We start from the raw sequence: 72,089 nt of genomic DNA, 5'->3' as shown, positions 1-72,089 counted from the left end.
CCTTTTAAAGCCTCAATGTGACCAAAATTGCCTTATTACAGACATTTTCTCCTATTCAGAAGCTTCTATTTCGGCCTATTTTAGGCATTAAAGTGACTCTAAACACACTTGTTTTTGTTCCAAAAGTGATAATCTACATGGAATAGTCATTTGCAGTCAAAAAAATGAAACATTAAAAAGTTTCCATTTCGGACCGTCTGGAGAAATTTCGACAGGTCCCGGGTCATCGTTTTTCATCAGAAAATTGTTTTTTTGGACTGTAGAAAAATTGATTCAAAATGTCATTTGGAATGTGCCTCATGTTGAAGAACTACTTTTTAAAGCCTCAATGTGACCAAAATTGCCATTATTACAGACTTTTTCTCCTATTCAGAAGCTTCTATTTCGACCAATTTAAGGCATTACAGTGACTCTAAACACCCTTGTTTTTGTTCCAAAAGTGATAATTTACATGGAATAGTCATTTACAGTCAAAAAACTAAACATAAAAAAATTTCCATTTCTGACCATCTGGAGGATTTTCGACAGGTCCCGGGTCATCGTTTTTCATCAGAAAATTGATTTTTTGGACTGTAGAAAAATTAATTCAAAATGTCATTTGGATTGTGCCTCATGTTGAATAACTACTTTTTAAAGCCTCAATGTGACCAAAATTGCCTTATTACAGACTTTTTCTCCTATTCAGAAGCTTCTATTTCGACCAATTTAAGGCATTACAGTGACTTTAAACACACTTGTTTTTGTTCCAAAAGTGATAATTTACATGGAACAGTCATTTGCAGTCAAAAAATTAAACATAAAAAAATTTCCATTTCTGACCATCTGGAGAAATTTCGACAGGTCACGGGTCATCGTTTTTCATCAGAAAATTGATTTTATGGACTGTAGAAAAATTGATTCAAAATGTCATTTGGAATGTGCCTCATGTTGAAGAACTACTTTTTAAAGCCCCAATGTGACCAAAATTGCCATTATTACAGACTTTTTCTCCTATTCAGAAGCTTCTATTTCGACCAATTTCAGGCATTAAAGTGACTCTAAACACACTTGTTTTTGTTCCAAAAGTGATACTTTACATGGAATAGTCATTTGCAGTCAAAAAATTAAACATTAAAAAATTTCCATTTCTGACCATCTGGAGTAATTTCGACAGGTCACGGGTCATCGTTTTTCATCAGAAAATTGATTTTTGGGACTGTAGAAAAATTGATTCAAAATGTCATTTGGAATGTGCCTCATGTTGAAGAACTACTTTTTAAAGCCCCAATGTGACCAAAATTGCCATTATTACAGACTTTTTCTCCTATTCAGAAGCTTCTATTTCGACCAATTTAAGGCATTAAAGTGACTCTAAACACACTTGTTTTTGTTCCAAAAGTGATACTTTACATGGAATAGTCATTTGCAGTCAAAAAATTAAACATTAAAAAATTTCCATTTCTGACCATCTGGAGTAATTTCGACAGGTCACGGGTCATCGTTTTTCATCAGAAAATTGATTTTTGGGACTGTAGAAAAATTGATTCAAAATGTCATTTGGAATGTGCCTCATGTTGAAGAACTACTTTTTAAAGCCCCAATGTGACCAAAATTGCCATTATTACAGACTTTTTCTCCTATTCAGAAGCTTCTATTTCGACCAATTTAAGGCATTAAAGTGACTCTAAACACACTTGTTTTTGTTCCAAAAGTGATACTTTACATGGAATAGTCATTTGCAGTCAAAAAATTAAACATAAAAAAATTTCCATTTCTGACCATCTGGAGAAATTTCGACAGGTCCCGGGTCATCGTTTTTCATCAGAAAATTGATTTTTTGGACTGTAGAAAAATTGATTCAAAATGTCATTTGGATTGTGCCTCATGTTGAATAACTACTTTTTAAAGCCTCAATGTGACCAAAATTGCCTTATTTCAGACATTTTCTCCTATTCAGAAGCTTCTATTTCTACCAATTTCAGGCATTAAAGTGACTCTAAACACACTTGTTTTTGTTCCAAAAGTGATAATTTACATGGAATAGTCATTTGCAGTCAAAAAATTAAACATTAAAAAATTTCCATTTCTGACCATCTGGAGAAATTTCGACAGGTCACGGATCATCGTTTTTCATCAGAAAATTGATTTTTTGTACTGTAGAAAAATTGATTCAAAATGTCATTTGGATTGTGTCTCATGTTGAATAACTACTTTTTAAAGCCTCAATGTGACCAAAATTACCATTATTACAGACTTTTTCTCCTATTCAGAAGCTTCTATTTCGACAATTTCAGGCTTTAAAGTGACTCTAAACACACTTGTTTTTGTTCCAAAAGTGATACTTTACATGGAATAGTCATTTGCAGTCAAAAAACTTAAACATAAAAAAATTTCCATTTCTGACCATCTGGAGAAATTTCGACAGGTCCCGGGTCATCGTTTTTCATCAGAAAATTGATTTTTTGGACTGTAGAAAAATTGATTCAAAATGTCATTTGGAATGTGCCTCATGTTGAAGAACTACTTTTTAAACCCCAATGTGACCAAAATTGCCATTATTACAGACTTTTTCTCCTATTCAGAAGCTTCTATTTCGACCAATTTAAGGCATTAAAGTGACTCTAAACACACTTGTTTTTGTTCCAAAAGTGATAATTTACATGGAATAGTCATTTGCAGTCAAAAACTTAAACATAAAAAAAATTCCATTTCTGACCATCTGGAGAAATTTCGACAGGTCCCGGGTCATCGTTTTTCATCAGAAAATTGATTTTTTGGACTGTAGAAAAATTAATTCAAAATGTCATTTGGATTGTGCCTCATGTTGAATAACTACTTTTTAAAGCCTCAATGTGACCAAAATTGCCTTATTACAGACTTTTTCTCCTATTCAGAAGCTTCTATTTCGACCAATTTAAGGCATTACAGTGACTTTAAACACACTTGTTTTTGTTCCAAAAGTGATAATTTACATGGAACAGTCATTTGCAGTCAAAAAATTAAACATAAAAAAATTTCCATTTCTGACCATCTGGAGAAATTTCGACAGGTCACGGGTCATCGTTTTTCATCAGAAAATTGATTTTATGGACTGTAGAAAAATTGATTCAAAATGTCATTTGGAATGTGCCTCATGTTGAAGAACTACTTTTTAAAGCCCCAATGTGACCAAAATTGCCATTATTACAGACTTTTTCTCCTATTCAGAAGCTTCTATTTCGACCAATTTCAGGCATTAAAGTGACTCTAAACACACTTGTTTTTGTTCCAAAAGTGATACTTTACATGGAATAGTCATTTGCAGTCAAAAAATTAAACATTAAAAAATTTCCATTTCTGACCATCTGGAGTAATTTCGACAGGTCACGGGTCATCGTTTTTCATCAGAAAATTGATTTTTGGGACTGTAGAAAAATTGATTCAAAATGTCATTTGGAATGTGCCTCATGTTGAAGAACTACTTTTTAAAGCCCCAATGTGACCAAAATTGCCATTATTACAGACTTTTTCTCCTATTCAGAAGCTTCTATTTCGACCAATTTAAGGCATTAAAGTGACTCTAAACACACTTGTTTTTGTTCCAAAAGTGATACTTTACATGGAATAGTCATTTGCAGTCAAAAAATTAAACATTAAAAAATTTCCATTTCTGACCATCTGGAGTAATTTCGACAGGTCACGGGTCATCGTTTTTCATCAGAAAATTGATTTTTGGGACTGTAGAAAAATTGATTCAAAATGTCATTTGGAATGTGCCTCATGTTGAAGAACTACTTTTTAAAGCCCCAATGTGACCAAAATTGCCATTATTACAGACTTTTTCTCCTATTCAGAAGCTTCTATTTCGACCAATTTAAGGCATTAAAGTGACTCTAAACACACTTGTTTTTGTTCCAAAAGTGATACTTTACATGGAATAGTCATTTGCAGTCAAAAAATTAAACATAAAAAAATTTCCATTTCTGACCATCTGGAGAAATTTCGACAGGTCCCGGGTCATCGTTTTTCATCAGAAAATTGATTTTTTGGACTGTAGAAAAATTGATTCAAAATGTCATTTGGATTGTGCCTCATGTTGAATAACTACTTTTTAAAGCCTCAATGTGACCAAAATTGCCTTATTTCAGACATTTTCTCCTATTCAGAAGCTTCTATTTCTACCAATTTCAGGCATTAAAGTGACTCTAAACACACTTGTTTTTGTTCCAAAAGTGATAATTTACATGGAATAGTCATTTGCAGTCAAAAAATTAAACATTAAAAAATTTCCATTTCTGACCATCTGGAGAAATTTCGACAGGTCACGGATCATCGTTTTTCATCAGAAAATTGATTTTTTGTACTGTAGAAAAATTGATTCAAAATGTCATTTGGATTGTGTCTCATGTTGAATAACTACTTTTTAAAGCCTCAATGTGACCAAAATTACCATTATTACAGACTTTTTCTCCTATTCAGAAGCTTCTATTTCGACAATTTCAGGCTTTAAAGTGACTCTAAACACACTTGTTTTTGTTCCAAAAGTGATACTTTACATGGAATAGTCATTTGCAGTCAAAAAACTTAAACATAAAAAAATTTCCATTTCTGACCATCTGGAGAAATTTCGACAGGTCCCGGGTCATCGTTTTTCATCAGAAAATTGATTTTTTGGACTGTAGAAAAATTGATTCAAAATGTCATTTGGAATGTGCCTCATGTTGAAGAACTACTTTTTAAACCCCAATGTGACCAAAATTGCCATTATTACAGACTTTTTCTCCTATTCAGAAGCTTCTATTTCGACCAATTTAAGGCATTAAAGTGACTCTAAACACACTTGTTTTTGTTCCAAAAGTGATAATTTACATGGAATAGTCATTTGCAGTCAAAAACTTAAACATAAAAAAAATTCCATTTCTGACCATCTGGAGAAATTTCGACAGGTCCCGGGTCATCGTTTTTCATCAGAAAATTGATTTTTTGGACTGTAGAAAAATTGATTCAAAATGTCATTTGGATTGTGTCTCATGTTGAATAACTACTTTTTAAAGCCTCAATGTGACCAAAATTACCATTATTACAGACTTTTTCTCCTATTCAGAAGCTTCTATTTCGACAATTTCAGGCTTTAAAGTGACTCTAAACACACTTGTTTTTGTTCCAAAAGTGATAATTTGCATGGAATAGTCATTTGCAGTCAAAAACTTAAACATAAAAAAATTTCCATTTCTGACCATCTGGAGAAATTTCGACAGGTCCCGGGTCATCGTTTTTCATCAGAAAATTGATTTTTTGGACTGTAGAAAAATTGATTCAAAATGTCATTTGGAATGTGCCTCATGTTGAAGAACTACTTTTTAAAGCCCCAATGTGACCAAAATTGCCATTATTACAGACTTTTTCTCCTATTCAGAAGCTTCTATTTCGACCAATTTAAGGCATTAAAGTGACTCTAAACACACTTGTTTTTGTTCCAAAAGTGATAATTTACATGGAATAGTCATTTGCAGTCAAAAACTTAAACATAAAAAAATTTCCATTTCTGACCATCTGGAGAAATTTCGACAGGTCCCGGGTCATCGTTTTTCATCAGAAAATTGATTTTTTGGACTGTAGAAAAATTGATTCAAAATGTCATTTGGATTGTGCCTCATGTTGAATAACTACCTTTTAAAGCCTCAATGTGACCAAAATTGCCTTATTACAGACATTTTCTCCTATTCAGAAGCTTCTATTTCGGCCTATTTTAGGCATTAAAGTGACTCTAAACACACTTGTTTTTGTTCCAAAAGTGATAATCTACATGGAATAGTCATTTGCAGTCAAAAAAATGAAACATTAAAAAGTTTCCATTTCGGACCGTCTGGAGAAATTTCGACAGGTCACGGGTCATCGTTTTTCATCAGAAAATTGTTTTTTTGGACTGTAGAAAAATTGATTCAAAATGTCATTTGGAATGTGCCTCATGTTGAAGAACTACTTTTTAAAGCCTCAATGTGACCAAAATTGCCATTATTACAGACTTTTTCTCCTATTCAGAAGCTTCTATTTCGACCAATTTAAGGCATTACAGTGACTCTAAACACCCTTGTTTTTGTTCCAAAAGTGATAATTTACATGGAATAGTCATTTACAGTCAAAAAACTAAACATAAAAAAATTTCCATTTCTGACCATCTGGAGGATTTTCGACAGGTCCCGGGTCATCGTTTTTCATCAGAAAATTGATTTTTTGGACTGTAGAAAAATTAATTCAAAATGTCATTTGGATTGTGCCTCATGTTGAATAACTACTTTTTAAAGCCTCAATGTGACCAAAATTGCCTTATTACTGACTTTTTCTCCTATTCAGAAGCTTCTATTTCGACCAATTTAAGGCATTACAGTGACTTTAAACACACTTGTTTTTGTTCCAAAAGTGATAATTTACATGGAACAGTCATTTGCAGTCAAAAAATTAAACATAAAAAAATTTCCATTTCTGACCATCTGGAGAAATTTCGACAGGTCACGGGTCATCGTTTTTCATCAGAAAATTGATTTTATGGACTGTAGAAAAATTGATTCAAAATGTCATTTGGAATGTGCCTCATGTTGAAGAACTACTTTTTAAAGCCCCAATGTGACCAAAATTGCCATTATTACAGACTTTTTCTCCTATTCAGAAGCTTCTATTTCGACCAATTTCAGGCATTAAAGTGACTCTAAACACACTTGTTTTTATTCCAAAAGTGATACTTTACATGGAATAGTCATTTGCAGTCAAAAAATTAAACATTAAAAAATTTCCATTTCTGACCATCTGGAGTAATTTCGACAGGTCACGGGTCATCGTTTTTCATCAGAAAATTGATTTTTGGGACTGTAGAAAAATTGATTCAAAATGTCATTTGGAATGTGCCTCATGTTGAAGAACTACTTTTTAAAGCCCCAATGTGACCAAAATTGCCATTATTACAGACTTTTTCTCCTATTCAGAAGCTTCTATTTCGACCAATTTAAGGCATTAAAGTGACTCTAAACACACTTGTTTTTGTTCCAAAAGTGATACTTTACATGGAATAGTCATTTGCAGTCAAAAAATTAAACATAAAAAAATTTCCATTTCTGACCATCTGGAGAAATTTCGACAGGTCCCGGGTCATCGTTTTTCATCAGAAAATTGATTTTTTGGACTGTAGAAAAATTGATTCAAAATGTCATTTGGATTGTGCCTCATGTTGAATAACTACTTTTTAAAGCCTCAATGTGACCAAAATTGCCTTATTTCAGACATTTTCTCCTATTCAGAAGCTTCTATTTCTACCAATTTCAGGCATTAAAGTGACTCTAAACACACTTGTTTTTGTTCCAAAAGTGATAATTTACATGGAATAGTCATTTGCAGTCAAAAAATTAAACATTAAAAAATTTCCATTTCTGACCATCTGGAGAAATTTCGACAGGTCACGGATCATCGTTTTTCATCAGAAAATTGATTTTTTGTACTGTAGAAAAATTGATTCAAAATGTCATTTGGATTGTGTCTCATGTTGAATAACTACTTTTTAAAGCCTCAATGTGACCAAAATTACCATTATTACAGACTTTTTCTCCTATTCAGAAGCTTCTATTTCGACAATTTCAGGCTTTAAAGTGACTCTAAACACACTTGTTTTTGTTCCAAAAGTGATACTTTACATGGAATAGTCATTTGCAGTCAAAAAACTTAAACATAAAAAAATTTCCATTTCTGACCATCTGGAGAAATTTCGACAGGTCCCGGGTCATCGTTTTTCATCAGAAAATTGATTTTTTGGACTGTAGAAAAATTGATTCAAAATGTCATTTGGAATGTGCCTCATGTTGAAGAACTACTTTTTAAACCCCAATGTGACCAAAATTGCCATTATTACAGACTTTTTCTCCTATTCAGAAGCTTCTATTTCGACCAATTTAAGGCATTAAAGTGACTCTAAACACACTTGTTTTTGTTCCAAAAGTGATAATTTACATGGAATAGTCATTTGCAGTCAAAAACTTAAACATAAAAAAATTTCCATTTCTGACCATCTGGAGAAATTTCGACAGGTCCCGGGTCATCGTTTTTCATCAGAAAATTGATTTTTTGGACTGTAGAAAAATTGATTCAAAATGTCATTTGGAATGTGCCTCATGTTGAAGAACTACTTTTTAAAGGCCCAATGTGACCAAAATTGCCATTATTACAGACTTTTTCTCCTATTCAGAAGCTTCTATTTCGACCAATTTAAGGCATTAAAGTGACTCTAAACACACTTGTTTTTGTTCCAAAAGTGATAATTTACATGGAATAGTCATTTGCAGTCAAAAACTTAAACATAAAAAAATTTCCATTTCTGACCATCTGGAGAAATTTCGACAGGTCCCGGGTCATCGTTTTTCATCAGAAAATTGATTTTTTGGACTGTAGAAAAATTGATTCAAAATGTCATTTGGATTGTGCCTCATGTTGAATAACTACTTTTTAAAGCCTCAATGTGACCAAAATTGCCTTATTACAGACATTTTCTCCTATTCAGAAGCTTCTATTTCGGCCTATTTTAGGCATTAAAGTGACTCTAAACACACTTGTTTTTGTTCCAAAAGTGATAATCTACATGGAATAGTCATTTGCAGTCAAAAAAATGAAACATTAAAAAGTTTCCATTTCGGACCGTCTGGAGAAATTTCGACAGGTCACGGGTCATCGTTTTTCATCAGAAAATTGTTTTTTTGGACTGTAGAAAAATTGATTCAAAATGTCATTTGGAATGTGCCTCATGTTGAAGAACTACTTTTTAAAGCCTCAATGTGACCAAAATTGCCATTATTACAGACTTTTTCTCCTATTCAGAAGCTTCTATTTCGACCAATTTAAGGCATTACAGTGACTCTAAACACACTTGTTTTTGTTCCAAAAGTGATAATTTACATGGAATAGTCATTTACAGTCAAAAAACTAAACATAAAAAAATTTCCATTTCTGACCATCTGGAGGATTTTCGACAGGTCCCGGGTCATCGTTTTTCATCAGAAAATTGATTTTTTGGACTGTAGAAAAATTAATTCAAAATGTCATTTGGATTGTGCCTCATGTTGAATAACTACTTTTTAAAGCCTCAATGGGACCAAAATTGCCTTATTACAGACTTTTTCTCCTATTCAGAAGCTTCTATTTCGACCAATTTAAGGCATTACAGTGACTTTAAACACACTTGTTTTTGTTCCAAAAGTGATAATTTACATGGAACAGTCATTTGCAGTCAAAAAATTAAACATAAAAAAATTTCCATTTCTGACCATCTGGAGAAATTTCGACAGGTCACGGGTCATCGTTTTTCATCAGAAAATTGATTTTATGGACTATAGAAAAATTGATTCAAAATGTCATTTGGAATGTGCCTCATGTTGAAGAACTACTTTTTAAAGCCCCAATGTGACCAAAATTGCCATTATTACAGACTTTTTCTCCTATTCAGAAGCTTCTATTTCGACCAATTTCAGGCATTAAAGTGACTCTAAACACACTTGTTTTTGTTCCAAAAGTGATACTTTACATGGAATAGTCATTTGCAGTCAAAAAATTAAACATTAAAAAATTTCCATTTCTGACCATCTGGAGTAATTTCGACAGGTCACGGGTCATCGTTTTTCATCAGAAAATTGATTTTTGGGACTGTAGAAAAATTGATTCAAAATGTCATTTGGAATGTGCCTCATGTTGAAGAACTACTTTTTAAAGCCCCAATGTGACCAAAATTGCCATTATTACAGACTTTTTCTCCTATTCAGAAGCTTCTATTTCGACCAATTTAAGGCATTAAAGTGACTCTAAACACACTTGTTTTTGTTCCAAAAGTGATACTTTACATGGAATAGTCATTTGCAGTCAAAAAATTAAACATAAAAAATTTTCCATTTCTGACCATCTGGAGAAATTTCGACAGGTCCCGGGTCATCGTTTTTCATCAGAAAATTGATTTTTTGGACTGTAGAAAAATTGATTCAAAATGTCATTTGGATTGTGCCTCATGTTGAATAACTACTTTTTAAAGCCTCAATGTGACCAAAATTGCCTTATTTCAGACATTTTCTCCTATTCAGAAGCTTCGATTTCTACCAATTTCAGGCATTAAAGTGACTCTAAACACACTTGTTTTTGTTCCAAAAGTGATAATTTACATGGAATAGTCATGTGCAGTCAAAAAATTAAACATTAAAAAATGTCCATTTCTGACCATCTGGAGAAATTTCGACAGGTCACGGGTCATCGTTTTTCATCAGAAAATTGATTTTTTGGACTGTAGAAAAATTGATTCAAAATGTCATTTGGATTGTGTCTCATGTTGAATAACTACTTTTTAAAGCCTCAATGTGACCAAAATTACCATTATTACAGACTTTTTCTCCTATTCAGAAGCTTCTATTTCGACAATTTCAGGCTTTAAAGTGACTCTAAACACACTTGTTTTTGTTCCAAAAGTGATAATTTGCATGGAATAGTCATTTGCAGTAAAAAAATTAAACATTAAAAAATGTCCATTTCTGACCATCTGGAGAAATTTCGACAGGTCCCGGGTCATCGTTTTTCATCAGAAAATTGATTTTTTGGACTGTAGAAAAATTGATTCAAAATGTCATTTGGAATGTGCCTCATGTTGTAGCACTACTTTTTAAAGCCCCAACGTGACCAAAATTGCCATTATTACAGACTTTTTCTCCTATTCAGAAACTTCTATTTCGACCAATTTAAGGCATTAAAGTGACTCTAAACACACTTGTTTTTGTTCCAAAAGTGATACTTTACATGGAATAGTCATTTGCAGTCAAAAAACTTAAACATAAAAAAATTTCCATTTCTGACCATCTGGAGAAATTTCGACAGGTCCCGGGTCATCGTTTTTCATCAGAAAATTGATTTTTTGGACTGTAGAAAAATTGATTCAAAATGTCATTTGGAATGTGCCTCATGTTGAAGAACTACTTTTTAAACCCCAATGTGACCAAAATTGCCATTATTACAGACTTTTTCTCCTATTCAGAAGCTTCTATTTCGACCAATTTAAGGCATTAAAGTGACTCTAAACACACTTGTTTTTGTTCCAAAAGTGATAATTTACATGGAATAGTCATTTGCAGTCAAAAACTTAAACATAAAAAAATTTCCATTTCTGACCATCTGGAGAAATTTCGACAGGTCCCGGGTCATCGTTTTTCATCAGAAAATTGATTTTTTGGACTGTAGAAAAATTGATTCAAAATGTCATTTGGAATGTGCCTCATGTTGAAGAACTACTTTTTAAAGCCCCAATGTGACCAAAATTGCCATTATTACAGACTTTTTCTCCTATTCAGAAGCTTCTATTTCGACCAATTTAAGGCATTAAAGTGACTCTAAACACACTTGTTTTTGTTCCAAAAGTGATAATTTACATGGAATAGTCATTTGCAGTCAAAAACTTAAACATAAAAAAATTTCCATTTCTGACCATCTGGAGAAATTTCGACAGGTCCCGGGTCATCGTTTTTCATCAGAAAATTGATTTTTTGGACTGTAGAAAAATTGATTCAAAATGTCATTTGGATTGTGCCTCATGTTGAATAACTACCTTTTAAAGCCTCAATGTGACCAAAATTGCCTTATTACAGACATTTTCTCCTATTCAGAAGCTTCTATTTCGGCCTATTTTAGGCATTAAAGTGACTCTAAACACACTTGTTTTTGTTCCAAAAGTGATAATCTACATGGAATAGTCATTTGCAGTCAAAAAAATGAAACATTAAAAAGTTTCCATTTCGGACCGTCTGGAGAAATTTCGACAGGTCACGGGTCATCGTTTTTCATCAGAAAATTGTTTTTTTGGACTGTAGAAAAATTGATTCAAAATGTCATTTGGAATGTGCCTCATGTTGAAGAACTACTTTTTAAAGCCTCAATGTGACCAAAATTGCCATTATTACAGACTTTTTCTCCTATTCAGAAGCTTCTATTTCGACCAATTTAAGGCATTACAGTGACTCTAAACACCCTTGTTTTTGTTCCAAAAGTGATAATTTACATGGAATAGTCATTTACAGTCAAAAAACTAAACATAAAAAAATTTCCATTTCTGACCATCTGGAGGATTTTCGACAGGTCCCGGGTCATCGTTTTTCATCAGAAAATTGATTTTTTGGACTGTAGAAAAATTAATTCAAAATGTCATTTGGATTGTGCCTCATGTTGAATAACTACTTTTTAAAGCCTCAATGTGACCAAAATTGCCTTATTACAGACTTTTTCTCCTATTCAGAAGCTTCTATTTCGACCAATTTAAGGCATTACAGTGACTTTAAACACACTTGTTTTTGTTCCAAAAGTGATAATTTACATGGAACAGTCATTTGCAGTCAAAAAATTAAACATAAAAAAATTTCCATTTCTGACCATCTGGAGAAATTTCGACAGGTCACGGGTCATCGTTTTTCATCAGAAAATTGATTTTATGGACTGTAGAAAAATTGATTCAAAATGTCATTTGGAATGTGCCTCATGTTGAAGAACTACTTTTTAAAGCCCCAATGTGACCAAAATTGCCATTATTACAGACTTTTTCTCCTATTCAGAAGCTTCTATTTCGACCAATTTCAGGCATTAAAGTGACTCTAAACACACTTGTTTTTGTTCCAAAAGTGATACTTTACATGGAATAGTCATTTGCAGTCAAAAAATTAAACATTAAAAAATTTCCATTTCTGACCATCTGGAGTAATTTCGACAGGTCACGGGTCATCGTTTTTCATCAGAAAATTGATTTTTGGGACTGTAGAAAAATTGATTCAAAATGTCATTTGGAATGTGCCTCATGTTGAAGAACTACTTTTTAAAGCCCCAATGTGACCAAAATTGCCATTATTACAGACTTTTTCTCCTATTCAGAAGCTTCTATTTCGACCAATTTAAGGCATTAAAGTGACTCTAAACACACTTGTTTTTGTTCCAAAAGTGATACTTTACATGGAATAGTCATTTGCAGTCAAAAAATTAAACATTAAAAAATTTCCATTTCTGACCATCTGGAGTAATTTCGACAGGTCACGGGTCATCGTTTTTCATCAGAAAATTGATTTTTGGGACTGTAGAAAAATTGATTCAAAATGTCATTTGGAATGTGCCTCATGTTGAAGAACTACTTTTTAAAGCCCCAATGTGACCAAAATTGCCATTATTACAGACTTTTTCTCCTATTCAGAAGCTTCTATTTCGACCAATTTAAGGCATTAAAGTGACTCTAAACACACTTGTTTTTGTTCCAAAAGTGATACTTTACATGGAATAGTCATTTGCAGTCAAAAAATTAAACATAAAAAAATTTCCATTTCTGACCATCTGGAGAAATTTCGACAGGTCCCGGGTCATCGTTTTTCATCAGAAAATGGATTTTTGGACTGTAGAAAAATTGATTCAAAATGTCATTTGGAGTGTGCCTCGTGTCGAATAACTCTTTTTAAAGCCTCAATGTGACCAAAATTGCCTTATTACAGACATTTTCTCCTATTCAGAAGCTTCTATTTCGGCCTATTTCAGGCATTAAAGTGACTCTAAACACACTTGTTTTTGTTCCAAAAGTAATAATTTAAATGGAATAGTCATTTGCAGTCAATAAATTAAACATTACAAAATTTCCATTTCTGACCATCTGGAGAAATTTCGACAGGTCACGGGTCATCGTTTTTCATCAGAAAATTGATTTTTTGGACTGTAGAAAAATTGATTCAAAATGTCATTTGGAATGTGCCTCATGTTGAAGAACTATTTTTTAAAGCCTCAATGTGACCAAAATTGCCATTATTACAGACTTTTTCTCCTATTCAGAAGCTTCTATTTCGACCAATTTAAGGCATTACAGTGACTCTAAACACACTTGTTTTTGTTGCAAAAGTGATAATTTACATGGAATAGTCATTTGCAGTCAAAAAATTAAACATAAAAATGTTTCCATTTCTGACCATCTGGAGAAATTTCGACAGGTCCCATCAGAAAATTGATTTTTTGGACTGTAGAAAAATTGATTCAAAATGTCATTTGGAATGTGCCTCATGTTGAAGAACTACTTTTTAAAGCCCCAATGTGACCAAAATTGCCATTATTACAGACTTTTTCTCCTATTCAGAAGCTTCTATTTCGACAATTTCAGGCTTTAAAGTGACTCTAAACACACTTGTTTTTGTTCCAAAAGTGATAATTTGCATGGAATAGTCATTTGCAGTCAAAAAACTTAAACATTAAAAAATGTCCATTTCTGACCATCTGGAGAAATTTCGACAGGTCACGGGTCATCGTTTTTCATCAGAAAATTGATTTTTTGGACTGTAGAAAAATTGATTCAAAATGTCATTTGGAATGTGCCTCATGTTGAAGAACTACTTTTTAAAGCCTCAATGTGACCAAAATTGCCATTATTACAGACTTTTTCTCCTATTCAGAAGCTTCTATTTCGACCAATTTAAGGCATTACAGTGACTCTAAACACACTTGTTTTTGTTCCAAAAGTGATAATTTACATGGAATAGTCATTTACAGTCAAAAAATTAAACATAAAAAAATTTCCATTTCTGACCATCTGGAGGATTTTCGACAGGTCCCGGGTCATCGTTTTTCATCAGAAAATTGATTTTTTGGACTGTAGAAAAATTAATTCAAAATGTCATTTGGATTGTGCCTCATGTTGAATAACTACTTTTTAAAGCCTCAATGTGACCAAAATTGCCTTATTACAGACTTTTTCTCCTATTCAGAAGCTTCTATTTCGACCAATTTAAGGCATTACAGTGACTCTAAACACACTTGTTTTTGTTCCAAAAGTGATAATTTACATGGAACAGTCATTTGCAGTCAAAAAATTAAACATAAAAAAATTTCCATTTCTGACCATCTGGAGAAATTTCGACAAGTCACGGGTCATCGTTTTTCATCAGAAAATTGATTTTATGGACTGTAGAAAAATTGATTCAAAATGTCATTTGGAATGTGCCTCATGTTGAAGAACCACTTTTTAAAGCCCCAATGTGACCAAAATTTCCATTATTACAGACTTTTTCTCCTATTCAGAAGCTTCTATTTCGACCAATTTCAGGCATTAAAGTGACTCTAAACACACTTGTTTTTGTTCCAAAAGTGATACTTTACATGGAATAGTCATTTGCAGTCAAAAAATTAAACATTAAAAAATTTCCATTTCTGACCATCTGGAGTAATTTCGACAGGTCACGGGTCATCGTTTTTCATCAGAAAATTGATTTTTGGGACTGTAGAAAAATTGATTCAAAATGTCATTTGGAATGTGCCTCATGTTGAAGAACTACTTTTTAAAGCCCCAATGTGACCAAAATTGCAATTATTACAGACTTTTTCTCCTATTCAGAAGCTTCTATTTCGACCAATTTAAGGCATTAAAGTGACTCTAAACACACTTGTTTATGTTCCAAAAGTGATAATTTACATGGAATAGTCATTTGCAGTCAAAAAATTAAACATAAAAAAATTTCCATTTCTGACCATCTGGAGAAATTTCGACAGGTCCCGGGTCATCGTTTTTCATCAGAAAATTGATTTTTTGGACTGTAGAAAAATTGATTCAAAATGTCATTTGGATTGTGCCTCATGTTGAATAACTACTTTTTAAAGCCTCAATGTGACCAAAATTGCCTTATTTCAGACATTTTCTCCTATTCAGAATCTTCTATTTCTACCAATTTCAGGCATTAAAGTGACTCTAAACACACTTGTTTTTGTTCCAAAAGTGATAATTTACATGGAATAGTCATTTGCAGTCAAAAAAATTTCAATTTCTGACCATCTGGAGAAATTTCGACAAGTCACGGGTCATCGTTTTTCATCAGAAAATTGATTTTTTGGACTGTAGAAAAATTGATTCAAAATGTCATTTGGATTGTGTCTCATGTAGATTAACTACTTTTTAAAGCCTCAATGTGACCAAAATTACCATTATTACAGACTTTTTCTCCTATTCAGAAGCTTCTATTTCGACAATTTCAGGCTTTAAAGTGACTCTAAACACACTTGTTTTTGTTCCAAAAGTGATAATTTGCATGGAATAGTCATTTGCAGTCAAAAAATTAAACATTAAAAAATGTCCATTTCTGACCATCTGGAGAAATTTCGACAGGTCCCGGGTCATCGTTTTTCATCAGAAAATTGATTTTTTGGACTGTAGAAAAATTGATTCAAAATGTCATTTGGAATGTGCCTCATGTTGAAGAACTACTTTTAAAAGCCTCAATGTGACCAAAATTGCCATTTTTACAGACTTTTTCTCCTATTCAGAAGCTTCTATTTCGACCAATTTCAGGCATTAAAGTGACTCTAAACACACTTGTTTTTGTTCCAAAAGTGATACTTTACATGGAATAGTCATTTGCAGTCAAAAAATTAAACATTAAAAAATTTCCATTTCTGACCATCTGGAGTAATTTCGACAGGTCACGGGTCATCGTTTTTCATCAGAAAATTGATTTTTGGGACTGTAGAAAAATTGATTCAAAATGTCATTTGGATTGTGCCTCATGTTGAATAACTACTTTTTAAAGCCTCAATGTGACCAAAATTGCCTTATTTCAGACATTTTCTCCTATTCAGAAGCTTCTATTTCTACCAATTTCAGGCATTAAAGTGACTCTAAACACACTTGTTTTTGTTCCAAAAGTGATAATTTACATGGAATAGTCATTTGCAGTCAAAAAATTCAACATTAAAAAATTTCCATTTCTGACCATCTGGAGAAATTTCGACAGGTCACGGGTCATCGTTTTTCATCAGAAAATTGATTTTTTGGACTGTAGAAAAATTGATTCAAAATGTCATTTGGATTGTGTCTCATGTTGAATAACTACTTTTTAAAGCCTCAATGTGACCAAAATTACCATTATTACAGACTTTTTCTCCTATTCAGAAGCTTCTATTTCGACAATTTCAGGCTTTAAAGTGACTCTAAACACACTTGTTTTTGTTCCAAAAGTGATAATTTGCATGGAATAGTCATTTGCAGTCAAAAAATTAAACATTAAAAAATGTCCATTTCTGACCATCTGGCGAAATTTCGACAGGTCCCGGGTCATCATTTTTCATCAGAAAATTGATTTTTTGGACTGTAGAAAAATTGATTCAAAATGTCATTTGGAATGTGCCTCATGTTGAAGAACTACTTTTTAAAGCCCCAATGTGACCAAAATGGCCATTATTACAGACTTTTTCTCCTATTCAGAAGCTTCTATTTCGACCAATTTCAGGCATTAAAGTGACTCTAAACACACTTGTTTTTGTTCCAAAAGTGATACTTTACATGGAATAGTCATTTGCAGTCAAAAAATTAAACATAAAAAAATTTCCATTTCTGACCATCTGGAGAAATTTCGACAGGTCCCGGGTCATCATTTTTCATCAGAAAATGGATTTTTGGACTGTAGAAAAATTGATTCAAAATGTCATTTGGAGTGTGCCTCATGTTGAATAACTCTTTTTAAAGCCTCAATGTGACCAAAATTGCCTTATTACAGACATTTTCTCCTATTCAGAAGCTTCTATTTCGGCCTATTTCAGGCATTAAAGTGACTCTAAACACACTTGTTTTTGTTCCAAAAGTGATAATTTAAATGGAATAGTCATTTGCAGTCAATAAATTAAACATTACAAAATTTCCATTTCTGACCATCTGGAGAAATTTCGACAGGTCACGGGTCATCGTTTTTCATCAGAAAATTGATTTTTTGGACTGTAGAAAAATTGATTCAAAATGTCATTTGGAATGTGCCTCATGTTGAAGAACTATTTTTTAAAGCCTCAATGTGACCAAAATTGCCATTATTACAGACTTTTTCTCCTATTCAGAAGCTTCTATTTCGACCAATTTAAGGCATTACAGTGACTCTAAACACACTTGTTTTTGTTGCAAAAGTGATAATTTACATGGAATAGTCATTTGCAGTCAAAAAATTAAACATAAAATTTTTTCCATTTCTGCCCATCTGGAGAAATTTCGACAGGTCCCATCAGAAAATTGATTTTTTGGACTGTAGAAAAATTGATTCAAAATGTCATTTGGAATGTGCCTCATGTTGAAGAACTACTTTTTAAAGCCCCAATGTGACCAAAATTGCCATTATTACAGACTTTTTCTCCTATTCAGAAGCTTCTATTTCGACAATTTCAGGCTTTAAAGTGACTCTAAACACACTTGTTTTTGTTCCAAAAGTGATAATTTGCATGGAATAGTCATTTGCAGTCAAAAAATTAAACATTAAAAAATGTCCATTTCTGACCATCTGGAGAAATTTCGACAGGTCACGGGTCATCGTTTTTCATCAGAAAATTGATTTTTTGGACTGTAGAAAAATTGATTCAAAATGTCATTTGGAATGTGCCTCATGTTGAAGAACTAATTTTTAAAGCCTCAATGTGACCAAAATTGCCATTATTACAGACTTTTTCTCCTATTCAGAAGCTTCTATTTCGACCAATTTAAGGCATTACAGTGACTCTAAACACACTTGTTTTTGTTCCAAAAGTGATAATTTACATGGAATAGTCATTTACAGTCAAAAAATTAAACATAAAAAAATTTCCATTTCTGACCATCTGGAGGATTTTCGACAGGTCCCGGGTCATTGTTTTTCATCAGAAAATTGATTTTTTGGACTGTAGAAAAATTAATTCAAAATGTCATTTGGATTGTGCCTCATGTTGAATAACTACTTTTTAAAGCCTCAATGTGACCAAAATTGCCTTATTACAGACTTTTTCTCCTATTCAGAAGCTTCTATTTCGACCAATTTAAGGCATTACAGTGACTTTAAACACACTTGTTTTTGTTCCAAAAGTGATAATTTACATGGAACAGTCATTTGCAGTCAAAAAATTAAACATAAAAAAATTTCCATTTCTGACCATCTGGAGAAATTTCGACAGGTCACGGGTCATCGTTTTTCATCAGAAAATTGATTTTATGGACTGTAGAAAAATTGATTCAAAATGTCATTTGGAATGTGCCTCATGTTGAAGAACTACTTTTTAAAGCCCCAATGTGACCAAAATTTCCATTATTACAGACTTTTTCTCCTATTCAGAAGCTTCTATTTCGACAATTTCAGGCTTTAAAGTGACTCTAAACACACTTGTTTTTGTTCCAAAAGTGATAATTTGCATGGAATAGTCATTTGCAGTAAAAAAATTAAACATTAAAAAATGTCCATTTCTGACCATCTGGAGAAATTTCGACAGGTCCCGGGTCATCGTTTTTCATCAGAAAATTGATTTTTTGGACTGTAGAAAAATTGATTCAAAATGTCATTTGGAATGTGCCTCATGTTGTAGCACTACTTTTTAAAGCCCCAACGTGACCAAAATTGCCATTATTACAGACTTTTTCTCCTATTCAGAAACTTCTATTTCGACCAATTTAAGGCATTAAAGTGACTCTAAACACACTTGTTTTTGTTCCAAAAGTGATACTTTACATGGAATAGTCATTTGCAGTCAAAAAACTTAAACATAAAAAAATTTCCATTTCTGACCATCTGGAGAAATTTCGACAGGTCCCGGGTCATCGTTTTTCATCAGAAAATTGATTTTTTGGACTGTAGAAAAATTGATTCAAAATGTCATTTGGAATGTGCCTCATGTTGAAGAACTACTTTTTAAACCCCAATGTGACCAAAATTGCCATTATTACAGACTTTTTCTCCTATTCAGAAGCTTCTATTTCGACCAATTTAAGGCATTAAAGTGACTCTAAACACACTTGTTTTTGTTCCAAAAGTGATAATTTACATGGAATAGTCATTTGCAGTCAAAAACTTAAACATAAAAAAATTTCCATTTCTGACCATCTGGAGAAATTTCGACAGGTCCCGGGTCATCGTTTTTCATCAGAAAATTGATTTTTTGGACTGTAGAAAAATTGATTCAAAATGTCATTTGGAATGTGCCTCATGTTGAAGAACTACTTTTTAAAGCCCCAATGTGACCAAAATTGCCATTATTACAGACTTTTTCTCCTATTCAGAAGCTTCTATTTCGACCAATTTAAGGCATTAAAGTGACTCTAAACACACTTGTTTTTGTTCCAAAAGTGATAATTTACATGGAATAGTCATTTGCAGTCAAAAACTTAAACATAAAAAAATTTCCATTTCTGACCATCTGGAGAAATTTCGACAGGTCCCGGGTCATCGTTTTTCATCAGAAAATTGATTTTTTGGACTGTAGAAAAATTGATTCAAAATGTCATTTGGATTGTGCCTCATGTTGAATAACTACCTTTTAAAGCCTCAATGTGACCAAAATTGCCTTATTACAGACATTTTCTCCTATTCAGAAGCTTCTATTTCGGCCTATTTTAGGCATTAAAGTGACTCTAAACACACTTGTTTTTGTTCCAAAAGTGATAATCTACATGGAATAGTCATTTGCAGTCAAAAAAATGAAACATTAAAAAGTTTCCATTTCGGACCGTCTGGAGAAATTTCGACAGGTCACGGGTCATCGTTTTTCATCAGAAAATTGTTTTTTTGGACTGTAGAAAAATTGATTCAAAATGTCATTTGGAATGTGCCTCATGTTGAAGAACTACTTTTTAAAGCCTCAATGTGACCAAAATTGCCATTATTACAGACTTTTTCTCCTATTCAGAAGCTTCTATTTCGACCAATTTAAGGCATTACAGTGACTCTAAACACCCTTGTTTTTGTTCCAAAAGTGATAATTTACATGGAATAGTCATTTACAGTCAAAAAACTAAACATAAAAAAATTTCCATTTCTGACCATCTGGAGGATTTTCGACAGGTCCCGGGTCATCGTTTTTCATCAGAAAATTGATTTTTTGGACTGTAGAAAAATTAATTCAAAATGTCATTTGGATTGTGCCTCATGTTGAATAACTACTTTTTAAAGCCTCAATGTGACCAAAATTGCCTTATTACAGACTTTTTCTCCTATTCAGAAGCTTCTATTTCGACCAATTTAAGGCATTACAGTGACTTTAAACACACTTGTTTTTGTTCCAAAAGTGATAATTTACATGGAAGTCATTTGCAGTCAAAAAATTAAACATAAAAAAATTTCCATTTCTGACCATCTGGAGAAATTTCGACAGGTCACGGGTCATCGTTTTTCATCAGAAAATTGATTTTATGGACTGTAGAAAAATTGATTCAAAATGTCATTTGGAATGTGCCTCATGTTGAAGAACTACTTTTTAAAGCCCCAATGTGACCAAAATTGCCATTATTACAGACTTTTTCTCCTATTCAGAAGCTTCTATTTCGACCAATTTCAGGCATTAAAGTGACTCTAAACACACTTGTTTTTGTTCCAAAAGTGATACTTTACATGGAATAGTCATTTGCAGTCAAAAAATTAAACATTAAAAAATTTCCATTTCTGACCATCTGGAGTAATTTCGACAGGTCACGGGTCATCGTTTTTCATCAGAAAATTGATTTTTGGGACTGTAGAAAAATTGATTCAAAATGTCATTTGGAATGTGCCTCATGTTGAAGAACTACTTTTTAAAGCCCCAATGTGACCAAAATTGCCATTATTACAGACTTTTTCTCCTATTCAGAAGCTTCTATTTCGACCAATTTAAGGCATTAAAGTGACTCTAAACACACTTGTTTTTGTTCCAAAAGTGATACTTTACATGGAATAGTCATTTGCAGTCAAAAAATTAAACATTAAAAAATTTCCATTTCTGACCATCTGGAGTAATTTCGACAGGTCACGGGTCATCGTTTTTCATCAGAAAATTGATTTTTGGGACTGTAGAAAAATTGATTCAAAATGTCATTTGGAATGTGCCTCATGTTGAAGAACTACTTTTTAAAGCCCCAATGTGACCAAAATTGCCATTATTACAGACTTTTTCTCCTATTCAGAAGCTTCTATTTCGACCAATTTAAGGCATTAAAGTGACTCTAAACACACTTGTTTTTGTTCCAAAAGTGATACTTTACATGGAATAGTCATTTGCAGTCAAAAAATTAAACATAAAAAAATTTCCATTTCTGACCATCTGGAGAAATTTCGACAGGTCCCGGGTCATCGTTTTTCATCAGAAAATGGATTTTTGGACTGTAGAAAAATTGATTCAAAATGTCATTTGGAGTGTGCCTCGTGTCGAATAACTCTTTTTAAAGCCTCAATGTGACCAAAATTGCCTTATTACAGACATTTTCTCCTATTCAGAAGCTTCTATTTCGGCCTATTTCAGGCATTAAAGTGACTCTAAACACACTTGTTTTTGTTCCAAAAGTAATAATTTAAATGGAATAGTCATTTGCAGTCAATAAATTAAACATTACAAAATTTCCATTTCTGACCATCTGGAGAAATTTCGACAGGTCACGGGTCATCGTTTTTCATCAGAAAATTGATTTTTTGGACTGTAGAAAAATTGATTCAAAATGTCATTTGGAATGTGCCTCATGTTGAAGAACTACTTTTTAAAGCCCCAATGTGACCAAAATTGCAATTATTACAGACTTTTTCTCCTATTCAGAAGCTTCTATTTCGACCAATTTAAGGCATTAAAGTGACTCTAAACACACTTGTTTATGTTCCAAAAGTGATAATTTACATGGAATAGTCATTTGCAGTCAAAAAATTAAACATAAAAAAATTTCCATTTCTGACCATCTGGAGAAATTTCGACAGGTCCCGGGTCATCGTTTTTCATCAGAAAATTGATTTTTTGGACTGTAGAAAAATTGATTCAAAATGTCATTTGGATTGTGCCTCATGTTGAATAACTACTTTTTAAAGCCTCAATGTGACCAAAATTGCCTTATTTCAGACATTTTCTCCTATTCAGAATCTTCTATTTCTACCAATTTCAGGCATTAAAGTGACTCTAAACACACTTGTTTTTGTTCCAAAAGTGATAATTTACATGGAATAGTCATTTGCAGTCAAAAAAATTTCAATTTCTGACCATCTGGAGAAATTTCGACAAGTCACGGGTCATCGTTTTTCATCAGAAAATTGATTTTTTGGACTGTAGAAAAATTGATTCAAAATGTCATTTGGATTGTGTCTCATGTAGATTAACTACTTTTTAAAGCCTCAATGTGACCAAAATTACCATTATTACAGACTTTTTCTCCTATTCAGAAGCTTCTATTTCGACAATTTCAGGCTTTAAAGTGACTCTAAACACACTTGTTTTTGTTCCAAAAGTGATAATTTGCATGGAATAGTCATTTGCAGTCAAAAAATTAAACATTAAAAAATGTCCATTTCTGACCATCTGGAGAAATTTCGACAGGTCCCGGGTCATCGTTTTTCATCAGAAAATTGATTTTTTGGACTGTAGAAAAATTGATTCAAAATGTCATTTGGAATGTGCCTCATGTTGAAGAACTACTTTTAAAAGCCTCAATGTGACCAAAATTGCCATTTTTACAGACTTTTTCTCCTATTCAGAAGCTTCTATTTCGACCAATTTCAGGCATTAAAGTGACTCTAAACACACTTGTTTTTGTTCCAAAAGTGATACTTTACATGGAATAGTCATTTGCAGTCAAAAAATTAAACATTAAAAAATTTCCATTTCTGACCATCTGGAGTAATTTCGACAGGTCACGGGTCATCGTTTTTCATCAGAAAATTGATTTTTGGGACTGTAGAAAAATTGATTCAAAATGTCATTTGGATTGTGCCTCATGTTGAATAACTACTTTTTAAAGCCTCAATGTGACCAAAATTGCCTTATTTCAGACATTTTCTCCTATTCAGAAGCTTCTATTTCTACCAATTTCAGGCATTAAAGTGACTCTAAACACACTTGTTTTTGTTCCAAAAGTGATAATTTACATGGAATAGTCATTTGCAGTCAAAAAATTCAACATTAAAAAATTTCCATTTCTGACCATCTGGAGAAATTTCGACAGGTCACGGGTCATCGTTTTTCATCAGAAAATTGATTTTTTGGACTGTAGAAAAATTGATTCAAAATGTCATTTGGATTGTGTCTCATGTTGAATAACTACTTTTTAAAGCCTCAATGTGACCAAAATTACCATTATTACAGACTTTTTCTCCTATTCAGAAGCTTCTATTTCGACAATTTCAGGCTTTAAAGTGACTCTAAACACACTTGTTTTTGTTCCAAAAGTGATAATTTGCATGGAATAGTCATTTGCAGTCAAAAAATTAAACATTAAAAAATGTCCATTTCTGACCATCTGGCGAAATTTCGACAGGTCCCGGGTCATCATTTTTCATCAGAAAATTGATTTTTTGGACTGTAGAAAAATTGATTCAAAATGTCATTTGGAATGTGCCTCATGTTGAAGAACTACTTTTTAAAGCCCCAATGTGACCAAAATGGCCATTATTACAGACTTTTTCTCCTATTCAGAAGCTTCTATTTCGACCAATTTCAGGCATTAAAGTGACTCTAAACACACTTGTTTTTGTTCCAAAAGTGATACTTTACATGGAATAGTCATTTGCAGTCAAAAAATTAAACATAAAAAAATTTCCATTTCTGACCATCTGGAGAAATTTCGACAGGTCCCGGGTCATCATTTTTCATCAGAAAATGGATTTTTGGACTGTAGAAAAATTGATTCAAAATGTCATTTGGAGTGTGCCTCATGTTGAATAACTCTTTTTAAAGCCTCAATGTGACCAAAATTGCCTTATTACAGACATTTTCTCCTATTCAGAAGCTTCTATTTCGGCCTATTTCAGGCATTAAAGTGACTCTAAACACACTTGTTTTTGTTCCAAAAGTGATAATTTAAATGGAATAGTCATTTGCAGTCAATAAATTAAACATTACAAAATTTCCATTTCTGACCATCTGGAGAAATTTCGACAGGTCACGGGTCATCGTTTTTCATCAGAAAATTGATTTTTTGGACTGTAGAAAAATTGATTCAAAATGTCATTTGGAATGTGCCTCATGTTGAAGAACTATTTTTTAAAGCCTCAATGTGACCAAAATTGCCATTATTACAGACTTTTTCTCCTATTCAGAAGCTTCTATTTCGACCAATTTAAGGCATTACAGTGACTCTAAACACACTTGTTTTTGTTGCAAAAGTGATAATTTACATGGAATAGTCATTTGCAGTCAAAAAATTAAACATAAAATTTTTTCCATTTCTGCCCATCTGGAGAAATTTCGACAGGTCCCATCAGAAAATTGATTTTTTGGACTGTAGAAAAATTGATTCAAAATGTCATTTGGAATGTGCCTCATGTTGAAGAACTACTTTTTAAAGCCCCAATGTGACCAAAATTGCCATTATTACAGACTTTTTCTCCTATTCAGAAGCTTCTATTTCGACAATTTCAGGCTTTAAAGTGACTCTAAACACACTTGTTTTTGTTCCAAAAGTGATAATTTGCATGGAATAGTCATTTGCAGTCAAAAAATTAAACATTAAAAAATGTCCATTTCTGACCATCTGGAGAAATTTCGACAGGTCACGGGTCATCGTTTTTCATCAGAAAATTGATTTTTTGGACTGTAGAAAAATTGATTCAAAATGTCATTTGGAATGTGCCTCATGTTGAAGAACTAATTTTTAAAGCCTCAATGTGACCAAAATTGCCATTATTACAGACTTTTTCTCCTATTCAGAAGCTTCTATTTCGACCAATTTAAGGCATTACAGTGACTCTAAACACACTTGTTTTTGTTCCAAAAGTGATAATTTACATGGAATAGTCATTTACAGTCAAAAAATTAAACATAAAAAAATTTCCATTTCTGACCATCTGGAGGATTTTCGACAGGTCCCGGGTCATTGTTTTTCATCAGAAAATTGATTTTTTGGACTGTAGAAAAATTAATTCAAAATGTCATTTGGATTGTGCCTCATGTTGAATAACTACTTTTTAAAGCCTCAATGTGACCAAAATTGCCTTATTACAGACTTTTTCTCCTATTCAGAAGCTTCTATTTCGACCAATTTAAGGCATTACAGTGACTTTAAACACACTTGTTTTTGTTCCAAAAGTGATAATTTACATGGAACAGTCATTTGCAGTCAAAAAATTAAACATAAAAAAATTTCCATTTCTGACCATCTGGAGAAATTTCGACAGGTCACGGGTCATCGTTTTTCATCAGAAAATTGATTTTATGGACTGTAGAAAAATTGATTCAAAATGTCATTTGGAATGTGCCTCATGTTGAAGAACTACTTTTTAAAGCCCCAATGTGACCAAAATTTCCATTATTACAGACTTTTTCTCCTATTCAGAAGCTTCTATTTCGACAATTTCAGGCTTTAAAGTGACTCTAAACACACTTGTTTTTGTTCCAAAAGTGATAATTTGCATGGAATAGTCATTTGCAGTAAAAAAATTAAACATTAAAAAATGTCCATTTCTGACCATCTGGAGAAATTTCGACAGGTCCCGGGTCATCGTTTTTCATCAGAAAATTGATTTTTTGGACTGTAGAAAAATTGATTCAAAATGTCATTTGGAATGTGCCTCATGTTGTAGCACTACTTTTTAAAGCCCCAACGTGACCAAAATTGCCATTATTACAGACTTTTTCTCCTATTCAGAAACTTCTATTTCGACCAATTTAAGGCATTAAAGTGACTCTAAACACACTTGTTTTTGTTCCAAAAGTGATACTTTACATGGAATAGTCATTTGCAGTCAAAAAACTTAAACATAAAAAATTTTCCATTTCTGACCATCTGGAGAAATTTCGACAGGTCCCGGGTCATCGTTTTTCATCAGAAAATTGATTTTTTGGACTGTAGAAAAATTGATTCAAAATGTCATTTGGAATGTGCCTCATGTTGAAGAACTACTTTTTAAACCCCAATGTGACCAAAATTGCCATTATTACAGACTTTTTCTCCTATTCAGAAGCTTCTATTTCGACCAATTTAAGGCATTAAAGTGACTCTAAACACACTTGTTTTTGTTCCAAAAGTGATAATTTACATGGAATAGTCATTTGCAGTCAAAAACTTAAACATAAAAAAATTTCCATTTCTGACCATCTGGAGAAATTTCGACAGGTCCCGGGTCATCGTTTTTCATCAGAAAATTGATTTTTTGGACTGTAGAAAAATTGATTCAAAATGTCATTTGGAATGTGCCTCATGTTGAAGAACTACTTTTTAAAGCCCCAATGTGACCAAAATTGCCATTATTACAGACTTTTTCTCCTATTCAGAAGCTTCTATTTCAACCAATTTAAGGCATTAAAGTGACTCTAAACACACTTGTTTTTGTTCCAAAAGTGATAATTTACATGGAATAGTCATTTGCAGTCAAAAACTTAAACATAAAAAAATTTCCATTTCTGACCATCTGGAGAAATTTCGACAGGTCCCGGGTCATCGTTTTTCATCAGAAAATTGATTTTTTGGACTGTAGAAAAATTGATTCAAAATGTCATTTGGATTGTGCCTCATGTTGAATAACTACCTTTTAAAGCCTCAATGTGACCAAAATTGCCTTATTACAGACATTTTCTCCTATTCAGAAGCTTCTATTTCGGCCTATTTTAGGCATTAAAGTGACTCTAAACACACTTGTTTTTGTTCCAAAAGTGATAATCTACATGGAATAGTCATTTGCAGTCAAAAAAATGAAACATTAAAAAGTTTCCATTTCGGACCGTCTGGAGAAATTTCGACAGGTCACGGGTCATCGTTTTTCATCAGAAAATTGTTTTTTTGGACTGTAGAAAAATTGATTCAAAATGTCATTTGGAATGTGCCTCATGTTGAAGAACTACTTTTTAAAGCCTCAATGTGACCAAAATTGCCATTATTACAGACTTTTTCTCCTATTCAGAAGCTTCTATTTCGACCAATTTAAGGCATTACAGTGACTCTAAACACCCTTGTTTTTGTTCCAAAAGTGATAATTTACATGGAATAGTCATTTACAGTCAAAAAACTAAACATAAAAAAATTTCCATTTCTGACCATCTGGAGGATTTTCGACAGGTCCCGGGTCATCGTTTTTCATCAGAAAATTGATTTTTTGGACTGTAGAAAAATTAATTCAAAATGTCATTTGGATTGTGCCTCATGTTGAATAACTACTTTTTAAAGCCTCAATGTGACCAAAATTGCCTTATTACAGACTTTTTCTCCTATTCAGAAGCTTCTATTTCGACCAATTTAAGGCATTACAGTGACTTTAAACACACTTGTTTTTGTTCCAAAAGTGATAATTTACATGGAAGTCATTTGCAGTCAAAAAATTAAACATAAAAAAATTTCCATTTCTGACCATCTGGAGAAATTTCGACAGGTCACGGGTCATCGTTTTTCATCAGAAAATTGATTTTATGGACTGTAGAAAAATTGATTCAAAATGTCATTTGGAATGTGCCTCATGTTGAAGAACTACTTTTTAAAGCCCCAATGTGACCAAAATTGCCATTATTACAGACTTTTTCTCCTATTCAGAAGCTTCTATTTCGACCAATTTCAGGCATTAAAGTGACTCTAAACACACTTGTTTTTGTTCCAAAAGTGATACTTTACATGGAATAGTCATTTGCAGTCAAAAAATTAAACATTAAAAAATTTCCATTTCTGACCATCTGGAGTAATTTCGACAGGTCACGGGTCATCGTTTTTCATCAGAAAATTGATTTTTGGGACTGTAGAAAAATTGATTCAAAATGTCATTTGGAATGTGCCTCATGTTGAAGAACTACTTTTTAAAGCCCCAATGTGACCAAAATTGCCATTATTACAGACTTTTTCTCCTATTCAGAAGCTTCTATTTCGACCAATTTAAGGCATTAAAGTGACTCTAAACACACTTGTTTTTGTTCCAAAAGTGATACTTTACATGGAATAGTCATTTGCAGTCAAAAAATTAAACATTAAAAAATTTCCATTTCTGACCATCTGGAGTAATTTCGACAGGTCACGGGTCATCGTTTTTCATCAGAAAATTGATTTTTGGGACTGTAGAAAAATTGATTCAAAATGTCATTTGGAATGTGCCTCATGTTGAAGAACTACTTTTTAAAGCCCCAATGTGACCAAAATTGCCATTATTACAGACTTTTTCTCCTATTCAGAAGCTTCTATTTCGACCAATTTAAGGCATTAAAGTGACTCTAAACACACTTGTTTTTGTTCCAAAAGTGATACTTTACATGGAATAGTCATTTGCAGTCAAAAAATTAAACATAAAAAAATTTCCATTTCTGACCATCTGGAGAAATTTCGACAGGTCCCGGGTCATCGTTTTTCATCAGAAAATGGATTTTTGGACTGTAGAAAAATTGATTCAAAATGTCATTTGGAGTGTGCCTCGTGTTGAATAACTCTTTTTAAAGCCTCAATGTGACCAAAATTGCCTTATTACAGACATTTTCTCCTATTCAGAAGCTTCTATTTCGGCCTATTTCAGGCATTAAAGTGACTCTAAACACACTTGTTTTTGTTCCAAAAGTAATAATTTAAATGGAATAGTCATTTGCAGTCAATAAATTAAACATTACAAAATTTCCATTTCTGACCATCTGGAGAAATTTCGACAGGTCACGGGTCATCGTTTTTCATCAGAAAATTGATTTTTTGGACTGTAGAAAAATTGATTCAAAATGTCATTTGGAATGTGCCTCATGTTGAAGAACTATTTTTGAAAGCCTCAATGTGACCAAAATTGCCATTATTACAGACTTTTTCTCCTATTCAGAAGCTTCTATTTCGACCAATTTAAGGCATTACAGTGACTCTAAACACACTTGTTTTTGTTGCAAAAGTGATAATTTACATGGAATAGTCATTTGCAGTCAAAAAATTAAACATAAAAATGTTTCCATTTCTGACCATCTGGAGAAATTTCGACAGGTCCCATCAGAAAATTGATTTTTTGGACTGTAGAAAAATTGATTCAAAATGTCATTTGGAATGTGCCTCATGTTGAAGAACTACTTTTTAAAGCCCCAATGTGACCAAAATTGCCATTATTACAGACTTTTTCTCCTATTCAGAAGCTTCTATTTCGACAATTTCAGGCTTTAAAGTGACTCTAAACACACTTGTTTTTGTTCCAAAAGTGATAATTTGCATGGAATAGTCATTTGCAGTCAAAAAACTTAAACATTAAAAAATGTCCATTTCTGACCATCTGGAGAAATTTCGACAGGTCACGGGTCATCGTTTTTCATCAGAAAATTGATTTTTTGGACTGTAGAAAAATTGATTCAAAATGTCATTTGGAATGTGCCTCATGTTGAAGAACTACTTTTTAAAGCCTCAATGTGACCAAAATTGCCATTATTACAGACTTTTTCTCCTATTCAGAAGCTTCTATTTCGACCAATTTAAGGCATTACAGTGACTCTAAACACACTTGTTTTTGTTCCAAAAGTGATAATTTACATGGAATAGTCATTTACAGTCAAAAAATTAAACATAAAAAAATTTCCATTTCTGACCATCTGGAGGATTTTCGACAGGTCCCGGGTCATCGTTTTTCATCAGAAAATTGATTTTTTGGACTGTAGAAAAATTAATTCAAAATGTCATTTGGATTGTGCCTCATGTTGAATAACTACTTTTTAAAGCCTCAATGTGACCAAAATTGCCTTATTACAGACTTTTTCTCCTATTCAGAAGCTTCTATTTCGACCAATTTAAGGCATTACAGTGACTTTAAACACACTTGTTTTTGTTCCAAAAGTGATAATTTACATGGAACAGTCATTTGCAGTCAAAAAATTAAACATAAAAAAATTTCCATTTCTGACCATCTGGAGAAATTTCGACAAGTCACGGGTCATCGTTTTTCATCAGAAAATTGATTTTATGGACTGTAGAAAAATTGATTCAAAATGTCATTTGGAATGTGCCTCATGTTGAAGAACCACTTTTTAAAGCCCCAATGAGACCAAAATTTCCATTATTACAGACTTTTTCTCCTATTCAGAAGCTTCTATTTCGACCAATTTCAGGCATTAAAGTGACTCTAAACACACTTGTTTTTGTTCCAAAAGTGATACTTTACATGGAATAGTCATTTGCAGTCAAAAAATTAAACATTAAAAAATTTCCATTTCTGACCATCTGGAGTAATTTCGACAGGTCACGGGTCATCGTTTTTCATCAGAAAATTGATTTTTGGGACTGTAGAAAAATTGATTCAAAATGTCATTTGGAATGTGCCTCATGTTGAAGAACTACTTTTTAAAGCCCCAATGTGACCAAAATTGCAATTATTACAGACTTTTTCTCCTATTCAGAAGCTTCTATTTCGACCAATTTAAGGCATTAAAGTGACTCTAAACACACTTGTTTATGTTCCAAAAGTGATAATTTACATGGAATAGTCATTTGCAGTCAAAAAATTAAACATAAAAAAATTTCCATTTCTGATCATCTGGAGAAATTTCGACAGGTCCCGGGTCATCGTTTTTCATCAGAAAATTGATTTTTTGGACTGTAGAAAAATTGATTCAAAATGTCATTTGGATTGTGCCTCATGTTGAATAACTACTTTTTAAAGCCTCAATGTGACCAAAATTGCCTTATTTCAGACATTTTCTCCTATTCAGAATCTTCTATTTCTACCAATTTCAGGCATTAAAGTGACTCTAAACACACTTGTTTTTGTTCCAAAAGTGATAATTTACATGGAATAGTCATTTGCAGTCAAAAAAATTTCAATTTCTGACCATCTGGAGAAATTTCGACAAGTCACGGGTCATCGTTTTTCATCAGAAAATTGATTTTTTGGACTGTAGAAAAATTGATTCAAAATGTCATTTGGATTGTGTCTCATGTAGATTAACTACTTTTTAAAGCCTCAATGTGACCAAAATTACCATTATTACAGACTTTTTCTCCTATTCAGAAGCTTCTATTTCGACAATTTCAGGCTTTAAAGTGACTCTAAACACACTTGTTTTTGTTCCAAAAGTGATAATTTGCATGGAATAGTCATTTGCAGTCAAAAAATTAAACATTAAAAAATGTCCATTTCTGACCATCTGGAGAAATTTCGACAGGTCCCGGGTCATCGTTTTTCATCAGAAAATTGATTTTTTGGACTGTAGAAAAATTGATTCAAAATGTCATTTGGAATGTGCCTCATGTTGAAGAACTACTTTTAAAAGCCTCAATGTGACCAAAATTGCCATTTTTACAGACTTTTTCTCCTATTCAGAAGCTTCTATTTCGACCAATTTCAGGCATTAAAGTGACTCTAAACACACTTGTTTTTGTTCCAAAAGTGATACTTTACATGGAATAGTCATTTGCAGTCAAAAAATTAAACATTAAAAAATTTCCATTTCTGACCATCTGGAGTAATTTCGACAGGTCACGGGTCATCGTTTTTCATCAGAAAATTGATTTTTGGGACTGTAGAAAAATTGATTCAAAATGTCATTTGGATTGTGCCTCATGTTGAATAACTACTTTTTAAAGCCTCAATGTGACCAAAATTGCCTTATTTCAGACATTTTCTCCTATTCAGAAGCTTCTATTTCTACCAATTTCAGGCATTAAAGTGACTCTAAACACACTTGTTTTTGTTCCAAAAGTGATAATTTACATGGAATAGTCATTTGCAGTCAAAAAATTCAACATTAAAAAATTTCCATTTCTGACCATCTGGAGAAATTTCGACAGGTCACGGGTCATCGTTTTTCATCAGAAAATTGATTTTTTGGACTGTAGAAAAATTGATTCAAAATGTCATTTGGATTGTGTCTCATGTTGAATAACTACTTTTTAAAGCCTCAATGTGACCAAAATTACCATTATTACAGACTTTTTCTCCTATTCAGAAGCTTCTATTTCGACAATTTCAGGCTTTAAAGTGACTCTAAACACACTTGTTTTTGTTCCAAAAGTGATAATTTGCATGGAATAGTCATTTGCAGTCAAAAAATTAAACATTAAAAAATGTCCATTTCTGACCATCTGGCGAAATTTCGACAGGTCCCGGGTCATCATTTTTCATCAGAAAATTGATTTTTTGGACTGTAGAAAAATTGATTCAAAATGTCATTTGGAATGTGCCTCATGTTGAAGAACTACTTTTTAAAGCCCCAATGTGACCAAAATGGCCATTATTACAGACTTTTTCTCCTATTCAGAAGCTTCTATTTCGACCAATTTCAGGCATTAAAGTGACTCTAAACACACTTGTTTTTGTTCCAAAAGTGATACTTTACATGGAATAGTCATTTGCAGTCAAAAAATTAAACATAAAAAAATTTCCATTTCTGACCATCTGGAGAAATTTCGACAGGTCCCGGGTCATCGTTTTTCATCAGAAAATGGATTTTTGGACTGTAGAAAAATTGATTCAAAATGTCATTTGGAGTGTGCCTCATGTTGAATAACTCTTTTTAAAGCCTCAATGTGACCAAAATTGCCTTATTACAGACATTTTCTCCTATTCAGAAGCTTCTATTTCGGCCTATTTCAGGCATTAAAGTGACTCTAAACACACTTGTTTTTGTTCCAAAAGTGATAATTTAAATGGAATAGTCATTTGCAGTCAATAAATTAAACATTACAAAATTTCCATTTCTGACCATCTGGAGAAATTTCGACAGGTCACGGGTCATCGTTTTTCATCAGAAAATTGATTTTTTGGACTGTAGAAAAATTGATTCAAAATGTCATTTGGAATGTGCCTCATGTTGAAGAACTATTTTTTAAAGCCTCAATGTGACCAAAATTGCCATTATTACAGACTTTTTCTCCTATTCAGAAGCTTCTATTTCGACCAATTTAAGGCATTACAGTGACTCTAAACACACTTGTTTTTGTTGCAAAAGTGATAATTTACATGGAATAGTCATTTGCAGTCAAAAAATTAAACATAAAATTTTTTCCATTTCTGCCCATCTGGAGAAATTTCGACAGGTCCCATCAGAAAATTGATTTTTTGGACTGTAGAAAAATTGATTCAAAATGTCATTTGGAATGTGCCTCATGTTGAAGAACTACTTTTTAAAGCCCCAATGTGACCAAAATTGCCATTATTACAGACTTTTTCTCCTATTCAGAAGCTTCTATTTCGACAATTTCAGGCTTTAAAGTGACTCTAAACACACTTGTTTTTGTTCCAAAAGTGATAATTTGCATGGAATAGTCATTTGCAGTCAAAAAATTAAACATTAAAAAATGTCCATTTCTGACCATCTGGAGAAATTTCGACAGGTCACGGGTCATCGTTTTTCATCAGAAAATTGATTTTTTGGACTGTAGAAAAATTGATTCAAAATGTCATTTGGAATGTGCCTCATGTTGAAGAACTAATTTTTAAAGCCTCAATGTGACCAAAATTGCCATTATTACAGACTTTTTCTCCTATTCAGAAGCTTCTATTTCGACCAATTTAAGGCATTACAGTGACTCTAAACACACTTGTTTTTGTTCCAAAAGTGATAATTTACATGGAATAGTCATTTACAGTCAAAAAATTAAACATAAAAAAATTTCCATTTCTGACCATCTGGAGGATTTTCGACAGGTCCCGGGTCATTGTTTTTCATCAGAAAATTGATTTTTTGGACTGTAGAAAAATTAATTCAAAATGTCATTTGGATTGTGCCTCATGTTGAATAACTACTTTTTAAAGCCTCAATGTGACCAAAATTGCCTTATTACAGACTTTTTCTCCTATTCAGAAGCTTCTATTTCGACCAATTTAAGGCATTACAGTGACTTTAAACACACTTGTTTTTGTTCCAAAAGTGATAATTTACATGGAACAGTCATTTGCAGTCAAAAAATTAAACATAAAAAAATTTCCATTTCTGACCATCTGGAGAAATTTCGACAGGTCACGGGTCATCGTTTTTCATCAGAAAATTGATTTTATGGACTGTAGAAAAATTGATTCAAAATGTCATTTGGAATGTGCCTCATGTTGAAGAACTACTTTTTAAAGCCCCAATGTGACCAAAATTTCCATTATTACAGACTTTTTCTCCTATTCAGAAGCTTCTATTTCGACCAATTTCAGGCATTAAAGTGACTCTAAACACACTTGTTTTTGTTCCAAAAGTGATACTTTACATGGAATAGTCATTTGCAGTCAAAAAATTAAACATTAAAAAATTTCCATTTCTGACCATCTGGAGTAATTGCGACAGGTCACGGGTCATCGTTTTTCATCAGAAAATAGATTTTTGGGACTGTAGAAAAATTGATTCAAAATGTCATTTGGAATGTGCCTCATGTTGAAGAACTACTTTTTAAAGCCCCAATGTGACCAAAATTGCAATTATTACAGACTTTTTCTCCTATTCAGAAGCTTCTATTTCGACCAATTTAAGGCATTAAAGTGACTATAAACACACTTGTTTTTGTTCCAAAAGTGATAATTTACATGGAATAGTCATTTGCAGTCAAAAAATTAAACATAAAAAATTTTCCATTTCTGACCATCTGGAGAAATTTCGACAGGTCCCGGGTCATCGTTTTTCATCAGAAAATTGATTTTTTTGGACTGTAGAAAAATTGATTCAAAATGTCATTTGGATTGTGCCTCATGTTGAATAACTACTTTTTAAAGCCTCAATGTGACCAAAATTGCCTTATTTCAGACATTTTCTCCTATTCAGAATCTTCTATTTCTACCAATTTCAGGCATTAAAGTGACTCTAAACACACTTGTTTTTGTTCCAAAAGTGATAATTTACATGGAATAGTCATTTGCAGTCAAAAAATAAAACATTAAAAAATTTCAATTTCTGACCATCTGGAGAAATTTCGACAAGTCACGGGTCATCGTTTTTCATCAGAAAATTGATTTTTTGGACTGTAGAAAAATTGATTCAAAATGTCATTTGGAATGTGCCTCATGTTGAAGAACTACTTTTTAAAGCCCCAATGTGACCAAAATTGCCATTATTACAGACTTTTTCTCCTATTCAGAAGCTTCTATTTCGACCAATTTAAGGCATTAAAGTGACTCTAAACACACTTGTTTTTGTTCCAAAAGTGATAATTTACATGGAATAGTCATTTGCAGTCAAAAACTTAAACATAAAAAAATTTCCATTTCTGACCATCTGGAGAAATTTCGACAGGTCCCGGGTCATCGTTTTTCATCAGAAAATTGATTTTTTGGACTGTAGAAAAATTGATTCAAAATGTCATTTGGAATGTGCCTCATGTTGAAGAACTACTTTTTAAAGCCCCAATGTGACCAAAATTGCCATTATTACAGACTTTTTCTCCTATTCAGAAGCTTCTATTTCGACCAATTTAAGGCATTAAAGTGACTCTAAACACACTTGTTTTTGTTCCAAAAGTGATAATTTACATGGAATAGTCATTTGCAGTCAAAAACTTAAACATAAAAAAATTTCCATTTCTGACCATCTGGAGAAATTTCGACAGGTCCCGGGTCATCGTTTTTCATCAGAAAATTGATTTTTTGGACTGTAGAAAAATTGATTCAAAATGTCATTTGGATTGTGCCTCATGTTGAATAACTACTTTTTAAAGCCTCAATGTGACCAAAATTGCCTTATTACAGACATTTTCTCCTATTCAGAAGCTTCTATTTCGGCCTATTTTAGGCATTAAAGTGACTCTAAACACACTTGTTTTTGTTCCAAAAGTGATAATCTACATGGAATAGTCATTTGCAGTCAAAAAAATGAAACATTAAAAAGTTTCCATTTCGGACCGTCTGGAGAAATTTCGACAGGTCACGGGTCATCGTTTTTCATCAGAAAATTGTTTTTTTGGACTGTAGAAAAATTGATTCAAAATGTCATTTGGAATGTGCCTCATGTTGAAGAACTACTTTTTAAAGCCTCAATGTGACCAAAATTGCCATTATTACAGACTTTTTCTCCTATTCAGAAGCTTCTATTTCGACCAATTTAAGGCAGTACAGTGACTCTAAACACACTTGTTTTTGTTCCAAAAGTGATAATTTACATGGAATAGTCATTTACAGTCAAAAAACTAAACATAAAAAAATTTCCATTTCTGACCATCTGGAGGATTTTCGACAGGTCCCGGGTCATCGTTTTTCATCAGAAAATTGATTTTTTGGACTGTAGAAAAATTAATTCAAAATGTCATTTGGATTGTGCCTCATGTTGAATAACTACTTTTTAAACCCTCAATGGGACCAAAATTGCCTTATTACAGACTTTTTCTCCTATTCAGAAGCTTCTATTTCGACCAATTTAAGGCATTACAGTGACTTTAAACACACTTGTTTTTGTTCCAAAAGTGATAATTTACATGGAACAGTCATTTGCAGTCAAAAAATTAAACATAAAAAATTTTCCATTTCTGACCATCTGAAGAAATTTCGACAGGTCACGGGTCATCGTTTTTCATCAGAAAATTGATTTTATGGACTGTAGAAAAATTGATTCAAAATGTCATTTGGAATGTGCCTCATGTTGAAGAACTACTTTTTAAAGCCCCAATGTGACCAAAATTGCCATTATTACAGACTTTTTCTCCTATTCAGAAGCTTCTATTTCGACCAATTTCAGGCATTAAAGTGACTCTAAACACACTTATTTTTGTTCCAAAAGTGATACTTTACATGGAATAGTCATTTGCAGTCAAAAAATTAAACATTAAAAAATTTCCATTTCTGACCATCTGGAGTAATTTCGACAGGTCACGGGTCATCGTTTTTCATCAGAAAATTGATTTTTGGGACTGTAGAAAAATTGATTCAAAATGTCATTTGGAATGTGCCTCATGTTGAAGAACTACTTTTTAAAGCCCCAATGTGACCAAAATTGCCATTATTACAGACTTTTTCTCCTATTCAGAAGCTTCTATTTCGACCAATTTAAGGCATTAAAGTGACTCTAAACACACTTGTTTTTGTTCCAAAAGTGATACTTTACATGGAATAGTCATTTGCAGTCAAAAAATTAAACATAAAAAATTTTCCATTTCTGACCATCTGGAGAAATTTCGACAGGTCCCGGGTCATCGTTTTTCATCAGAAAATTGATTTTTTGGACTGTAGAAAAATTGATTCAAAATGTCATTTGGATTGTGCCTCATGTTGAATAACTACTTTTTAAAGCCTCAATGTGACCAAAATTGCCTTATTTCAGACATTTTCTCCTATTCAGAAGCTTCGATTTCTACCAATTTCAGGCATTAAAGTGACTCTAAACACACTTGTTTTTGTTCCAAAAGTGATAATTTACATGGAATAGTCATGTGCAGTCAAAAAATTAAACATTAAAAAATGTCCATTTCTGACCATCTGGAGAAATTTCGACAGGTCACGGGTCATCGTTTTTCATCAGAAAATTGATTTTTTGGACTGTAGAAAAATTGATTCAAAATGTCATTTGGATTGTGTCTCATGTTGAATAACTACTTTTTAAAGCCTCAATGTGACCAAAATTACCATTATTACAGACTTTTTCTCCTATTCAGAAGCTTCTATTTCGACAATTTCAGGCTTTAAAGTGACTCTAAACACACTTGTTTTTGTTCCAAAAGTGATAATTTGCATGGAATAGTCATTTGCAGTAAAAAAATTAAACATTAAAAAATGTCCATTTCTGACCATCTGGAGAAATTTCGACAGGTCCCGGGTCATCGTTTTTCATCAGAAAATTGATTTTTTGGACTGTAGAAAAATTGATTCAAAATGTCATTTGGAATGTGCCTCATGTTGAAGAACTACTTTTTAAACCCCAATGTGACCAAAATTGCCATTATTACAGACTTTTTCTCCTATTCAGAAGCTTCTATTTCGACCAATTTAAGGCATTAAAGTGACTCTAAACACACTTGTTTTTGTTCCAAAAGTGATAATTTACATGGAATAGTCATTTGCAGTCAAAAACTTAAACATAAAAAAATTTCCATTTCTGACCATCTGGAGAAATTTCGACAGGTCCCGGGTCATCGTTTTTCATCAGAAAATTGATTTTTTGGACTGTAGAAAAATTGATTCAAAATGTCATTTGGAATGTGCCTCATGTTGAAGAACTACTTTTTAAAGCCCCAATGTGACCAAAATTGCCATTATTACAGACTTTTTCTCCTATTCAGAAGCTTCTATTTCGACCAATTTAAGGCATTAAAGTGACTCTAAACACACTTGTTTTTGTTCCAAAAGTGATAATTTACATGGAATAGTCATTTGCAGTCAAAAACTTAAACATAAAAAAATTTCCATTTCTGACCATCTGGAGAAATTTCGACAGGTCCCGGGTCATCGTTTTTCATCAGAAAATTGATTTTTTGGACTGTAGAAAAATTGATTCAAAATGTCATTTGGATTGTGCCTCATGTTGAATAACTACCTTTTAAAGCCTCAATGTGACCAAAATTGCCTTATTACAGACATTTTCTCCTATTCAGAAGCTTCTATTTCGGCCTATTTTAGGCATTAAAGTGACTCTAAACACACTTGTTTTTGTTCCAAAAGTGATAATCTACATGGAATAGTCATTTGCAGTCAAAAAAATGAAACATTAAAAAGTTTCCATTTCGGACCGTCTGGAGAAATTTCGACAGGTCACGGGTCATCGTTTTTCATCAGAAAATTGTTTTTTTGGACTGTAGAAAAATTGATTCAAAATGTCATTTGGAATGTGCCTCATGTTGAAGAACTACTTTTTAAAGCCTCAATGTGACCAAAATTGCCATTATTACAGACTTTTTCTCCTATTCAGAAGCTTCTATTTCGACCAATTTAAGGCATTACAGTGACTCTAAACACACTTGTTTTTGTTCCAAAAGTGATAATTTACATGGAATAGTCATTTGCAGTCAAAAAATAAAACATTAAAAAATTTCAATTTCTGACCATCTGGAGAAATTTCGACAAGTCACGGGTCATCGTTTTTCATCAGAAAATTGATTTTTTGGACTGTAGAAAAATTGATTCAAAATGTCATTTGGAATGTGCCTCATGTTGAAGAACTACTTTTTAAAGCCCCAATGTGACCAAAATTGCCATTATTACAGACTTTTTCTCCTATTCAGAAGCTTCTATTTCGACCAATTTAAGGCATTAAAGTGACTCTAAACACACTTGTTTTTGTTCCAAAAGTGATAATTTACATGGAATAGTCATTTGCAGTCAAAAACTTAAACATAAAAAAATTTCCATTTCTGACCATCTGGAGAAATTTCGACAGGTCCCGGGTCATCGTTTTTCATCAGAAAATTGATTTTTTGGACTGTAGAAAAATTGATTCAAAATGTCATTTGGAATGTGCCTCATGTTGAAGAACTACTTTTTAAAGCCCCAATGTGACCAAAATTGCCATTATTACAGACTTTTTCTCCTATTCAGAAGCTTCTATTTCGACCAATTTAAGGCATTAAAGTGACTCTAAACACACTTGTTTTTGTTCCAAAAGTGATAATTTACATGGAATAGTCATTTGCAGTCAAAAACTTAAACATAAAAAAATTTCCATTTCTGACCATCTGGAGAAATTTCGACAGGTCCCGGGTCATCGTTTTTCATCAGAAAATTGATTTTTTGGACTGTAGAAAAATTGATTCAAAATGTCATTTGGATTGTGCCTCATGTTGAATAACTACTTTTTAAAGCCTCAATGTGACCAAAATTGCCTTATTACAGACATTTTCTCCTATTCAGAAGCTTCTATTTCGGCCTATTTTAGGCATTAAAGTGACTCTAAACACACTTGTTTTTGTTCCAAAAGTGATAATCTACATGGAATAGTCATTTGCAGTCAAAAAAATGAAACATTAAAAAGTTTCCATTTCGGACCGTCTGGAGAAATTTCGACAGGTCACGGGTCATCGTTTTTCATCAGAAAATTGTTTTTTTGGACTGTAGAAAAATTGATTCAAAATGTCATTTGGAATGTGCCTCATGTTGAAGAACTACTTTTTAAAGCCTCAATGTGACCAAAATTGCCATTATTACAGACTTTTTCTCCTATTCAGAAGCTTCTATTTCGACCAATTTAAGGCAGTACAGTGACTCTAAACACACTTGTTTTTGTTCCAAAAGTGATAATTTACATGGAATAGTCATTTACAGTCAAAAAACTAAACATAAAAAAATTTCCATTTCTGACCATCTGGAGGATTTTCGACAGGTCCCGGGTCATCGTTTTTCATCAGAAAATTGATTTTTTGGACTGTAGAAAAATTAATTCAAAATGTCATTTGGATTGTGCCTCATGTTGAATAACTACTTTTTAAACCCTCAATGGGACCAAAATTGCCTTATTACAGACTTTTTCTCCTATTCAGAAGCTTCTATTTCGACCAATTTAAGGCATTACAGTGACTTTAAACACACTTGTTTTTGTTCCAAAAGTGATAATTTACATGGAACAGTCATTTGCAGTCAAAAAATTAAACATAAAAAAATTTCCATTTCTGACCATCTGAAGAAATTTCGACAGGTCACGGGTCATCGTTTTTCATCAGAAAATTGATTTTATGGACTGTAGAAAAATTGATTCAAAATGTCATTTGGAATGTGCCTCATGTTGAAGAACTACTTTTTAAAGCCCCAATGTGACCAAAATTGCCATTATTACAGACTTTTTCTCCTATTCAGAAGCTTCTATTTCGACCAATTTCAGGCATTAAAGTGACTCTAAACACACTTATTTTTGTTCCAAAAGTGATACTTTACATGGAATAGTCATTTGCAGTCAAAAAATTAAACATTAAAAAATTTCCATTTCTGACCATCTGGAGTAATTTCGACAGGTCACGGGTCATCGTTTTTCATCAGAAAATTGATTTTTGGGACTGTAGAAAAATTGATTCAAAATGTCATTTGGAATGTGCCTCATGTTGAAGAACTACTTTTTAAAGCCCCAATGTGACCAAAATTGCCATTATTACAGACTTTTTCTCCTATTCAGAAGCTTCTATTTCGACCAATTTAAGGCATTAAAGTGACTCTAAACACACTTGTTTTTGTTCCAAAAGTGATACTTTACATGGAATAGTCATTTGCAGTCAAAAAATTAAACATAAAAAATTTTCCATTTCTGACCATCTGGAGAAATTTCGACAGGTCCCGGGTCATCGTTTTTCATCAGAAAATTGATTTTTTGGACTGTAGAAAAATTGATTCAAAATGTCATTTGGATTGTGCCTCATGTTGAATAACTACTTTTTAAAGCCTCAATGTGACCAAAATTGCCTTATTTCAGACATTTTCTCCTATTCAGAAGCTTCGATTTCTACCAATTTCAGGCATTAAAGTGACTCTAAACACACTTGTTTTTGTTCCAAAAGTGATAATTTACATGGAATAGTCATGTGCAGTCAAAAAATTAAACATTAAAAAATGTCCATTTCTGACCATCTGGAGAAATTTCGACAGGTCACGGGTCATCGTTTTTCATCAGAAAATTGATTTTTTGGACTGTAGAAAAATTGATTCAAAATGTCATTTGGATTGTGTCTCATGTTGAATAACTACTTTTTAAAGCCTCAATGTGACCAAAATTACCATTATTACAGACTTTTTCTCCTATTCAGAAGCTTCTATTTCGACAATTTCAGGCTTTAAAGTGACTCTAAACACACTTGTTTTTGTTCCAAAAGTGATAATTTGCATGGAATAGTCATTTGCAGTAAAAAAATTAAACATTAAAAAATGTCCATTTCTGACCATCTGGAGAAATTTCGACAGGTCCCGGGTCATCGTTTTTCATCAGAAAATTGATTTTTTGGACTGTAGAAAAATTGATTCAAAATGTCATTTGGAATGTGCCTCATGTTGAAGAACTACTTTTTAAACCCCAATGTGACCAAAATTGCCATTATTACAGACTTTTTCTCCTATTCAGAAGCTTCTATTTCGACCAATTTAAGGCATTAAAGTGACTCTAAACACACTTGTTTTTGTTCCAAAAGTGATAATTTACATGGAATAGTCATTTGCAGTCAAAAACTTAAACATAAAAAAATTTCCATTTCTGACCATCTGGAGAAATTTCGACAGGTCCCGGGTCATCGTTTTTCATCAGAAAATTGATTTTTTGGACTGTAGAAAAATTGATTCAAAATGTCATTTGGAATGTGCCTCATGTTGAAGAACTACTTTTTAAAGCCCCAATGTGACCAAAATTGCCATTATTACAGACTTTTTCTCCTATTCAGAAGCTTCTATTTCGACCAATTTAAGGCATTAAAGTGACTCTAAACACACTTGTTTTTGTTCCAAAAGTGATAATTTACATGGAATAGTCATTTGCAGTCAAAAACTTAAACATAAAAAAATTTCCATTTCTGACCATCTGGAGAAATTTCGACAGGTCCCGGGTCATCGTTTTTCATCAGAAAATTGATTTTTTGGACTGTAGAAAAATTGATTCAAAATGTCATTTGGATTGTGCCTCATGTTGAATAACTACCTTTTAAAGCCTCAATGTGACCAAAATTGCCTTATTACAGACATTTTCTCCTATTCAGAAGCTTCTATTTCGGCCTATTTTAGGCATTAAAGTGACTCTAAACACACTTGTTTTTGTTCCAAAAGTGATAATCTACATGGAATAGTCATTTGCAGTCAAAAAAATGAAACATTAAAAAGTTTCCATTTCGGACCGTCTGGAGAAATTTCGACAGGTCACGGGTCATCGTTTTTCATCAGAAAATTGTTTTTTTGGACTGTAGAAAAATTGATTCAAAATGTCATTTGGAATGTGCCTCATGTTGAAGAACTACTTTTTAAAGCCTCAATGTGACCAAAATTGCCATTATTACAGACTTTTTCTCCTATTCAGAAGCTTCTATTTCGACCAATTTAAGGCATTACAGTGACTCTAAACACCCTTGTTTTTGTTCCAAAAGTGATAATTTACATGGAATAGTCATTTACAGTCAAAAAACTAAACATAAAAAAATTTCCATTTCTGACCATCTGGAGGATTTTCGACAGGTCCCGGGTCATCGTTTTTCATCAGAAAATTGATTTTTTGGACTGTAGAAAAATTAATTCAAAATGTCATTTGGATTGTGCCTCATGTTGAATAACTACTTTTTAAAGCCTCAATGTGACCAAAATTGCCTTATTACAGACTTTTTCTCCTATTCAGAAGCTTCTATTTCGACCAATTTAAGGCATTACAGTGACTTTAAACACACTTGTTTTTGTTCCAAAAGTGATAATTTACATGGAACAGTCATTTGCAGTCAAAAAATTAAACATAAAAAAATTTCCATTTCTGACCATCTGGAGAAATTTCGACAGGTCACGGGTCATCGTTTTTCATCAGAAAATTGATTTTATGGACTGTAGAAAAATTGATTCAAAATGTCATTTGGAATGTGCCTCATGTTGAAGAACTACTTTTTAAAGCCCCAATGTGACCAAAATTGCCATTATTACAGACTTTTTCTCCTATTCAGAAGCTTCTATTTCGACCAATTTCAGGCATTAAAGTGACTCTAAACACACTTGTTTTTGTTCCAAAAGTGATACTTTACATGGAATAGTCATTTGCAGTCAAAAAATTAAACATTAAAAAATTTCCATTTCTGACCATCTGGAGTAATTTCGACAGGTCACGGGTCATCGTTTTTCATCAGAAAATTGATTTTTGGGACTGTAGAAAAATTGATTCAAAATGTCATTTGGAATGTGCCTCATGTTGAAGAACTACTTTTTAAAGCCCCAATGTGACCAAAATTGCCATTATTACAGACTTTTTCTCCTATTCAGAAGCTTCTATTTCGACCAATTTAAGGCATTAAAGTGACTCTAAACACACTTGTTTTTGTTCCAAAAGTGATACTTTACATGGAATAGTCATTTGCAGTCAAAAAATTAAACATTAAAAAATTTCCATTTCTGACCATCTGGAGTAATTTCGACAGGTCACGGGTCATCGTTTTTCATCAGAAAATTGATTTTTGGGACTGTAGAAAAATTGATTCAAAATGTCATTTGGAATGTGCCTCATGTTGAAGAACTACTTTTTAAAGCCCCAATGTGACCAAAATTGCCATTATTACAGACTTTTTCTCCTATTCAGAATCTTCTATTTCGACCAATTTAAGGCATTAAAGTGACTCTAAACACACTTGTTTTTGTTCCAAAAGTGATACTTTACATGGAATAGTCATTTGCAGTCAAAAAATTAAACATAAAAAAATTTCCATTTCTGACCATCTGGAGAAATTTCGACAGGTCCCGGGTCATCGTTTTTCATCAGAAAATTGATTTTTTGGACTGTAGAAAAATTGATTCAAAATGTCATTTGGATTGTGCCTCATGTTGAATAACTACTTTTTAAAGCCTCAATGTGACCAAAATTGCCTTATTTCAGACATTTTCTCCTATTCAGAAGCTTCTATTTCTACCAATTTCAGGCATTAAAGTGACTCTAAACACACTTGTTTTTGTTCCAAAAGTGATAATTTACATGGAATAGTCATTTGCAGTCAAAAAATTAAACATTAAAAAATTTCCATTTCTGACCATCTGGAGAAATTTCGACAGGTCACGGATCATCGTTTTTCATCAGAAAATTGATTTTTTGTACTGTAGAAAAATTGATTCAAAATGTCATTTGGATTGTGTCTCATGTTGAATAACTACTTTTTAAAGCCTCAATGTGACCAAAATTACCATTATTACAGACTTTTTCTCCTATTCAGAAGCTTCTATTTCGACAATTTCAGGCTTTAAAGTGACTCTAAACACACTTGTTTTTGTTCCAAAAGTGATACTTTACATGGAATAGTCATTTGCAGTCAAAAAATTAAACATTAAAAAATGTCCATTTCTGACCATCTGGAGAAATTTCGACAGGTCACGGGTCATCGTTTTTCATCAGAAAATTGATTTTTTGGACTGTAGAAAAATTGATTCAAAATGTCATTTGGAATGTGCCTCATGTTGAAGAACTACTTTTTAAACCCCAATGTGACCAAAATTGCCATTATTACAGACTTTTTCTCCTATTCAGAAGCTTCTATTTCGACCAATTTAAGGCATTAAAGTGACTCTAAACACACTTGTTTTTGTTCCAAAAGTGATAATTTACATGGAATAGTCATTTGCAGTCAAAAACTTAAACATAAAAAAATTTCCATTTCTGACCATCTGGAGAAATTTCGACAGGTCCCGGGTCATCGTTTTTCATCAGAAAATTGATTTTTTGGACTGTAGAAAAATTGATTCAAAATGTCATTTGGAATGTGCCTCATGTTGAAGAACTACTTTTTAAAGCCCCAATGTGACCAAAATTGCCATTATTACAGACTTTTTCTCCTATTCAGAAGCTTCTATTTCGACCAATTTAAGGCATTAAAGTGACTCTAAACACACTTGTTTTTGTTCCAAAAGTGATAATTTACATGGAATAGTCATTTGCAGTCAAAAACTTAAACATAAAAAAATTTCCATTTCTGACCATCTGGAGAAATTTCGACAGGTCCCGGGTCATCGTTTTTCATCAGAAAATTGATTTTTTGGACTGTAGAAAAATTGATTCAAAATGTCATTTGGATTGTGCCTCATGTTGAATAACTACTTTTTAAAGCCTCAATGTGACCAAAATTGCCTTATTACAGACATTTTCTCCTATTCAGAAGCTTCTATTTCGGCCTATTTTAGGCATTAAAGTGACTCTAAACACACTTGTTTTTGTTCCAAAAGTGATAATCTACATGGAATAGTCATTTGCAGTCAAAAAAATGAAACATTAAAAAGTTTCCATTTCGGACCGTTTGGAGAAATTTCGACAGGTCACGGGTCATCGTTTTTCATCAGAAAATTGTTTTTTTGGACTGTAGAAAAATTGATTCAAAATGTCATTTGGAATGTGCCTCATGTTGAAGAACTACTTTTTAAAGCCTCAATGTGACCAAAATTGCCATTATTACAGACTTTTTCTCCTATTCAGAAGCTTCTATTTCGACCAATTTAAGGCAGTACAGTGACTCTAAACACACTTGTTTTTGTTCCAAAAGTGATAATTTACATGGAATAGTCATTTACAGTCAAAAAACTAAACATAAAAAAATTTCCATTTCTGACCATCTGGAGGATTTTCGACAGGTCCCGGGTCATCGTTTTTCATCAGAAAATTGATTTTTTGGACTGTAGAAAAATTAATTCAAAATGTCATTTGGATTGTGCCTCATGTTGAATAACTACTTTTTAAAGCCTCAATGGGACCAAAATTGCCTTATTACAGACTTTTTCTCCTATTCAGAAGCTTCTATTTCGACCAATTTAAGGCATTACAGTGACTTTAAACACACTTGTTTTTGTTCCAAAAGTGATAATTTACATGGAACAGTCATTTGCAGTCAAAAAATTAAACATAAAAAAATTTCCATTTCTGACCATCTGGAGAAATTTCGACAGGTCACGGGTCATCGTTTTTCATCAGAAAATTGATTTTATGGACTGTAGAAAAATTGATTCAAAATGTCATTTGGAATGTGCCTCATGTTGAAGAACTACTTTTTAAAGCCCCAATGTGACCAAAATTGCCATTATTACAGACTTTTTCTCCTATTCAGAAGCTTCTATTTCGACCAATTTCAGGCATTAAAGTGACTCTAAACACACTTGTTTTTGTTCCAAAAGTGATACTTTACATGGAATAGTCATTTGCAGTCAAAAAATTAAACATTAAAAAATTTCCATTTCTGACCATCTGGAGTAATTTCGACAGGTCACGGGTCATCGTTTTTCATCAGAAAATTGATTTTTGGGACTGTAGAAAAATTGATTCAAAATGTCATTTGGAATGTGCCTCATGTTGAAGAACTACTTTTTAAAGCCCCAATGTGACCAAAATTGCCATTATTACAGACTTTTTCTCCTATTCAGAAGCTTCTATTTCGACCAATTTAAGGCATTAAAGTGACTCTAAACACACTTGTTTTTGTTCCAAAAGTGATACTTTACATGGAATAGTCATTTGCAGTCAAAAAATTAAACATAAAAATTTTTCCATTTCTGACCATCTGGAGAAATTTCGACAGGTCCCGGGTCATCGTTTTTCATCAGAAAATTGATTTTTTGGACTGTAGAAAAATTGATTCAAAATGTCATTTGGATTGTGCCTCATGTTGAATAACTACTTTTTAAAGCCTCAATGTGACCAAAATTGCCTTATTTCAGACATTTTCTCCTATTCAGAAGCTTCGATTTCTACCAATTTCAGGCATTAAAGTGACTCTAAACACACTTGTTTTTGTTCCAAAAGTGATAATTTACATGGAATAGTCATGTGCAGTCAAAAAATTAAACATTAAAAAATGTCCATTTCTGACCATCTGGAGAAATTTCGACAGGTCACGGGTCATCGTTTTTCATCAGAAAATTGATTTTTTGGACTGTAGAAAAATTGATTCAAAATGTCATTTGGATTGTGTCTCATGTTGAATAACTACTTTTTAAAGCCTCAATGTGACCAAAATTACCATTATTACAGACTTTTTCTCCTATTCAGAAGCTTCTATTTCGACAATTTCAGGCTTTAAAGTGACTCTAAACACACTTGTTTTTGTTCCAAAAGTGATAATTTGCATGGAATAGTCATTTGCAGTAAAAAAATTAAACATTAAAAAATGTCCATTTCTGACCATCTGGAGAAATTTCGACAGGTCCCGGGTCATCGTTTTTCATCAGAAAATTGATTTTTTGGACTGTAGAAAAATTGATTCAAAATGTCATTTGGAATGTGCCTCATGTTGAAGAACTACTTTTTAAACCCCAATGTGACCAAAATTGCCATTATTACAGACTTTTTCTCCTATTCAGAAGCTTCTATTTCGACCAATTTAAGGCATTAAAGTGACTCTAAACACACTTGTTTTTGTTCCAAAAGTGATAATTTACATGGAATAGTCATTTGCAGTCAAAAACTTAAACATAAAAAAATTTCCATTTCTGACCATCTGGAGAAATTTCGACAGGTCCCGGGTCATCGTTTTTCATCAGAAAATTGATTTTTTGGACTGTAGAAAAATTGATTCAAAATGTCATTTGGATTGTGCCTCATGTTGAATAACTACCTTTTAAAGCCTCAATGTGACCAAAATTGCCTTATTACAGACATTTTCTCCTATTCAGAAGCTTCTATTTCGGCCTATTTTAGGCATTAAAGTGACTCTAAACACACTTGTTTTTGTTCCAAAAGTGATAATCTACATGGAATAGTCATTTGCAGTCAAAAAAATGAAACATTAAAAAGTTTCCATTTCGGACCGTCTGGAGAAATTTCGACAGGTCACGGGTCATCGTTTTTCATCAGAAAATTGTTTTTTTGGACTGTAGAAAAATTGATTCAAAATGTCATTTGGAATGTGCCTCATGTTGAAGAACTACTTTTTAAAGCCTCAATGTGACCAAAATTGCCATTATTACAGACTTTTTCTCCTATTCAGAAGCTTCTATTTCGACCAATTTAAGGCATTACAGTGACTCTAAACACCCTTGTTTTTGTTCCAAAAGTGATAATTTACATGGAATAGTCATTTACAGTCAAAAAACTAAACATAAAAAAATTTCCATTTCTGACCATCTGGAGGATTTTCGACAGGTCCCGGGTCATCGTTTTTCATCAGAAAATTGATTTTTTGGACTGTAGAAAAATTAATTCAAAATGTCATTTGGATTGTGCCTCATGTTGAATAACTACTTTTTAAAGCCTCAATGTGACCAAAATTGCCTTATTACAGACTTTTTCTCCTATTCAGAAGCTTCTATTTCGACCAATTTAAGGCATTACAGTGACTTTAAACACACTTGTTTTTGTTCCAAAAGTGATAATTTACATGGAACAGTCATTTGCAGTCAAAAAATTAAACATAAAAAAATTTCCATTTCTGACCATCTGGAGAAATTTCGACAGGTCACGGGTCATCGTTTTTCATCAGAAAATTGATTTTATGGACTGTAGAAAAATTGATTCAAAATGTCATTTGGAATGTGCCTCATGTTGAAGAACTACTTTTTAAAGCCCCAATGTGACCAAAATTGCCATTATTACAGACTTTTTCTCCTATTCAGAAGCTTCTATTTCGACCAATTTCAGGCATTAAAGTGACTCTAAACACACTTGTTTTTGTTCCAAAAGTGATACTTTACATGGAATAGTCATTTGCAGTCAAAAAATTAAACATTAAAAAATTTCCATTTCTGACCATCTGGAGTAATTTCGACAGGTCACGGGTCATCGTTTTTCATCAGAAAATTGATTTTTGGGACTGTAGAAAAATTGATTCAAAATGTCATTTGGAATGTGCCTCATGTTGAAGAACTACTTTTTAAAGCCCCAATGTGACCAAAATTGCCATTATTACAGACTTTTTCTCCTATTCAGAAGCTTCTATTTCGACCAATTTAAGGCATTAAAGTGACTCTAAACACACTTGTTTTTGTTCCAAAAGTGATACTTTACATGGAATAGTCATTTGCAGTCAAAAAATTAAACATTAAAAAATTTCCATTTCTGACCATCTGGAGTAATTTCGACAGGTCACGGGTCATCGTTTTTCATCAGAAAATTGATTTTTGGGACTGTAGAAAAATTGATTCAAAATGTCATTTGGAATGTGCCTCATGTTGAAGAACTACTTTTTAAAGCCCCAATGTGACCAAAATTGCCATTATTACAGACTTTTTCTCCTATTCAGAAGCTTCTATTTCGACCAATTTAAGGCATTAAAGTGACTCTAAACACACTTGTTTTTGTTCCAAAAGTGATACTTTACATGGAATAGTCATTTGCAGTCAAAAAATTAAACATAAAAAATTTTCCATTTCTGACCATCTGGAGAAATTTCGACAGGTCCCGGGTCATCGTTTTTCATCAGAAAATTGATTTTTTGGACTGTAGAAAAATTGATTCAAAATGTCATTTGGATTGTGCCTCATGTTGAATAACTACTTTTTAAAGCCTCAATGTGACCAAAATTGCCTTATTTCAGACATTTTCTCCTATTCAGAAGCTTCTATTTCTACCAATTTCAGGCATTAAAGTGACTCTAAACACACTTGTTTTTGTTCCAAAAGTGATAATTTACATGGAATAGTCATTTGCAGTCAAAAAATTAAACATTAAAAAATTTCCATTTCTGACCATCTGGAGAAATTTCGACAGGTCACGGATCATCGTTTTTCATCAGAAAATTGATTTTTTGTACTGTAGAAAAATTGATTCAAAATGTCATTTGGATTGTGTCTCATGTTGAATAACTACTTTTTAAAGCCTCAATGTGACCAAAATTACCATTATTACAGACTTTTTCTCCTATTCAGAAGCTTCTATTTCGACAATTTCAGGCTTTAAAGTGACTCTAAACACACTTGTTTTTGTTCCAAAAGTGATACTTTACATGGAATAGTCATTTGCAGTCAAAAAATTAAACATTAAAAAATGTCCATTTCTGACCATCTGGAGAAATTTCGACAGGTCACGGGTCATCGTTTTTCATCAGAAAATTGATTTTTTGGACTGTAGAAAAATTGATTCAAAATGTCATTTGGAATGTGCCTCATGTTGAAGAACTACTTTTTAAACCCCAATGTGACCAAAATTGCCATTATTACAGACTTTTTCTCCTATTCAGAAGCTTCTATTTCGACCAATTTAAGGCATTAAAGTGACTCTAAACACACTTGTTTTTGTTCCAAAAGTGATAATTTACATGGAATAGTCATTTGCAGTCAAAAACTTAAACATAAAAAAATTTCCATTTCTGACCATCTGGAGAATTTCGACAGGTCCCGGGTCATCGTTTTTCATCAGAAAATTGATTTTTTGGACTGTAGAAAAATTGATTCAAAATGTCATTTGGAATGTGCCTCATGTTGAAGAACTACTTTTTAAAGCCCCAATGTGACCAAAATTGCCATTATTACAGACTTTTTCTCCTATTCAGAAGCTTCTATTTCGACCAATTTAAGGCATTAAAGTGACTCTAAACACACTTGTTTTTGTTCCAAAAGTGATAATTTACATGGAATAGTCATTTGCAGTCAAAAACTTAAACATAAAAAAATTTCCATTTCTGACCATCTGGAGAAATTTCGACAGGTCCCGGGTCATCGTTTTTCATCAGAAAATTGATTTTTTGGACTGTAGAAAAATTGATTCAAAATGTCATTTGGATTGTGCCTCATGTTGAATAGCTACTTTTTAAAGCCTCAATGTGACCAAAATTGCCTTATTACAGACATTTTCTCCTATTCAGAAGCTTCTATTTCGGCCTATTTTAGGCATTAAAGTGACTCTAAACACACTTGTTTTTGTTCCAAAAGTGATAATCTACATGGAATAGTCATTTGCAGTCAAAAAAATGAAACATTAAAAAGTTTCCATTTCGGACCGTCTGGAGAAATTTCGACAGGTCACGGGTCATCGTTTTTCATCAGAAAATTGTTTTTTTGGACTGTAGAAAAATTGATTCAAAATGTCATTTGGAATGTGCCTCATGTTGAAGAACTACTTTTTAAAGCCTCAATGTGACCAAAATTGCCATTATTACAGACTTTTTCTCCTATTCAGAAGCTTCTATTTCGACCAATTTAAGGCAGTACAGTGACTCTAAACACACTTGTTTTTGTTCCAAAAGTGATAATTTACATGGAATAGTCATTTACAGTCAAAAAACTAAACATAAAAAAATTTCCATTTCTGACCATCTGGAGGATTTTCGACAGGTCCCGGGTCATCGTTTTTCATCAGAAAATTGATTTTTTGGACTGTAGAAAAATTAATTCAAAATGTCATTTGGATTGTGCCTCATGTTGAATAACTACTTTTTAAAGCCTCAATGGGACCAAAATTGCCTTATTACAGACTTTTTCTCCTATTCAGAAGCTTCTATTTCGACCAATTTAAGGCATTACAGTGACTTTAAACACACTTGTTTTTGTTCCAAAAGTGATAATTTACATGGAACAGTCATTTGCAGTCAAAAAATTAAACATAAAAAAATTTCCATTTCTGACCATCTGGAGAAATTTCGACAGGTCACGGGTCATCGTTTTTCATCAGAAAATTGATTTTATGGACTGTAGAAAAATTGATTCAAAATGTCATTTGGAATGTGCCTCATGTTGAAGAACTACTTTTTAAAGCCCCAATGTGACCAAAATTGCCATTATTACAGACTTTTTCTCCTATTCAGAAGCTTCTATTTCGACCAATTTCAGGCATTAAAGTGACTCTAAACACACTTGTTTTTGTTCCAAAAGTGATACTTTACATGGAATAGTCATTTGCAGTCAAAAAATTAAACATTAAAAAATTTCCATTTCTGACCATCTGGAGTAATTTCGACAGGTCACGGGTCATCGTTTTTCATCAGAAAATTGATTTTTGGGACTGTAGAAAAATTGATTCAAAATGTCATTTGGAATGTGCCTCATGTTGAAGAACTACTTTTTAAAGCCCCAATGTGACCAAAATTGCCATTATTACAGACTTTTTCTCCTATTCAGAAGCTTCTATTTCGACCAATTTAAGGCATTAAAGTGACTCTAAACACACTTGTTTTTGTTCCAAAAGTGATACTTTACATGGAATAGTCATTTGCAGTCAAAAAATTAAACATAAAAAATTTTCCATTTCTGACCATCTGGAGAAATTTCGACAGGTCCCGGGTCATCGTTTTTCATCAGAAAATTGATTTTTTGGACTGTAGAAAAATTGATTCAAAATGTCATTTGGATTGTGCCTCATGTTGAATAACTACTTTTTAAAGCCTCAATGTGACCAAAATTGCCTTATTTCAGACATTTTCTCCTATTCAGAAGCTTCGATTTCTACCAATTTCAGGCATTAAAGTGACTCTAAACACACTTGTTTTTGTTCCAAAAGTGATAATTTACATGGAATAGTCATGTGCAGTCAAAAAATTAAACATTAAAAAATGTCCATTTCTGACCATCTGGAGAAATTTCGACAGGTCACGGGTCATCGTTTTTCATCAGAAAATTGATTTTTTGGACTGTAGAAAAATTGATTCAAAATGTCATTTGGATTGTGTCTCATGTTGAATAACTACTTTTTAAAGCCTCAATGTGACCAAAATTACCATTATTACAGACTTTTTCTCCTATTCAGAAGCTTCTATTTCGACAATTTCAGGCTTTAAAGTGACTCTAAACACACTTGTTTTTGTTCCAAAAGTGATAATTTGCATGGAATAGTCATTTGCAGTAAAAAAATTAAACATTAAAAAATGTCCATTTCTGACCATCTGGAGAAATTTCGACAGGTCCCGGGTCATCGTTTTTCATCAGAAAATTGATTTTTTGGACTGTAGAAAAATTGATTCAAAATGTCATTTGGAATGTGCCTCATGTTGAAGAACTACTTTTTAAACCCCAATGTGACCAAAATTGCCATTATTACAGACTTTTTCTCCTATTCAGAAGCTTCTATTTCGACCAATTTAAGGCATTAAAGTGACTCTAAACACACTTGTTTTTGTTCCAAAAGTGATAATTTACATGGAATAGTCATTTGCAGTCAAAAACTTAAACATAAAAAAATTTCCATTTCTGACCATCTGGAGAATTTCGACAGGTCCCGGGTCATCGTTTTTCATCAGAAAATTGATTTTTTGGACTGTAGAAAAATTGATTCAAAATGTCATTTGGAATGTGCCTCATGTTGAAGAACTACTTTTTAAAGCCCCAATGTGACCAAAATTGCCATTATTACAGACTTTTTCTCCTATTCAGAAGCTTCTATTTCGACCAATTTAAGGCATTAAAGTGACTCTAAACACACTTGTTTTTGTTCCAAAAGTGATAATTTACATGGAATAGTCATTTGCAGTCAAAAACTTAAACATAAAAAAATTTCCATTTCTGACCATCTGGAGAAATTTCGACAGGTCCCGGGTCATCGTTTTTCATCAGAAAATTGATTTTTTGGACTGTAGAAAAATTGATTCAAAATGTCATTTGGATTGTGCCTCATGTTGAATAGCTACTTTTTAAAGCCTCAATGTGACCAAAATTGCCTTATTACAGACATTTTCTCCTATTCAGAAGCTTCTATTTCGGCCTATTTTAGGCATTAAAGTGACTCTAAACACACTTGTTTTTGTTCCAAAAGTGATAATCTACATGGAATAGTCATTTGCAGTCAAAAAAATGAAACATTAAAAAGTTTCCATTTCGGACCGTCTGGAGAAATTTCGACAGGTCACGGGTCATCGTTTTTCATCAGAAAATTGTTTTTTTGGACTGTAGAAAAATTGATTCAAAATGTCATTTGGAATGTGCCTCATGTTGAAGAACTACTTTTTAAAGCCTCAATGTGACCAAAATTGCCATTATTACAGACTTTTTCTCCTATTCAGAAGCTTCTATTTCGACCAATTTAAGGCAGTACAGTGACTCTAAACACACTTGTTTTTGTTCCAAAAGTGATAATTTACATGGAATAGTCATTTACAGTCAAAAAACTAAACATAAAAAAATTTCCATTTCTGACCATCTGGAGGATTTTCGACAGGTCCCGGGTCATCGTTTTTCATCAGAAAATTGATTTTTTGGACTGTAGAAAAATTAATTCAAAATGTCATTTGGATTGTGCCTCATGTTGAATAACTACTTTTTAAAGCCTCAATGGGACCAAAATTGCCTTATTACAGACTTTTTCTCCTATTCAGAAGCTTCTATTTCGACCAATTTAAGGCATTACAGTGACTTTAAACACACTTGTTTTTGTTCCAAAAGTGATAATTTACATGGAACAGTCATTTGCAGTCAAAAAATTAAACATAAAAAAATTTCCATTTCTGACCATCTGGAGAAATTTCGACAGGTCACGGGTCATCGTTTTTCATCAGAAAATTGATTTTATGGACTGTAGAAAAATTGATTCAAAATGTCATTTGGAATGTGCCTCATGTTGAAGAACTACTTTTTAAAGCCCCAATGTGACCAAAATTGCCATTATTACAGACTTTTTCTCCTATTCAGAAGCTTCTATTTCGACCAATTTCAGGCATTAAAGTGACTCTAAACACACTTGTTTTTGTTCCAAAAGTGATACTTTACATGGAATAGTCATTTGCAGTCAAAAAATTAAACATTAAAAAATTTCCATTTCTGACCATCTGGAGTAATTTCGACAGGTCACGGGTCATCGTTTTTCATCAGAAAATTGATTTTTGGGACTGTAGAAAAATTGATTCAAAATGTCATTTGGAATGTGCCTCATGTTGAAGAACTACTTTTTAAAGCCCCAATGTGACCAAAATTGCCATTATTACAGACTTTTTCTCCTATTCAGAAGCTTCTATTTCGACCAATTTAAGGCATTAAAGTGACTCTAAACACACTTGTTTTTGTTCCAAAAGTGATACTTTACATGGAATAGTCATTTGCAGTCAAAAAATTAAACATAAAAAATTTTCCATTTCTGACCATCTGGAGAAATTTCGACAGGTCCCGGGTCATCGTTTTTCATCAGAAAATTGATTTTTTGGACTGTAGAAAAATTGATTCAAAATGTCATTTGGATTGTGCCTCATGTTGAATAACTACTTTTTAAAGCCTCAATGTGACCAAAATTGCCTTATTTCAGACATTTTCTCCTATTCAGAAGCTTCGATTTCTACCAATTTCAGGCATTAAAGTGACTCTAAACACACTTGTTTTTGTTCCAAAAGTGATAATTTACATGGAATAGTCATGTGCAGTCAAAAAATTAAACATTAAAAAATGTCCATTTCTGACCATCTGGAGAAATTTCGACAGGTCACGGGTCATCGTTTTTCATCAGAAAATTGATTTTTTGGACTGTAGAAAAATTGATTCAAAATGTCATTTGGATTGTGTCTCATGTTGAATAACTACTTTTTAAAGCCTCAATGTGACCAAAATTACCATTATTACAGACTTTTTCTCCTATTCAGAAGCTTCTATTTCGACAATTTCAGGCTTTAAAGTGACTCTAAACACACTTGTTTTTGTTCCAAAAGTGATAATTTGCATGGAATAGTCATTTGCAGTAAAAAAATTAAACATTAAAAAATGTCCATTTCTGACCATCTGGAGAAATTTCGACAGGTCCCGGGTCATCGTTTTTCATCAGAAAATTGATTTTTTGGACTGTAGAAAAATTGATTCAAAATGTCATTTGGAATGTGCCTCATGTTGTAGCACTACTTTTTAAAGCCCCAACGTGACCAAAATTGCCATTATTACAGACTTTTTCTCCTATTCAGAAACTTCTATTTCGACCAATTTAAGGCATTAAAGTGACTCTAAACACACTTGTTTTTGTTCCAAAAGTGATACTTTACATGGAATAGTCATTTGCAGTCAAAAAACTTAAACATAAAAAAATTTCCATTTCTGACCATCTGGAGAAATTTCGACAGGTCCCGGGTCATCGTTTTTCATCAGAAAATTGATTTTTTGGACTGTAGAAAAATTGATTCAAAATGTCATTTGGAATGTGCCTCATGTTGAAGAACTACTTTTTAAACCCCAATGTGACCAAAATTGCCATTATTACAGACTTTTTCTCCTATTCAGAAGCTTCTATTTCGACCAATTTAAGGCATTAAAGTGACTCTAAACACACTTGTTTTTGTTCCAAAAGTGATAATTTACATGGAATAGTCATTTGCAGTCAAAAACTTAAACATAAAAAAATTTCCATTTCTGACCATCTGGAGAAATTTCGACAGGTCCCGGGTCATCGTTTTTCATCAGAAAATTGATTTTTTGGACTGTAGAAAAATTGATTCAAAATGTCATTTGGAATGTGCCTCATGTTGAAGAACTACTTTTTAAAGCCCCAATGTGACCAAAATTGCCATTATTACAGACTTTTTCTCCTATTCAGAAGCTTCTATTTCAACCAATTTAAGGCATTAAAGTGACTCTAAACACACTTGTTTTGTTCCAAAAGTGATAATTTACATGGAATAGTCATTTGCAGTCAAAAACTTAAACATAAAAAAATTTCCATTTCTGACCATCTGGAGAAATTTCGACAGGTCCCGGGTCATCGTTTTTCATCAGAAAATTGATTTTTTGGACTGTAGAAAAATTGATTCAAAATGTCATTTGGATTGTGCCTCATGTTGAATAACTACCTTTTAAAGCCTCAATGTGACCAAAATTGCCTTATTACAGACATTTTCTCCTATTCAGAAGCTTCTATTTCGGCCTATTTTAGGCATTAAAGTGACTCTAAACACACTTGTTTTTGTTCCAAAAGTGATAATCTACATGGAATAGTCATTTGCAGTCAAAAAAATGAAACATTAAAAAGTTTCCATTTCGGACCGTCTGGAGAAATTTCGACAGGTCACGGGTCATCGTTTTTCATCAGAAAATTGTTTTTTTGGACTGTAGAAAAATTGATTCAAAATGTCATTTGGAATGTGCCTCATGTTGAAGAACTACTTTTTAAAGCCTCAATGTGACCAAAATTGCCATTATTACAGACTTTTTCTCCTATTCAGAAGCTTCTATTTCGACCAATTTAAGGCATTACAGTGACTCTAAACACCCTTGTTTTTGTTCCAAAAGTGATAATTTACATGGAATAGTCATTTACAGTCAAAAAACTAAACATAAAAAAATTTCCATTTCTGACCATCTGGAGGATTTTCGACAGGTCCCGGGTCATCGTTTTTCATCAGAAAATTGATTTTTTGGACTGTAGAAAAATTAATTCAAAATGTCATTTGGATTGTGCCTCATGTTGAATAACTACTTTTTAAAGCCTCAATGTGACCAAAATTGCCTTATTACAGACTTTTTCTCCTATTCAGAAGCTTCTATTTCGACCAATTTAAGGCATTACAGTGACTTTAAACACACTTGTTTTTGTTCCAAAAGTGATAATTTACATGGAACAGTCATTTGCAGTCAAAAAATTAAACATAAAAAAATTTCCATTTCTGACCATCTGGAGAAATTTCGACAGGTCACGGGTCATCGTTTTTCATCAGAAAATTGATTTTATGGACTGTAGAAAAATTGATTCAAAATGTCATTTGGAATGTGCCTCATGTTGAAGAACTACTTTTTAAAGCCCCAATGTGACCAAAATTGCCATTATTACAGACTTTTTCTCCTATTCAGAAGCTTCTATTTCGACCAATTTCAGGCATTAAAGTGACTCTAAACACACTTGTTTTTGTTCCAAAAGTGATACTTTACATGGAATAGTCATTTGCAGTCAAAAAATTAAACATTAAAAAATTTCCATTTCTGACCATCTGGAGTAATTTCGACAGGTCACGGGTCATCGTTTTTCATCAGAAAATTGATTTTTGGGACTGTAGAAAAATTGATTCAAAATGTCATTTGGAATGTGCCTCATGTTGAAGAACTACTTTTTAAAGCCCCAATGTGACCAAAATTGCCATTATTACAGACTTTTTCTCCTATTCAGAAGCTTCTATTTCGACCAATTTAAGGCATTAAAGTGACTCTAAACACACTTGTTTTTGTTCCAAAAGTGATACTTTACATGGAATAGTCATTTGCAGTCAAAAAATTAAACATTAAAAAATTTCCATTTCTGACCATCTGGAGTAATTTCGACAGGTCACGGGTCATCGTTTTTCATCAGAAAATTGATTTTTGGGACTGTAGAAAAATTGATTCAAAATGTCATTTGGAATGTGCCTCATGTTGAAGAACTACTTTTTAAAGCCCCAATGTGACCAAAATTGCCATTATTACAGACTTTTTCTCCTATTCAGAAGCTTCTATTTCGACCAATTTAAGGCATTAAAGTGACTCTAAACACACTTGTTTTTGTTCCAAAAGTGATACTTTACATGGAATAGTCATTTGCAGTCAAAAAATTAAACATAAAAAAATTTCCATTTCTGACCATCTGGAGAAATTTCGACAGGTCCCGGGTCATCGTTTTTCATCAGAAAATTGATTTTTTGGACTGTAGAAAAATTGATTCAAAATGTCATTTGGATTGTGCCTCATGTTGAATAACTACTTTTTAAAGCCTCAATGTGACCAAAATTGCCTTATTTCAGACATTTTCTCCTATTCAGAAGCTTCTATTTCTACCAATTTCAGGCATTAAAGTGACTCTAAACACACTTGTTTTTGTTCCAAAAGTGATAATTTACATGGAATAGTCATTTGCAGTCAAAAAATTAAACATTAAAAAATTTCCATTTCTGACCATCTGGAGAAATTTCGACAGGTCACGGATCATCGTTTTTCATCAGAAAATTGATTTTTTGTACTGTAGAAAAATTGATTCAAAATGTCATTTGGATTGTGTCTCATGTTGAATAACTACTTTTTAAAGCCTCAATGTGACCAAAATTACCATTATTACAGACTTTTTCTCCTATTCAGAAGCTTCTATTTCGACAATTTCAGGCTTTAAAGTGACTCTAAACACACTTGTTTTTGTTCCAAAAGTGATACTTTACATGGAATAGTCATTTGCAGTCAAAAAACTTAAACATAAAAAAATTTCCATTTCTGACCATCTGGAGAAATTTCGAAAGGTCCCGGGTCATCGTTTTTCATCAGAAAATTGATTTTTTGGACTGTAGAAAAATTGATTCAAAATGTCATTTGGAATGTGCCTCATGTTGAAGAACTACTTTTTAAACCCCAATGTGACCAAAATTGCCATTATTACAGACTTTTTCTCCTATTCAGAAGCTTCTATTTCGACCAATTTAAGGCATTAAAGTGACTCTAAACACACTTGTTTTTGTTCCAAAAGTGATAATTTACATGGAATAGTCATTTGCAGTCAAAAACTTAAACATAAAAAAATTTCCATTTCTGACCATCTGGAGAAATTTCGACAGGTCCCGGGTCATCGTTTTTCATCAGAAAATTGATTTTTTGGACTGTAGAAAAATTGATTCAAAATGTCATTTGGATTGTGCCTCATGTTGAATAACTACTTTTTAAAGCCTCAATGTGACCAAAATTGCCTTATTACAGACATTTTCTCCTATTCAGAAGCTTCTATTTCGGCCTATTTTAGGCATTAAAGTGACTCTAAACACACTTGTTTTTGTTCCAAAAGTGATAATCTACATGGAATAGTCATTTGCAGTCAAAAAAATGAAACATTAAAAAGTTTCCATTTCGGACCGTCTGGAGAAATTTCGACAGGTCACGGGTCATCGTTTTTCATCAGAAAATTGTTTTTTTGGACTGTAGAAAAATTGATTCAAAATGTCATTTGGAATGTGCCTCATGTTGAAGAACTACTTTTTAAAGCCCCAATGTGACCAAAATTGCCATTATTACAGACTTTTTCTCCTATTCAGAAGCTTCTATTTCGACCAATTTCAGGCATTAAAGTGACTCTAAACACACTTGTTTTTGTTCCAAAAGTGATACTTTACATGGAATAGTCATTTGCAGTCAAAAAATTAAACATTAAAAAATTTCCATTTCTGACCATCTGGAGTAATTTCGACAGGTCACGGGTCATCGTTTTTCATCAGAAAATTGATTTTTGGGACTGTAGAAAAATTGATTCAAAATGTCATTTGGAATGTGCCTCATGTTGAAGAACTACTTTTTAAAGCCCCAATGTGACCAAAATTGCCATTATTACAGACTTTTTCTCCTATTCAGAAGCTTCTATTTCGACCAATTTAAGGCATTAAAGTGACTCTAAACACACTTGTTTTTGTTCCAAAAGTGATACTTTACATGGAATAGTCATTTGCAGTCAAAAAATTAAACATAAAAAATTTTCCATTTCTGACCATCTGGAGAAATTTCGACAGGTCCCGGGTCATCGTTTTTCATCAGAAAATTGATTTTTTGGACTGTAGAAAAATTGATTCAAAATGTCATTTGGATTGTGCCTCATGTTGAATAACTACTTTTTAAAGCCTCAATGTGACCAAAATTGCCTTATTTCAGACATTTTCTCCTATTCAGAAGCTTCGATTTCTACCAATTTCAGGCATTAAAGTGACTCTAAACACACTTGTTTTTGTTCCAAAAGTGATAATTTACATGGAATAGTCATGTGCAGTCAAAAAATTAAACATTAAAAAATGTCCATTTCTGACCATCTGGAGAAATTTCGACAGGTCACGGGTCATCGTTTTTCATCAGAAAATTGATTTTTTGGACTGTAGAAAAATTGATTCAAAATGTCATTTGGATTGTGTCTCATGTTGAATAACTACTTTTTAAAGCCTCAATGTGACCAAAATTACCATTATTACAGACTTTTTCTCCTATTCAGAAGCTTCTATTTCGACAATTTCAGGCTTTAAAGTGACTCTAAACACACTTGTTTTTGTTCCAAAAGTGATAATTTGCATGGAATAGTCATTTGCAGTAAAAAAATTAAACATTAAAAAATGTCCATTTCTGACCATCTGGAGAAATTTCGACAGGTCCCGGGTCATCGTTTTTCATCAGAAAATTGATTTTTTGGACTGTAGAAAAATTGATTCAAAATGTCATTTGGAATGTGCCTCATGTTGTAGCACTACTTTTTAAAGCCCCAACGTGACCAAAATTGCCATTATTACAGACTTTTTCTCCTATTCAGAAACTTCTATTTCGACCAATTTAAGGCATTAAAGTGACTCTAAACACACTTGTTTTTGTTCCAAAAGTGATACTTTACATGGAATAGTCATTTGCAGTCAAAAAACTTAAACATAAAAAAATTTCCATTTCTGACCATCTGGAGAAATTTCGACAGGTCCCGGGTCATCGTTTTTCATCAGAAAATTGATTTTTTGGACTGTAGAAAAATTGATTCAAAATGTCATTTGGAATGTGCCTCATGTTGAAGAACTACTTTTTAAACCCCAATGTGACCAAAATTGCCATTATTACAGACTTTTTCTCCTATTCAGAAGCTTCTATTTCGACCAATTTAAGGCATTAAAGTGACTCTAAACACACTTGTTTTTGTTCCAAAAGTGATAATTTACATGGAATAGTCATTTGCAGTCAAAAACTTAAACATAAAAAAATTTCCATTTCTGACCATCTGGAGAAATTTCGACAGGTCCCGGGTCATCGTTTTTCATCAGAAAATTGATTTTTTGGACTGTAGAAAAATTGATTCAAAATGTCATTTGGAATGTGCCTCATGTTGAAGAACTACTTTTTAAAGCCCCAATGTGACCAAAATTGCCATTATTACAGACTTTTTCTCCTATTCAGAAGCTTCTATTTCGACCAATTTAAGGCATTAAAGTGACTCTAAACACACTTGTTTTTGTTCCAAAAGTGATAATTTACATGGAATAGTCATTTGCAGTCAAAAACTTAAACATAAAAAAATTTCTATTTCTGACCATCTGGAGAAATTTCGACAGGTCCCGGGTCATCGTTTTTCATCAGAAAATTGATTTTTTGGACTGTAGAAAAATTGATTCAAAATGTCATTTGGATTGTGCCTCATGTTGAATAACTACCTTTTAAAGCCTCAATGTGACCAAAATTGCCTTATTACAGACATTTTCTCCTATTCAGAAGCTTCTATTTCGGCCTATTTTAGGCATTAAAGTGACTCTAAACACACTTGTTTTTGTTCCAAAAGTGATAATCTACATGGAATAGTCATTTGCAGTCAAAAAAATGAAACATTAAAAAGTTTCCATTTCGGACCGTCTGGAGAAATTTCGACAGGTCACGGGTCATCGTTTTTCATCAGAAAATTGTTTTTTTGGACTGTAGAAAAATTGATTCAAAATGTCATTTGGAATGTGCCTCATGTTGAAGAACTACTTTTTAAAGCCTCAATGTGACCAAAATTGCCATTATTACAGACTTTTTCTCCTATTCAGAAGCTTCTATTTCGACCAATTTAAGGCATTACAGTGACTCTAAACACCCTTGTTTTTGTTCCAAAAGTGATAATTTACATGGAATAGTCATTTACAGTCAAAAAACTAAACATAAAAAATTTTCCATTTCTGACCATCTGGAGGATTTTCGACAGGTCCCGGGTCATCGTTTTTCATCAGAAAATTGATTTTTTGGACTGTAGAAAAATTAATTCAAAATGTCATTTGGATTGTGCCTCATGTTGAATAACTACTTTTTAAAGCCTCAATGTGACCAAAATTGCCTTATTACAGACTTTTTCTCCTATTCAGAAGCTTCTATTTCGACCAATTTAAGGCATTACAGTGACTTTAAACACACTTGTTTTTGTTCCAAAAGTGATAATTTACATGGAACAGTCATTTGCAGTCAAAAAATTAAACATAAAAAAATTTCCATTTCTGACCATCTGGAGAAATTTCGACAGGTCACGGGTCATCGTTTTTCATCAGAAAATTGATTTTATGGACTGTAGAAAAATTGATTCAAAATGTCATTTGGAATGTGCCTCATGTTGAAGAACTACTTTTTAAAGCCCCAATGTGACCAAAATTGCCATTATTACAGACTTTTTCTCCTATTCAGAAGCTTCTATTTCGACCAATTTCAGGCATTAAAGTGACTCTAAACACACTTGTTTTTGTTCCAAAAGTGATACTTTACATGGAATAGTCATTTGCAGTCAAAAAATTAAACATTAAAAAATTTCCATTTCTGACCATCTGGAGTAATTTCGACAGGTCACGGGTCATCGTTTTTCATCAGAAAATTGATTTTTGGGACTGTAGAAAAATTGATTCAAAATGTCATTTGGAATGTGCCTCATGTTGAAGAACTACTTTTTAAAGCCCCAATGTGACCAAAATTGCCATTATTACAGACTTTTTCTCCTATTCAGAAGCTTCTATTTCGACCAATTTAAGGCATTAAAGTGACTCTAAACACACTTGTTTTTGTTCCAAAAGTGATACTTTACATGGAATAGTCATTTGCAGTCAAAAAATTAAACATAAAAAAATTTCCATTTCTGACCATCTGGAGAAATTTCGACAGGTCCCGGGTCATCGTTTTTCATCAGAAAATTGATTTTTTGGACTGTAGAAAAATTGATTCAAAATGTCATTTGGATTGTGCCTCATGTTGAATAACTACTTTTTAAAGCCTCAATGTGACCAAAATTGCCTTATTTCAGACATTTTCTCCTATTCAGAAGCTTCTATTTCTACCAATTTCAGGCATTAAAGTGACTCTAAACACACTTGTTTTTGTTCCAAAAGTGATAATTTACATGGAATAGTCATTTGCAGTCAAAAAATTAAACATTAAAAAATTTCCATTTCTGACCATCTGGAGAAATTTCGACAGGTCACGGATCATCGTTTTTCATCAGAAAATTGATTTTTTGTACTGTAGAAAAATTGATTCAAAATGTCATTTGGATTGTGTCTCATGTTGAATAACTACTTTTTAAAGCCTCAATGTGACCAAAATTACCATTATTACAGACTTTTTCTCCTATTCAGAAGCTTCTATTTCGACAATTTCAGGCTTTAAAGTGACTCTAAACACACTTGTTTTTGTTCCAAAAGTGATACTTTACATGGAATAGTCATTTGCAGTCAAAAAACTTAAACATAAAAAAATTTCCATTTCTGACCATCTGGAGAAATTTCGACAGGTCCCGGGTCATCGTTTTTCATCAGAAAATTGATTTTTTGGACTGTAGAAAAATTGATTCAAAATGTCATTTGGAATGTGCCTCATGTTGAAGAACTACTTTTTAAACCCCAATGTGACCAAAATTGCCATTATTACAGACTTTTTCTCCTATTCAGAAGCTTCTATTTCGACCAATTTAAGGCATTAAAGTGACTCTAAACACACTTGTTTTTGTTCCAAAAGTGATAATTTACATGGAATAGTCATTTGCAGTCAAAAACTTAAACATAAAAAAATTTCCATTTCTGACCATCTGGAGAAATTTCGACAGGTCCCGGGTCATCGTTTTTCATCAGAAAATTGATTTTTTGGACTGTAGAAAAATTGATTCAAAATGTCATTTGGATTGTGCCTCATGTTGAATAACTACTTTTTAAAGCCTCAATGTGACCAAAATTGCCTTATTACAGACATTTTCTCCTATTCAGAAGCTTCTATTTCGGCCTATTTTAGGCATTAAAGTGACTCTAAACACACTTGTTTTTGTTCCAAAAGTGATAATCTACATGGAATAGTCATTTGCAGTCAAAAAAATGAAACATTAAAAAGTTTCCATTTCGGACCGTCTGGAGAAATTTCGACAGGTCACGGGTCATCGTTTTTCATCAGAAAATTGTTTTTTTGGACTGTAGAAAAATTGATTCAAAATGTCATTTGGAATGTGCCTCATGTTGAAGAACTACTTTTTAAAGCCTTAATGTGACCAAAATTGCCATTATTACAGACTTTTTCTCCTATTCAGAAGCTTCTATTTCGACCAATTTAAGGCATTACAGTGACTCTAAACACACTTGTTTTTGTTCCAAAAGTGATAATTTACATGGAATAGTCATTTACAGTCAAAAAACTAAACATAAAAAAATTTCCATTTCTGACCATCTGGAGGATTTTCGACAGGTCCCGGGTCATCGTTTTTCATCAGAAAATTGATTTTTTGGACTGTAGAAAAATTAATTCAAAATGTCATTTGGATTGTGCCTCATGTTGAATAACTACTTTTTAAAGCCTCAATGGGACCAAAATTGCCTTATTACAGACTTTTTCTCCTATTCAGAAGCTTCTATTTCGACCAATTTAAGGCATTACAGTGACTTTAAACACACTTGTTTTTGTTCCAAAAGTGATAATTTACATGGAACAGTCATTTGCAGTCAAAAAATTAAACATAAAAAAATTTCCATTTCTGACCATCTGGAGAAATTTCGACAGGTCACGGGTCATCGTTTTTCATCAGAAAATTGATTTTATGGACTGTAGAAAAATTGATTCAAAATGTCATTTGGAATGTGCCTCATGTTGAAGAACTACTTTTTAAAGCCCCAATGTGACCAAAATTGCCATTATTACAGACTTTTTCTCCTATTCAGAAGCTTCTATTTCGACCAATTTCAGGCATTAAAGTGACTCTAAACACACTTGTTTTTGTTCCAAAAGTGATACTTTACATGGAATAGTCATTTGCAGTCAAAAAATTAAACATTAAAAAATTTCCATTTCTGACCATCTGGAGTAATTTCGACAGGTCACGGGTCATCGTTTTTCATCAGAAAATTGATTTTTGGGACTGTAGAAAAATTGATTCAAAATGTCATTTGGAATGTGCCTCATGTTGAAGAACTACTTTTTAAAGCCCCAATGTGACCAAAATTGCCATTATTACAGACTTTTTCTCCTATTCAGAAGCTTCTATTTCGACCAATTTAAGGCATTAAAGTGACTCTAAACACACTTGTTTTTGTTCCAAAAGTGATACTTTACATGGAATAGTCATTTGCAGTCAAAAAATTAAACATAAAAATTTTTCCATTTCTGACCATCTGGAGAAATTTCGACAGGTCCCGGGTCATCGTTTTTCATCAGAAAATTGATTTTTTGGACTGTAGAAAAATTGATTCAAAATGTCATTTGGATTGTGCCTCATGTTGAATAACTACTTTTTAAAGCCTCAATGTGACCAAAATTGCCTTATTTCAGACATTTTCTCCTATTCAGAAGCTTCGATTTCTACCAATTTCAGGCATTAAAGTGACTCTAAACACACTTGTTTTTGTTCCAAAAGTGATAATTTACATGGAATAGTCATGTGCAGTCAAAAAATTAAACATTAAAAAATGTCCATTTCTGACCATCTGGAGAAATTTCGACAGGTCACGGGTCATCGTTTTTCATCAGAAAATTGATTTTTTGGACTGTAGAAAAATTGATTCAAAATGTCATTTGGATTGTGTCTCATGTTGAATAACTACTTTTTAAAGCCTCAATGTGACCAAAATTACCATTATTACAGACTTTTTCTCCTATTCAGAAGCTTCTATTTCGACAATTTCAGGCTTTAAAGTGACTCTAAACACACTTGTTTTTGTTCCAAAAGTGATAATTTGCATGGAATAGTCATTTGCAGTCAAAAACTTAAACATAAAAAAATTTCCATTTCTGACCATCTGGAGAAATTTCGACAGGTCCCGGGTCATCGTTTTTCATCAGAAAATTGATTTTTTGGACTGTAGAAAAATTGATTCAAAATGTCATTTGGAATGTGCCTCATGTTGAAGAACTACTTTTTAAAGCCCCAATGTGACCAAAATTGCCATTATTACAGACTTTTTCTCCTATTCAGAAGCTTCTATTTCGACCAATTTAAGGCATTACAGTGACTCTAAACACCCTTGTTTTTGTTCCAAAAGTGATAATTTACATGGAATAGTCATTTACAGTCAAAAAACTAAACATAAAAAAATTTCCATTTCTGACCATCTGGAGGATTTTCGACAGGTCCCGGGTCATCGTTTTTCATCAGAAAATTGATTTTTTGGACTGTAGAAAAATTAATTCAAAATGTCATTTGGATTGTGCCTCATGTTGAATAACTACTTTTTAAAGCCTCAATGTGACCAAAATTGCCTTATTACTGACTTTTTCTCCTATTCAGAAGCTTCTATTTCGACCAATTTAAGGCATTACAGTGACTTTAAACACACTTGTTTTTGTTCCAAAAGTGATAATTTACATGGAACAGTCATTTGCAGTCAAAAAATTAAACATAAAAAAATTTCCATTTCTGACCATCTGGAGAAATTTCGACAGGTCACGGGTCATCGTTTTTCATCAGAAAATTGATTTTATGGACTGTAGAAAAATTGATTCAAAATGTCATTTGGAATGTGCCTCATGTTGAAGAACTACTTTTTAAAGCCCCAATGTGACCAAAATTGCCATTATTACAGACTTTTTCTCCTATTCAGAAGCTTCTATTTCGACCAATTTCAGGCATTAAAGTGACTCTAAACACACTTGTTTTTATTCCAAAAGTGATACTTTACATGGAATAGTCATTTGCAGTCAAAAAATTAAACATTAAAAAATTTCCATTTCTGACCATCTGGAGTAATTTCGACAGGTCACGGGTCATCGTTTTTCATCAGAAAATTGATTTTTGGGACTGTAGAAAAATTGATTCAAAATGTCATTTGGAATGTGCCTCATGTTGAAGAACTACTTTTTAAAGCCCCAATGTGACCAAAATTGCCATTATTACAGACTTTTTCTCCTATTCAGAAGCTTCTATTTCGACCAATTTAAGGCATTAAAGTGACTCTAAACACACTTGTTTTTGTTCCAAAAGTGATACTTTACATGGAATAGTCATTTGCAGTCAAAAAATTAAACATAAAAAAATTTCCATTTCTGACCATCTGGAGAAATTTCGACAGGTCCCGGGTCATCGTTTTTCATCAGAAAATTGATTTTTTGGACTGTAGAAAAATTGATTCAAAATGTCATTTGGAATGTGCCTCATGTTGAAGAACTACTTTTTAAACCCCAATGTGACCAAAATTGCCATTATTACAGACTTTTTCTCCTATTCAGAAGCTTCTATTTCGACCAATTTAAGGCATTAAAGTGACTCTAAACACACTTGTTTTTGTTCCAAAAGTGATAATTTACATGGAATAGTCATTTGCAGTCAAAAACTTAAACATAAAAAAATTTCCATTTCTGACCATCTGGAGAAATTTCGACAGGTCCCGGGTCATCGTTTTTCATCAGAAAATTGATTTTTTGGACTGTAGAAAAATTGATTCAAAATGTCATTTGGATTGTGCCTCATGTTGAATAACTACTTTTTAAAGCCTCAATGTGACCAAAATTGCCTTATTTCAGACATTTTCTCCTATTCAGAAGCTTCGATTTCTACCAATTTCAGGCATTAAAGTGACTCTAAACACACTTGTTTTTGTTCCAAAAGTGATAATTTACATGGAATAGTCATGTGCAGTCAAAAAATTAAACATTAAAAAATGTCCATTTCTGACCATCTGGAGAAATTTCGACAGGTCACGGGTCATCGTTTTTCATCAGAAAATTGATTTTTTGGACTGTAGAAAAATTGATTCAAAATGTCATTTGGATTGTGTCTCATGTTGAATAACTACTTTTTAAAGCCTCAATGTGACCAAAATTACCATTATTACAGACTTTTTCTCCTATTCAGAAGCTTCTATTTCGACAATTTCAGGCTTTAAAGTGACTCTAAACACACTTGTTTTTGTTCCAAAAGTGATAATTTGCATGGAATAGTCATTTGCAGTCAAAAACTTAAACATAAAAAAATTTCCATTTCTGACCATCTGGAGAAATTTCGACAGGTCCCGGGTCATCGTTTTTCATCAGAAAATTGATTTTTTGGACTGTAGAAAAATTGATTCAAAATGTCATTTGGAATGTGCCTCATGTTGAAGAACTACTTTTTAAAGCCCCAATGTGACCAAAATTGCCATTATTACAGACTTTTTCTCCTATTCAGAAGCTTCTATTTCGACCAATTTAAGGCATTAAAGTGACTCTAAACACACTTGTTTTTGTTCCAAAAGTGATAATTTACATGGAATAGTCATTTGCAGTCAAAAACTTAAACATAAAAAAATTTCCATTTCTGACCATCTGGAGAAATTTCGACAGGTCCCGGGTCATCGTTTTTCATCAGAAAATTGATTTTTTGGACTGTAGAAAAATTGATTCAAAATGTCATTTGGATTGTGCCTCATGTTGAATAACTACCTTTTAAAGCCTCAATGTGACCAAAATTGCCTTATTACAGACATTTTCTCCTATTCAGAAGCTTCTATTTCGGCCTATTTTAGGCATTAAAGTGACTCTAAACACACTTGTTTTTGTTCCAAAAGTGATAATCTACATGGAATAGTCATTTGCAGTCAAAAAAATGAAACATTAAAAAGTTTCCATTTCGGACCGTCTGGAGAAATTTCGACAGGTCACGGGTCATCGTTTTTCATCAGAAAATTGTTTTTTTGGACTGTAGAAAAATTGATTCAAAATGTCATTTGGAATGTGCCTCATGTTGAAGAACTACTTTTTAAAGCCTCAATGTGACCAAAATTGCCATTATTACAGACTTTTTCTCCTATTCAGAAGCTTCTATTTCGACCAATTTAAGGCATTACAGTGACTCTAAACACCCTTGTTTTTGTTCCAAAAGTGATAATTTACATGGAATAGTCATTTACAGTCAAAAAACTAAACATAAAAAAATTTCCATTTCTGACCATCTGGAGGATTTTCGACAGGTCCCGGGTCATCGTTTTTCATCAGAAAATTGATTTTTTGGACTGTAGAAAAATTAATTCAAAATGTCATTTGGATTGTGCCTCATGTTGAATAACTACTTTTTAAAGCCTCAATGTGACCAAAATTGCCTTATTACTGACTTTTTCTCCTATTCAGAAGCTTCTATTTCGACCAATTTAAGGCATTACAGTGACTTTAAACACACTTGTTTTTGTTCCAAAAGTGATAATTTACATGGAACAGTCATTTGCAGTCAAAAAATTAAACATAAAAAAATTTCCATTTCTGACCATCTGGAGAAATTTCGACAGGTCACGGGTCATCGTTTTTCATCAGAAAATTGATTTTATGGACTGTAGAAAAATTGATTCAAAATGTCATTTGGAATGTGCCTCATGTTGAAGAACTACTTTTTAAAGCCCCAATGTGACCAAAATTGCCATTATTACAGACTTTTTCTCCTATTCAGAAGCTTCTATTTCGACCAATTTCAGGCATTAAAGTGACTCTAAACACACTTGTTTTTATTCCAAAAGTGATACTTTACATGGAATAGTCATTTGCAGTCAAAAAATTAAACATTAAAAAATTTCCATTTCTGACCATCTGGAGTAATTTCGACAGGTCACGGGTCATCGTTTTTCATCAGAAAATTGATTTTTGGGACTGTAGAAAAATTGATTCAAAATGTCATTTGGAATGTGCCTCATGTTGAAGAACTACTTTTTAAAGCCCCAATGTGACCAAAATTGCCATTATTACAGACTTTTTCTCCTATTCAGAAGCTTCTATTTCGACCAATTTAAGGCATTAAAGTGACTCTAAACACACTTGTTTTTGTTCCAAAAGTGATACTTTACATGGAATAGTCATTTGCAGTCAAAAAATTAAACATAAAAAAATTTCCATTTCTGACCATCTGGAGAAATTTCGACAGGTCCCGGGTCATCGTTTTTCATCAGAAAATTGATTTTTTGGACTGTAGAAAAATTGATTCAAAATGTCATTTGGATTGTGCCTCATGTTGAATAACTACTTTTTAAA

Source organism: Triturus cristatus, chromosome 10 (genome assembly GCF_964204655.1).
Source record: "Triturus cristatus chromosome 10, aTriCri1.1, whole genome shotgun sequence".
NCBI lineage: Eukaryota > Metazoa > Chordata > Amphibia > Caudata > Salamandridae > Triturus > Triturus cristatus.
The sequence above is the reverse complement of the archived record's forward strand: the minus strand, read 5'-3'. Positions refer to the sequence as shown.